The following is a 56,546-nucleotide window of genomic DNA, read 5'->3' on the forward strand; positions in this document are numbered from 1 at the left end:
TTCATCGTCGGCGGACACGTCACTCTACAATCAAAGCGACAAACAAAAAGAATAAAAATATTTTGATTTGATTGAATGTTACGTAAGTCCAATAGAGCCGACAATATTGGAGTAGGTACCTAACTGTCAAAGTGCAAAGTAAACAGTTGCGTTATCACCGCCAGCGATAAAAACGCCAGTTAATTAAAGCAGAAGTGTGTATTTATAGTCGGCTGATGTTGATTTTAGTTTAGTTCACTTTTTGGCAGGTATTTGCGTTTGTGATCTTTAATACTTATATATTTTTCAAATATATCAACATGTCGATCGTCGCTGGTAAATACGAATTCACCAAACAAGAAAACGGCAAGGATTTCTATGCCGGTGTTGGAGGTAAATATACAAGTAATAATTATATTCATTCAGATTAAATTTAATTTTGGTGGTTTTGGTGTAGTTTCGGCTGAATTTGCTGAGAAATCAGAGACCACCCCATGCACTCTTGAGGTGATTGTTGCGGGTTCTAAGGTTACCTTGAACACCCACTACACCGGTAAGGTGAACACTGTTGAATGCCAGATGGGACAAGAGTTCAAGGACAAAATGCCAAATGGCTTGGAACTTGACGTGAGTTATTCAAAATATAAATTTCGAGTACCTATTGAATGCTGAAATAATTGGTGTTTTCAGAGCACTCCTTCAATTGATGGTAATAAACTTATTATCAAGTCCAACAAGGATGGTAACTACATCGGTGAACGCGTTTATGAATTCACCGGTAGCGAAGTTATTGTTGTATGTATAATTAATTTATGTTTATTCCATAGTTTACTCATTAATATTTATATATTTCAGAGTATTTCCTCCGTAATGACTCCTGCTGTATGCAAACGTTTTTACAAGAAGTGAAAAAAACACTAGACCATCCAGTGTTTAATTTTTTTTATATCACTGGCATAAAATGATTTTAAGTAAATAAATAATAAGTAAAGTTTACATTTGACTTGTGATTATATAGTCGTTGTGTGCATTAAATAATAATATAAAAAATGTGTAAACCTAAATTACAAGATTTAAGTATAATAGGTATGTACTTAAACATACCACAAATCTGGAAGTGATAGCAAACACTTACTGAAGTTTCCTGAATCTTCTAAACTTTCTTCTGTTGTTATGCGTTTTTGGAGCTTCTGACAGCTTATAGTTTACTTAAAACTTTGTATCCACAACGCATACAAAACTTTAAGTATAAAATTGATTAATTAAATAAATATTACTTGTTTGCCTTAGGAGGTACTACTCGTACACTCAGAACGTATTTGTATATAGCCAAATCCAGAAATATTTTTATATTACTCATTTAGTGAGTAAAATTTTTATCAATTTTCTAAATCTTTGAATATAATTGCATATCACGGTCACCTTAAAACTTAACAAGGTTACCTTCATCATAAAATAATTCATGTCATGTGACTCAATAAAAATACAGATGAAATTTTAAGTACGTGTTATGTAATATCAATGCCCTGCAATTTAGACGGGTACAGTTTGAGTAAATATACTAATATCTTCAATTTAGTCAGTTTATTTATATGTTTTTTTGTATTTATTTATTATCTAATATAAGTCTACTAAATTCATCACTTATCTGGTATTAACATTGCTATATAGTTGCATTAATTACAATTAAACATAAACATATTAACATATAAGTTGATTAGCAGATATTTGATATTAAATCAAACGTTTATAATAACGAACTGCTTTGAGCGGTGTAAAATGAGGAACCAGAATTGTCTACAATAAATAATATTTAAAAGTTATTCATTATAATCAATTATTTTTTAAATATACTTACAACTGTCAAACCCTCTTTACTAAACTCCAAATCACGTCCACCATAATCTTCTCCATTGAATGTAGATTTAATTCTCAAAATATTCCCATCCAAAGTTGCTACACTCTACAAAAACAAAAAACTCACAATAAATAATTATAAAAAACACGTAATAACATAATAATTATAGACCTAGTATTCCCAATAGATTTCTAAATTCCTTTAGGGAATTATCTTGATGGAAAATTTTACTTATATAGTAGCGCGAAAACTTTGCAACCTAACAAATTTAACAAACTTTGCACGAACTTCTAAATCTATTATTAATATCATTTCTCTATGGATATGCTCATAACCATATAGCAGAATATAGAAAATACGTATTTAAAGCAATTACCTGAAAAACATTGCCCGTAGGTACTTCATCCAAGAATGGTACACCTAACTTGAAAACAGTTTGAATCGTTTTATTGGGCAAAGTGTGAGTCAGTTCGTAAACCCCGGACTTTCCATGTTGAACTATATCAATTTGAGCTTGTAGATTAGCTATTGATTTAGCTTCTGGGACTAAATAAACATAACCAAATAAATAACTAAATAAAGAAATATATAAATAATAAAATATTGAGTGTAAATAACGTACCAGTTGTTTTAAAAAACGCGTCACAATTTTCACTCTTGTAATATTCATATCGACCAGCAATGTCAAACATTTTATTTAAAACAAAACAAAATGGAAGTAAAAATTACTGCAATTTTATTAAGTGGTTGCAGGTTGGCATAATAAAATTTAAAAAATACATGTATTTATATACAGTCACAATGATTATACATTTGTTATCAGCACAAATCAAGTGTGCAGACGGGCGACGTGCAAGTACAAAAATAAATCCGTTGTTACCTCACCTGTTATCACTGATAACGCTACTTACCTACAATAAAAATATTCGTAAAAAGTGATGCACTTTGTTTAATAAATAAAAATTTAAAATTTGTGGCTACAATTTACAAAAGTTTAAAAAACGTTGTTTTGTATTTCACAAACTATAACCCGGAAAATGTCATCAGTAAGCTGAAAACTGTTGCCGTGCATATAATTGCACTGTTGCGTTGCATGGTAGCAAAGTGAAAAAGAACAATTGAGATAGGGATGCAATGATAACCCCGGCGACTAGGTCCTAAATCATGCAATAATGATGCGTACACGGTTTTGCTTTCAGTTGGGGCGAACTGGCCGTTCGTAGACCGAGAGAGTCAAGTTTTGACAACGCAAAAAGACCAACTCATACAGTACATGACCATAATAGCCACAATAAACTATAAATATGCTCATAATCATTCATCAATTCTAATTTTATGATATAAATATTGATATGTAATTTGGTTTGAACAATGACCAGAATACTTAGTTGTTTCGGATATATATAGCATGCGATTTGTTCTGGCAATGTTGGTAAATTGTTGAGTAATGACCGGCAATTAACAGCATACAACATGTGCCACGAATCGTCTGAGTCTTCAACATTTCTTGCTCCTTCTCGGACTGTTTTCTTTTCTCCGTAGCACAAATGTAATTATTTCACTGAATTCTTGCTTTTGCAGGGTTGGATTCAAAAAATACAATTTTTTATACCCAATTCAAGTTTGCTTCGGTATACTGCAATGGAGTTTAAATGGATTACCCATTTGAATTTGACTACTCTCGAATTGCTTATAAAAGAGGTAATTCACATCCTCCGGTTAGAGTTGCCTCTGCGCCGAAAGGAGCGGTCCGGCGAAGCGAAGCGTGATGCAGAGTCCTTCGTCCTTCGCCGGCCGCACGCGATGCTCCCGCTTGGCTGCCGCCGTCTGTTCGATTAGAAGCCGGCCGTGCCTGCGCCCATCATCATCATGGTTCACCGGTGCGGCGCGCGAGCGAAAAGGAGATACACAGCTCACTTGTCAAAGCCCACCCCCATCGACCGCCTCGCAACCATCCTGCGCACCAGAGTAGTACTTCTCGCTCGTGTCGACGATGTGGCCAAACATGCGGAAAACGCGTCGCCCAGCATTAAAACCCACATTTTATCATCACTAACCTGATATAACCGCATCAGTGAAATTTTTGAGTTTTACCTTTTTCCTACTAGTTTACAAAATCAATTTCGTAAATAATTTATCGCTTTAAATTTCTTAGCATCGATTCTTGGTGGTTCTTCGCAATCGTGAGACACATAATGGCGTATAATGGCATTGTTTTACTTGGAACGTTCGTGTGCAAGCGAGCTCTTTTGTTTGAAACTTGTGGGGCGTCTTGAGGGAGGCAAGAGACGTCTTCTGCGTCGTCCTTTGAGACGTGAGCATGTTCGTGCGTTCGCTAACAACTTTGCAAAGTTGTGCGCGCACGCGACCTCCACACTAGTGTTATTAAGTATATTAAGTTCTCCCGAATTTGTTCCTTAATATAATTTGGATTTATGGTGGAAACTCGTTAGCGTGAGTGGACATTCCTCGTGTTTTTGTTTTTCTAATTATTGATCTATCGAGTTTCTCCGCAGAGATAAAAAAAATTTAATCCAAAAAGGTTAAAATGAAATTATGTTATCGACGATTTGTATATTTTGTTTTATATGAAACATATGCAAACGGGTTAAAATGCTTAGTTGGGTTTTAAGGGGTGAGTTTTGCAAGAGATTAGCAAGGCGTAAGCGATCGGCGTCCGCTCGAACAATCAAAGTTCCAGCACTCGTTCGAGGTTATTCGGTTATAATTATCGAGCCGGATCAGTGAACAATAAAGATTCACCCCTACGAGCAACACCCTCGACAATCCCCGACGATGTCGTTTGCATAACAGTCACTTTCACAGTTTACACTGTCGTTCCCCATCATGAGCATCAAACAAACTAGAGTTATTTATAGTTTCGGTTATGGATTTTAGATTCTATTAATAATTTACAGAAAAATTATAAATTTGCTTAAGTATATCTACTATTTGAATATGGATATTGTTGGATTTAGTTATTATTTAAAAATTGGAGTATTAGTGCAAATTTTATGAGATTGTATTTTGCGGAAACTATAATATTGTTACAACTAATAACCAATGCGGCCTGCCAGGCGACTGCTGATAATTGAATAACAATAATGTTTGCGTTTGTATTAGTTGAAACAACAACCGAGTAATTGAAGCGACGCCGGTGCATTGCAAATTATGTTTTGGTTTGCGTTTATCAATTAAAAATGGAAAACTTATGTTTTATTAAACATTAATTTTAGTTATAAAATTAAAAACTAATTATTAATGATTCAAATCATTAAAAAAAAGTTTTTTCTGAACTATAAAAACACCGCTGGTTAAAATTGTATACGACAGGCATTGGAGGAAGGTAGGACATACAGGGTGTTTGTCATAGGAAGCTTTGCCAATTGTAGAAAATGTCGTCATGTAGAAAATGATGTCGTTACGGATCTTTTTAAATCCAATACAATAATAATTATTTCCAAATCTCTCATTTTGTTCGAAAGATACAGAGTGTTTTCTGCCACAAATTTTACAGATTTGTTACTTTTCAAATCTTCTCTTTGCAATTGCTTGTTCCGGAGTAAAACCCCAAGGTGTGAAACCCGCATTTATGGATTTATATACAAATTGTAAACATCACTTTAGTAGATGTTTGCTACCGGATGACGAACTTTGGTAACACATGCTGTAGTGAATGTATTGCATTTGGTTGCATACTGTAGTACCTTGCTCGGTGCACACAAATAAATGTTTGCCTTCTAACTCCCAAATTCACTACCGTGGAAATAGTAATGTTGCAACATGATTTCTATACGTGCATTATATAGTACACACAATAGCGGCATATTATTGATAATTATACAAGCAGTTTGCGTGTTCTCCATGTCGCAATTTTGGTCGGCTCCATAATTAATTAACAAATTTATTTTTTGTTGTGTTTTTTGAAGCAAAAAATATAGAAAATATAGAAAAATATAAAATGTTTAATACATTTTTTGATTTTTTTTATTAGACTTGTTTTAAAGAAAACATATTTTTAATATACTAAGTTATTATATAACATTTTCTATTTTATTATTAAGGTTTTATTATATAGTTCATGGTAGTTATAAAATAGAAGTGAATATGTTTCCTTTAGAGGTTTTTTTGATGTACCTTGATGTTCTACTTGTTTTTGCATCCCCCCACCGACACATATTGCGTGAGTGTATGCACGCGTTATGAAAATAGCGAGCGAGCGTGCGCGCAGCATCCGAGCGGCGGCGTGGCGGTTGGCGGCGTCGCGACGCCGCGTCAGTCCACACTGGGCATAGCGTTCAAACGGTTCGTCGTCCGGCACCGCGCGCACGCTCGCACACACACACCTTTTAATATTCTCACCCATCCTCACTTAATTGCCCAGTCTTGTCTCTGTATAACAAACAACCAAACAAAAATTATACCAGATAAATATTCCAACTGTAAACACTCACCGCAGTACATCAACAACAACAAACCGCGCACGCTGCGAAAGTTTGTCAAACTTTCAACTTTAGCTCAACTTTAACCAGTTATCACTTATTTATTCAATTACAACAAATTAAACCCAATTAAAACATCACGTGTGCTTGAATCTGATTCGCGTTCGATTTGGGAAGTGATTTAAAGTGAAATAAAAAAGTACCCGAGTGATTCGGACTTTATTCCACGAGAAAGTCAGCATATCTAAATCGTCGTCAAGCGCAGACTTCAGCGAGACGAAAAACCCGGCGGTCCTCTGATTGCATGGTAAGTGCAAGCATAAATTCGCGCTTATTAAAAATACCGTCATATCACTGTCTGACAAAGAACATAGGGGTAAAAACACGACCTGGCGCCGCGTAGAAAGTGAAATATGGAGACAAAACGCCGGGAAGCGAGTGAAAATAGAGCGCAATAATGAGGCACACATTCAACGCGAGCAGCGGGCCGCACACATTCGCAATCGTGCATTCAAGACAAACCTGCGAATCTTTTCTGCTATCGCGCTGCTGGCGTGTTTGCCACATGGAGTTCTCGCGGATATTTTCCGCGTGCGCCACTCGCGACGCGCACAAAGGCAAGAGGACTTTTTGCGTCGTTTTTCCCTCGTTTCCCGGCTGCCGTCGCGTCTATTATGCCTGCGAGCACTGGAGTTTTTCTCGCGGCGCGTTACGGGTAAAAAAGGCCGCCGTCGGTAAAGCTGGAGTTTGAATCATAGCTGGAGTTGAATTCAAAGTTGCTTTGGAAACTCACAGAGTGTGAGTTTATTAGGATAAGTATGAATAGGGGTAGAAATTTTCTACGGGAAATATTTTTCAATATATTTTGTCAATTATTTTCGAAAAAAAGTAATTTGAGCAAAAAATGCAATGTCTATTAACAATGTGAAAAACTAGTTTGATTATTTATTGTTTTACGCTTCGGCGAATCGCACAGCGTCCCACGCAAATGAAAGTCATTAGTTATAACAAGCTAGTTACAGGTTTTTCACCGAATATTCCCTTCTATTTTGTATAGCGAGAATTTTGGGTTCTCTTTTATTTTTATTTTTGATGAGTTTGAATCTAAAATTTGAAAACTAAAAATGCAATGCGTTTTAATTTAAAATTTTCCATATAAATTCTTATTATTATATCATTTTATCAAGAAAGTAAGAAAGAAAAAGATAAAATCTTTGTGGAAACGAAAACGGCGTTTTGGAGTAAACAAATGAATATTGGCGAAATGATTTGTTTGCCAACATAGTAAACAAACAATTTATTTTCATTTGTTTGGAATGCGGAGATGTGTGTACAAATTGCGAAGACAATGAATGCACCGCATTCACCGCCCCGTTTTCGTTTGCTTTCCATATATCTCCGCACATGTTTTATATCTGTGCACACAGCCGACGCTTTTCCGCAATCGGTGGAGGTCGAATGGCAATTGTTCGGATTTAATTAAATCCGAGTGATTCTGGTTCGATTGCACTGCGAGTTTTGATTTAAAATGGTGTTCGCATTTGATCAAAAATCAACTTTTCACCCAGCGCAACGCACAAAGGAAATGCTTTGTGTAAGTTTTCAACAACAAAAAATTGGTTGCGTGGTTGCGATGAAAAAGCAAGTTGTGATTAAATTTCACCAATGTATTTTTTTGCTTCTAAATTTTCTTCATCACATTTTAATGCAAAATGAAAACGCTCGTCATTTATCAACGCTTTTTGTGACGTTCTTTCATTTTCCATTTTCCGCTTTGCGTTTATAAATTTAAATAAAATCCAGTACGCTACGTGTTTGCTTATTGCATCATATTTAATAACATTAGATTACATAGAGAAAAAAGGAACACACCGGGTGTATTTATTTTATTTCGTTTTCTATGATTGTGTTTACTGCTTGTCGCTTCTTTAATTTCCTGCGAAAAATTGACTCAATGTAAATGTGAGTTGGGTGTGCGCAAGCTTTTTTCGGTTCCTGTTTTTTATGTGGTGACGTTGCTTCGTAAAGGTACCCCTTAAATGTACAAGCTTTTGGGTGGATTTCTTCCGTTCGGCGGCGGCAGAGGCGGCGTGAAAGTCGTTTTTTATGAGTACAGGTGCCACCAACAGATTTGCGGTCGACGTGTCGAAATAGGAAAAATAAGAGGAAAAGCACAAAACGTAGCGCGGCAAAAAGAACGAAATTAAATTTTTAGGATTTGCAAAAAATACATGCACGTGGCAGGAGGCGCCAAACGGTAAACAAAGCGTTAAAGCAAAAAAAGCCTGCCAGTAACAAATATTTGACATTTTTTTGATGAAACTAACGTGGGCGGAAAACAATTCGAAGCAAATAAATATTGGATTGTATTTTTAAATGAATTAGCATACATTTGTTGCGGGGAGGTTTTTTAGAGATACAAAGTTCACACATACCCACGCTCACGTATACCAAACGCACGCAGCCATAATCAATTTGTTGTTGAATGCTGTGCCGAATTAGTGCGGTTTGCGTCCATTTGCGATAATTGAATTCAGCCGCCGCCGAACGCAGGATTCTTTCGCCCTTGCAAGCCAAAGCGCTTAAAAGGAAACTTTTCATACATAACGCGCAGTAACGACCAGGCGGCGCACTTTGAGAAGGGTATAAATTTTGGAGCCAAACATCAAAACAAACCAAATAAATAAAACCTGTTTCAATAAAATTAAAGCAAAATATAGTATATTCCACATTTCTAAACACAATTTTTAAATCTCCAATTAAAAGAAAAATTATTTTCATTTTTATAAAAATAATCGATAAAATAACCGAAAATAACCAAGAAGTCGTGAATCTCAATGCGGTGCTCTCGAATGTCAGCACCGGTGGAAAGTTAATAGGATCGACCTTGTTAACTACCCTAGTAATGCAAATGCGACGGTGATACTCCCTTCGTTATCTTTTGAATTTTCAGCGCGCGGCGTCTTTTCCGACGGCGCGTGGCAAAGCAGCGGAAAATTGTGGCACTCATACCAAAATTAGAAACTTAAGAAAACTTTGCGTATTCGTTGCTTGGACCCAGCTTTAGAACATAAGTTTTCTGCTAAAGATGAAGGAGTGTGCATGGAGGACCAGTTTCCACGAAAATCTTGTTTCGTTGAGGGTTGATTTTAAGTAGTTGTTGGAAGAGCTTCGTTAAAATACATTATTCTACAAAACGATAATTGATTGGTTACGAAATTTAAAATCCAGTGAATATTTCCATTTTTTGGCATTATTAAAATAATATACCTACATAATGTATATTAAATTAGGTATCAACTATTTCGTTGTTAAGAAAACTCAATTTATAAAGTTCATTTTTTAGTTTGTTTTAAAAATGTTGTTTAATTCAAACTGTAAATTGTGTTGTAAGCAAATACAAACAAAAACAAATAAAACTGTCACAGTTTGTTGTTTTATTATATTGTCCTTTCATCGAGATTAAGCTTTGGTCTTTATTGTGTCGAATATTGTAGGCAAAGCTCTCGATCGACTACTTATTAGCCGACTTGTAAGTGGCATCCACTTCATTTTACGATTTCGTTCGCTTTCTTTATTTCTATTTTATTGAATTGCTTCGAAGTACCTAGTAAGAAAAACGCGGCGCGCGATGCAGGAAAGCGGCGTTTAAATCGATTCAAATAAGTCCAAATAAAACCCGTAGGCGGAAATAAAACAGTGGAAGGATTACGGCATAAAAAACGTAGAAAACCAGCGCGGGAAGACGGTAATAATAGGCGTAAACGGGGCGAACGGGCATCAGCGTCAACGTTGAGGGGAAAATAAGCAGGGATTTAATGTTTTTCGCAGCATTGAATTTTTGACTTTTGGGACGTAAAAGAAAAGGAAAAACGCATAAACGCACAATAGAAATAAAAAAAATAAACAGGGAAAAAACATAAACATAAACATAGAACGTAAAAAATTCCCTATGAACAAAGGAATCCGATGGAAAACTGAAAATAGGAGGGTATCAAGGGAACATAAATCAGATTTCTACCAATGTTTTAAAATCATATCATAGTGCCCGTCATAATGAATAAAAATCCAGTAAATAAAAAACGACTATAACTCAGTATTTTATTATTATATTCCACAAGAAAAAAATCAGCATTATAAAATTTTGTTTCAAACCTTTTTCACTATTATCCTAATGTATCAACTTGTCTTCTCCTGCGAGATGTAACATCTGCTAGTCGTTTCCTTTCGATCGAACGCATTTTTCAATCTTGCGTCTGTCTGCTCACAAGAACAAGCCCCCCACGTCTCTCGTCTCGCTAACGCCTCAGGAAAACAACCACAATAAACCTGTGCGTTCGAACCGAGAGTTGAAACCACCGCCGCCGACTTCCTCGCTCGATGAAGCATGAAAATAATATTCAACTCTTCCTTCCTGCCTTTTACCACCACCATCACCGCATCCACCCGCTGCTCGACTCGCTACAAGTGTTACGCTTTTATTGAATCGCAAACATGTGGAAACATGCGCGTGCATTTCCCAAACACGACCGAATACGGCGCGCAAACATCAACCGAAATTACCGTAATCACCAGACCAGCCAATGTGTAATCGACAGTCAGTGATTTTAATAATTACATGTTCACTCGGCCAGTAATTGCCTCTTTATGTATCTAATTAATTAGTGCCGGCCAGATACTGTCAGATGAATCAGTGCGGTGTGCAAATTAGTGTAGGATGTTGAAAATGTTGCGATTTATTTCTCGAAAGCACATTGCGCGACATCTCGACTTCCCCGAATGTGGAAATGTCGATTTCGGGTAATTACCAGTCGGGAAGGCAACCGTCGGAATTAAATTTATGCAAAGGATGCAGAATTTACTTAATAGTTAGTGTTTTGGGACGATACGTTGTTCGGTTGACCATAATCCAGGAGCAAAACTGGTCAAACAGTCGTTATCCTTAAATAGAATCATGTCAGAGATGGGTTATTGATTTGAGCTCAAGTTGCTTTAAACTTAATTAACTAGTTTGGGATCTACAAGTTCAATTTAATTCCCAGTATCGGATGTGCTCATGAAACATTAAAAGATTATTTTATTTCGTTATAAGTTGAACTTAATTTGTGGCTAATTAGAGCGCGATACTTGTTTGTTTTCTTTCTTTAATAATTTAGCAATTTCTGTTTAATTTACTGCCAGAAAAAAGAAAAAAAGCCAATTAACATTTCGGGTATTTTTTATTTTAAGTCTAAGAAGAAGATATTGCAATGAAAAAAAGATTTGCCTGCGTTAAGGACGAATAAAAGAATAGCATAATTGCCACAAGTATTGTATTTTTCACCAGAAACTCTCAGTGCAATTAGGGTCAGAATGGAATAAAAAAAGAAATTGTACGCAGATGTAAAGTAAGCTTATGGAGTTGCATGAATAACAACTGTATTATAAGGGAATAAAAAGCTTAACGAGAATAAAAACAGGGTGAATTGTAGAGAACCCAAATAGATTACAATTAAGTACATACAAAACGTTTCACGTGATTGTAATCTAAAAAAATCAATATTTAACTACATTAGTTTTATGTCAGGCATTTATTTAGTTGACTTACTTACCACTCTAGTGCTTTAACTCAAGTTGTGTCAACACAAAGAGACTCATAATAACTCGTGTGGCAGTCCCATGACGTTAGATATTATATCCCTACTCAAATGTCAACCACCAGATGTCCCTGTGCAAACATAGAAAGCTATTCCAGAAAAAACGAAGAATTAACCATCACTGTTTCCAACAATCGCTTGTGCAGTAATGGAAAGTACAGCAAAGTGCACTACGCGTTAATGTGTCTCAGTGACTATTATTAAATTACTATAATTAGGTCCACTCGTGACTCGCAAAACTTCCAAGCGGTTCCAAACGTTGAGATAGTGGATGGATTTCTAATTAATCCATTGGCACTCTCACAGACAAAAAACACCATAAATCTAATTACACCAAGGCGTGTTTGTTACAGAATTAAATTGTGTTATTTGAGTCATCTTAGCAATTTGTATTTGAGGTATTTTCAATTAGGTTTTTTTTTCGAGGGGTATTACATTGAGTGTAGCGTGTTGAGAATGCAGTTTATGGCGTGAAATCGTCCACCGTATTGGATCGTCGCGAACAATTCTATTTTCGTTCGGTGAAACTGGCATATCTCGCATGCATATTTGCATATTTGCATCCGGCGCAGCATCCCACTCGAGCTATGTCTATTTAAAGGACGTAATCGCGTCTTCGCAAGAAAGAACTCGCGGTATGTCGCTCCGGCGACGTACATAATCATTTAATCTCCATGCTGACAAAGCAAGTCGACTGTTTTTATTGTTTAATTGTTCTACATTTCACTGGTAATTATCCGTGAAATGTCGATTTATGCTTTGAAACTTTTGATGTAATTTTAAATGTTTTTTTTTTAGTTTTATGTTTTGTAACATCCATTGTGATATAATTTTATTATGATTGAATAGCATTACAAAAAGTTTAGCCGCCACTAGTAAATGTATGAATAAAAGCGATAAAAAAAGTATTAAAAATGAATTTCACATAAAAATATAAAAATAAAACGTTAATGTGAGTAATAAAAATTATGGACCACACCTGATTCTTTATACTTTCAGTTTTTTTTTCTTCATTTGTCTCAGTTTGTGAGTTTGATCGTAAAATAAATGCCAATTCGACACTAATTCTATGATTTGATTTTTATATTCATTTTTGATTTTCTGAATAAAATTCAAATATTATTATCATAATTTTATTTTATTTTATTTTTAAATATATATTCCGATTTATTTAATAATTTAAAAGCTTTACAATATATTTCTTTGTTCGAATTTAATTTGACTTAGTAAGCGAAGGTTAATACGTTTATATTTTTGGTTGGCAAATTTTCAGATTTTGTTCTGTGAGTACGCGCTGCTTAGGCAAATACGAACCCACAAAGCGGTTTTCTCATATTTTACGAATTGATAAAAGCATGAAAAAGTCTTTGTTTTGGACAAATGAATGCGAATTCGAAAGCAGTGCAGGTACTTTCATTCAGTACGATGTAAAAATTAAATAAAAAGCGAGCAGAGTAATCTGAATGAACAGAAATAAAATGCGTACCAAATAAATATATTTTGCATTTTTATTTTTAAAATTCTTATAAATATTTATACACAAAAATCACATTTTTACAAAATTTTATTTCGTAATCTTTACATTGTTTAGTTTGAAATATTCTTGCATCGGTTTCATTTTTGCTGATATTTTATTGGTTCACATTTTTTATTTTTATCGACTTTTTCACTTTTTGTTCACTTGCTCGTAGTTTATAGTTTTCACACTGAAAGTGTGCGAACCGCCTGAGGGATAACCAGAAAATAAAAATAAAATAAACAAGCCAGAAACAAAGAACAAGAAAAGGCAAACCATTAAAACTTTTTAAAGGTTTATTAAACTTATAAATACTATGCTCACATTATACTAGACTAGGAAATATTTTAGCTATTAGCAAAAATTAAAATTAAAGACTCTGAAGTATTTAAAACTTAGTTAATTTAATTTGTACCTTCAGTGATTTAGGAATGTGTGTATCCTGCAGCTGTTGCAGCATCTCACGCCGGTGTAATGCATCGGAAAATTCGAATTCGCATACATCATCCAGACGCTTTGGTCTCCCCGAATCGTGTCATAGATTTACTTTTGGCATCGTTTGTGACACTACAAAGTCGACAAACATCGAGATAAGCTACAAATAATAGTTTCTTCGTCATTTATTTGGCCGAGATTCAATTTGTATAGATTTTTATGTCTGGAACTTGCTAGTAATATATAAACATATTAAATTAATGCAAATACGAGATTTCCATTCAATTTTTGTAATAATATTAATGGATTTCTCGAGCATAAATAATGTAATGGCTTCATCAATAGATTAATGTGTTTTCACACAATTTCCTCGCAACAATCCATCTAATTCTTTCTTTGTTGGCATTTTGTGTGTGTTTATTGTTTTACTCGCGCTTCATGTTTGCTCCCTTTTGGTTTTATTTAGTCTTTTGTGCTCCGTTTTGTGTTCCTTCACAACATGAGTTCTTCATGCAATCACATATATTATTCCAGCTTCGCGTTAAGAAATTGTTTCCTTACTGCTTTCTCACCGCGCTGCGCTGTTTTGTTCAGTATTCTGAGCGGATTCTCATGTTCGCGCATTGTGGTTTTCCACGTCTTCCCTTCCGCACAAGCTCTAAACATTGTGTTTTTGTGTGACGTAGTTTTTACCTCTGTAAGTCCTTCCCGGAAGAGAAGGTTGTCGAGGGCAGGATATATTACTATCTGCTTGCGCCGAAGAGAACAACATCAATTCGACGTTTTCGATTTCCAGCAAGGCGAAGAGATCACTTTTCTTTTGCCTTTTGCAGAACGTAAAAACGTTTTGCAGTTGTAAGTTGTACTACGTTTATTTGAAGGAGTACACTATTTATTTCACTTAATTCTTGCATGGGAGCAATATTTAATTGCTTATAAATTATTATATAAAATATTGAAACAATTGAATCTTAACATAAGTTGAGTGGGAAACATTTTTGATTTTTTAATTTAATATTTTCAATTTTGATATATTGTTATATAGTTAATATGAGAAATACCTAAAGAACAATATAAATAAATCACATATTATCAGTTAATCTGCTTTGAGCATTCCAAAGATACTCACATGATACATTTAAACTATTTCGATAATTTAAAGCCACAAATATTCCAGTAACTCAAGTATATTATTGAATTCCAAACAAAACTTTCTCATAAAATTCAAAACACATAACAATTATTTCTAATAGCCAACCATTTTATAGGAATAAAAATAAAATGTGTTTTTTACAACCTAATAAACCCAATTTTACTTTTCCATTCTAAATATTCATTGAGTAACTATATAAATTTAATACTTTAAGACTTTTTGCTTAATTTTCTTAAAAAAAATAATCTTTGGTAAATTGCATCCAGGCGTGGCAAGCACGTGGTGGCTCGGTTTCGCCGGATATCTGAATTGAGGCGTACGTTTCACGTAAAACCCTAATTGTTATTCTGGCGGCGGCGGCGACGGCGGGAACGGAGACGGCGTTGGCGCTTGGGAATCGCATCGATTCCAGCATGCCTCTCGACGTGATGCACAAACCAACAAACCAGACATTAACTGACTCTAAACATACAGTAGCCACATTCCTGAAAACACAAATAAAAATATAAGGGTTGTAAAGTTATGTGGGGTAGAATAAGTATGTTTTATATGGCAATATAAAAATTTTAAGTTTTCCGCGTTATTTAACTCTGGAAAAACACGATATTAATTTTTTGTTACAATAATATAACAACAGTGCACTCAAAAAGTCAAAAAAATATGTAATTTGTTTATTTGTATCAATTAGAAACCTAAATATAATTTATGTATCGTGAAAATTGTAATTTGCTATTTTCTTATTCACCTCATGACTACTTGACTACTTGTGCCCAAGGTTACACACATATAACACGCGCGACATTATCGAGTGACATCACCATCGTCGACGCCATTATTTTCCACGGCGACAGACTCAACGTTCTAATAGTTTTTTTCTTCCCTGGCGGTTTCTAGCTTCCTGCTGTTCTGTCATCCGGTGTGTTTACTTCCGACGGTTGGCGTCACCAAGCCGAGATTTATTGCCACCCATTCTTGAAAATTATAGAAAAATTAATAAAACATTAAAAATACCGCAAAATGAAACGCATCACGAGCGAAAGAAACCAGTTTTAATTTGAATTGTTTGGTTTGTTTCTGAACTTGCAAAGGACTAGCTCCTTCTGAGGCGCGTCGCTAGAGATTTGCGACAAACATGCAAACTTAACCGAACGCGCAAACAAAAGATGAAATCTCGCTCGTTTTGAAATTGAAACTGAAATGAGAAATTGAAACTCGCAATCTATTCAACGCGCCTGCAGACGCAATCTCCTCTGTCGACTGGAGACGGCAGAAGCCGGGAGGAGATGTCAGTAGAAGGGGGCGGCAAAGTTGTTAGTGCATGCGGCTGCAGTTACGATCAGCATAACATTTCAAAAACACAAATAAGAAAATTTAATATTTGCTTTTATGAGATTTTATTAAACATTCAAACAATCGAACTGTTTATAGACGCGCCTGTAATTTTAAAGGACCCACAGCTAGGATCTAAACTTCTGGATGTCATTTTAAATTGCGCAAGACGTTCACTCCTTTTGTTTCTAACACCGAGTTTCCCTCTAGCACCCTAGAGTTGCACCATTGTTGCCGCCTTGCGCCGCCTGTCGCCCTGAAGTGTAAACTGTCTGCATCCTCTTTTCGAGGATAATTGTAACTGTCATAATATTAATAACGCAAGTTTGCGAGGTCTGCGACGGGTTTTGGTCGTTCTTGTTAAAACCAGGAACGAGGACGTTGTTTTATCGCACGCTGGCAATCCAGCTCGTTATCCTCACAGAAGTCCTCGAGGAGAAAACAATAGTAGCTTTAATGACAACACTGAATACATCAGGATAAACACAGCTACGAGGTTATGCGCGAAAACTTGCAGCTGAAGCTCGTTCATCAAAGAGTAGTTTAATTAACATTAAAATTACAGTTGAAAAGGATTCGAGCAACTCAAAATTTACAGACTTAAGAATATTTGTGCAGTTATGAAAGCAATGTTATTTGGTACGTACGGCGAAAATTAGATTGAAACTTTTGATGCATTTTGGTTTAACTAAAAAGAATAAACAAGCGTAATTTAATAACGTCGCACCTTAATGGAAACTTCCTTAAAATTATGCAAGCTTGAGTGACGTTCACATTTTTTATACTTCGCTTTTGTTTATTCTTATTTCCGGCTTTTTCTTTATAGAGTATTCAGTTCCTGTTTGGTGCTTATAAAATCTTCGAAGAGACTTAGTTGAAAGTAATTAGTTCAAACTTGAAACTTTCGCAAAGAAAAACAAAACTTTTCGTAATTAAAAAATCACAACAGGGCATTCTCAACAAAGCATGAAGAAAAGAAAAACAAAAAACGCACGACAGACGTCGGTTACGGGAACAAACAGGAGTAACAAAGTTTGATGAATAATGACAACTTTTGCACCCTGGAGGCGCATAAAAATATTAATTAACTCAACGACATTCTAATCTTGATGACAATAAACGGCGTTTCAAGAAAAGAATATGACCTATACAAAGAAAACAAAGACTTATAGCTTTAGTAAAATAACAAAAGAACAAAGCAGAATTGAATTACACGGACCGCAATATAATAAATTAGAATTATAATTTTTATTCTTTTTAATGCAAAGGTTTTTAACACGGTATATATATATATATATATATATATATATATATATATATATATATATATATATATAATTCATTTTGTGAAGTTAAATAAAGTTAAATGACATTTTGATTTTAAAAGTAAGCGCCACACTTTCAAAAGTTTGTCATTTGCGACTGGAAGTCGTAGATTGGCTGCTGGATAAAGTTACGGAAAGTTTAATAACTTCATTAAGAAGAAAAACATTGGATGTTATTATGCAATAGCAAGTATCACCGGTCTTCACGAGATAATTAATTAAAACCACCATAAAAAATTTAATCGGTGTGAAATTAAAAAGAAGTTCACTGTTTAATTATTATTATTTTTTATTGTAGTAATTATTATATCTGTTGTAAACAAAAAATAAAAAATAATTTTATAGCACCATCGATAAAAATATTGCCCGTGGGTATTGCTTTTCGCCTATTTTTGCTGAAGTTTCAGAGGCCCAAACGAAATTTGGCACATCCTCACTTGTTCACGAGCGGATATTACAATCTGATAAATATCTCGAGGGCGTGCGTGCGTACATTTCGCTGCTTTCATCAACGAACAACAGACGAAAACAACATTTCCACGAGAAATATAATTTTCCGCAATTTACTTGATTTTTATTCGATTCGTTGATGTTTAAATTTACAGTTCAATTGTATTTTTAATTGATTGCATAATTTCCCACATTTTATGCAATACAAAACACAAAAATGCTTTTAAAAATGTAAATATATTTTTTTATTATTTTTATAATGAAAGAAACAAATTTAATATCAAATATTTGTGTTGAATTTAATTTGAAATAAAAAGTTAGTTGTGTTGTGAAGTTTATTATGCATGTAAATATCCATTTATGACATTTCACGTCGCAAAAAACTCAATTCCGCGCGGTCGAAATTGAAATCGCAATAAAATCAAATGTCACTGCGTTTCATTGCGATTCATTTTCACCCCGATGTCGGCAAGAAATCAATAGCAGGGGCAGTTTGTTACACGCACACCGTGCAAACTTTGATAGACAGTTAAATATGAAAATTGCATTCAGCGCCCGGGGAGTACAATACGCCGCTCTCCCTAGCCTGTCAATAGTTGCGATACATCCGACAGTGACCATGTCCCAACAATGATCCTGCGTGCGGAACAACTCAATCGTCGTGGTATCATGCTCGCCAACTGATGTGTGCTTGAAGCTGTACCCACATTACGGTATTTGATGCGAAGTTGGATATCATGTACACGGTATAAATGGCCTCAAAATGTCTGTCGAAAGGTATTTACTTCAAAATGCCATTCGACATGAATATTTTTTTGCTAGACTTTTAGGAAAATAATTTGAATCGGTTTTCGAAAATACTTAAAACGTCGATCTTAAACTTCAGAAAGTAATATTAAGTTATTGATCATAAAACTTTAAATCCATGATTCCTGCCTTTGGATTATTACGCGAATATCCATATTCTTCAGATTTGTATCCAGCATATTCTCTATGACCCAATCCATCATTTTCTTCCTCGAAACCCTCTTCAAAAACATCAGTAATTCCAATTCTACAGAGAGGTCATATTCATCTTAGTCTTCTTCGCTGCTTGCATCTTTTGCTTTGCAAACAATTTTTTCCATACTTTGGCAACTTTGTCAGTGTCTAAATTTCGTATCTGTTTCCGATATGATTTCCTCATCGCTTTCCTTCCGGCCGCCTAACTCGCTTTATTTCGACATTACGCAGTTAGGAACGTCGAGATTCGCCTCTAACCAAGTTAAATTGAATTTAAAACTTTCCCATTCATTCATCCGCACAGCGAACCATCTATCTAAATATTCATTGCGCTGGCGTGCATGGAAAGTAAGAAAAATCGCACGAATCGAAGCTTTGGGAAACACCGCTTTCAGGATGTGCGTTCATACATCATCGGCTAAGCCTGCTTGATGCCTGAGTCTATAAGCGAGAAAATATGACAAGCCCAAAACGGATAAACAAGTTTTTTTATAAATTCACTGAAAATTTATCTAAAAATATTCGTGTTTCTGAAATTGATACAGCCACAAATACAAGAAAATTCAATTTCATTTCATTTTTGCTTTTCATGTTGCACATTGCACGTATTTTTTGTTTCGGCATCTGTCTTCCCAAAGTCCTTGGAGTTTTCTGCGTTTTTTGAATCCTTCAAGCCTCCTGAGTTCTGTACAAAACCCTACATACAATTGTACTCCCACACCCAAGTGAAAAACCACCCAAAAATAAAGTCCTAAAAAACAACAACAACAAAGAAATCAACTAAGGAACTAAGAAAGACAGACCCTAACAGAGAACCGAAAAGGAGTTTTTCATGTCACAGTGTGATTATAACTGACGTCCCAAGACACGTTCTGGAAGAGAGAATGGAAAACACGAAAATGTTGATTGATGAAGGCGAGGTTTACATTTTATGTTGTGCAAAAATTGTGTGTATTCATTTTTGTTTAAGTTATGTCCAAAAATAAACTTAATAGGTTGTTGAATACATGGGGCAAAGTTTACAAGAAGACTTGCCAGTTGTATAGTCGTGCTTCTGCGAAACTGTCAACAAAAAAGACGATTTGGAGTGGTACTAATGTCCGGACTCCGAACTCTCGAGTGGGGATTGAACGTTAATGCGCACAAAAACGAACACAAGTTGCTAAAAACTTGAAATGCAATTTAAGCACTACAAATGAAAAAATTACATTTATTTACTGTTACATTTGAAACAAAACAATATTATTTGATTTAAATTTAAAGTATGCAGTGATTTTATTGCAAAACAATCAAATAAAAATTTTAAAAATCTCTAATTATTTTATATTTGTGTTTCAGGTGAGTGTCCACTTAAATTCAAGTTTACCATCGGATTTACCTATCCAAAACAGGTAATTTGCTAGTTATAGTTGCTCACTTCTATTCGCTGCCAACTTTGGTGTGCGAGCTTTCACGAATATTGCGATTATGTGGAATCGAAGCAAACGATGGGAACGCTGCAGCAATGGTACCTAAGCGTGCAACGTAAAACTTATTTCTAAAAGAGCTAAGTTTGAACAACTCGGAGCGAAATCGGAGTGCCGCGCTTCGACTTTTGTGTACTTGCCTATTGTGCGCGCGAACCAACCATTTACTAATACATTTCAAGAGAGTGGAAAATACCTTACATGCACCAACTTTCCCAATCGAAATGTAGCAAGTACTAAAAATATTGATTCAACTTAGTAATAATTTCTTTAAAATCATTCAATGAATTGGAAAATCTGTAAACAAATTATTCAATACAAAAAAAATTAAAAATTTATTTATGATAAAAGTCTACCCAAGTATTCCACGTAATGTAGACTTGGCTTTTCATAATTTTCTGTGTTTTCAATGCTCTCAGCGCTTTCACCATACTTTCCAAACTCAGCTAAATGGAAAGCCAGTCCTTTGAAAAGCTTACATTACATTTGATTTTATAATGCTAGGTAGAAAATCTGCACGTACGTCAGTGCACATTAAAAATCCACGGATAAATTTTCCACATTCGTTTGATAACCAACATTAAACCCACATAGAAACACGTATTCTATGAGTCAGAAATAAACAATACTCGCCCATGTTTCATATTTGCTTTGATATTTGTTATCACAATGTTATAGTGGATAATCCCACTTTAACGCGACATGACATTTTCGGCTTCACAATATATATCATGCGTCGTTACGAAGGTGTAATCCAATGATGGTTTCGATTGACTGGCCTACGTCCACGCACGTTGTCAAGCGCATTTATTTTCATCCTGAATGCGCGTGTCGTCGAATTGAATCAATTAGCAGACACCAACGCACCAGCGCAACCTGCAACTAGATATCATGTAATTTTTAAGCTCAACTAATTAGGTTTTCAATGTCCGCAATGAAACTTAATTTAATTTTTATGTCCGCCGCACGATTAATTGAACGTGTTTACCACGTGCCACTTTAGACAGTCGCTGGAGAATGAGCTGATTGGAATGGTAGTTTCTGCCTAATCGAATCTAAGCACGCGCTCACAGTTTGCATGCACATATCGTGCGACACATTCTCCACCATCGAGGTTTCGCATTTCACGTTCGATTTGCCAGCGCGTGCAAGCCTTCAGCTGAATGGATTCCTGATTTTGACAATGATTTGATTAACCACTCTCAGATTTGCAGATCCTTCAGTTTTCACTGAAATCACAGCTGCAATTTTAGAACTTTGGAGAGTATCAGTGCAATTTGATTAGATCTATTTATTGGAAGATGTCATTAGTAATCAATGGATTACTTCCTCGTCAATTGCTATCTATTACTATGTTTTAATAGGAAATGAAGACAATGTTTCAAATTAGGAAAATATTACCTTAAAATAAGCTGCAATCAGACTTTAATGATTATTTTATTGTAAACTTAAGAAAATGGTTCTCTCTACGTCTAATTAGCTACTTATAGTAGTAGATATAAGTACTACTACTACTTCCCCTTCCCCTTCAAATTTAATAATTTGAATAGGTTACATTATAATTCTCCTCCTTTCACGAATACCTAAGATGCTTTCCATTTAATTGTATTGCTTCGTCAATTAGACACAGTTAAATTCATGCAATTAAATTGCTTATTCTTCAAATAATATTAGCCATCAATAATGATCAAAATACAATAATTATAAACATATCATTGAGCCTTCAATATATTAATTTAGAGTTAATCTCGAAAATTCAATTCAAGATTGATTTTGACAAAGCTAAATTGCTAAGCGAAACCCATCAACTTCTAACCAAGGCATGGTTTATGTAAGGTTTCTAAAGATTATATGCGTTGTATGCGTTCCAAAGACATTCAAGTGTTCTTGATTCACAGATCCGCTTCTATTCGCAGTGCAATGTGAGGTTAGATTTTACCGCTTCCCTCTTTCGGTCGGTGTGTGCTGTGTGGAGAGCGACGGAAGGATACTGTTTGTTTGGGATCGTTGGTCCTTTCCCCTTCGGTGTTATTAACACATGTAGGACTTGCATCATGCTTAGCAAAGGCATTAGTACCTATTAGTAGAATTATCAGATCGTGAAATAATATTTCTAAAATGCATACTTTCTGAATATAGATTATACTGTAACATAAATGTTGTATTGCGTATTATTTTCTTCAAAACTAAAATTTCTTCATGTTCTTTGTAAAACCTTTGTTTAGAAAATAAATGTTGTTTTACAGTCTTTGAGAAGCTGTAAAAATAAGCTCTTCTCTTGGTTCTAATACAGTTTATTATTCATACTTTGTGGGTTCTACGAGTATAAAAATATGCAACCATTTGTATTTGTTGTATGTTTGGTTAAATTATAAATTCCAAGCAAATATATTACATAAGGTCAATATTGAGCGCTGAATTAGTTCGCCCATGGCTGAAACTTGACCAAACTTTGAGGCAAAAGTGGGAAACCAGGCGGCCTGAGCGTGATGAAGAGTGCGGGGGCAAACAATCAGCGGCAGAATTTGTTTGAGTTTGTCTTGGAACGGTGGGCAACTTTTGTATAATTAATGCGAATTAAAGCGAATTAAAGCAAATTAATGCAAAGTTCCAGCACATATCTACGGCGCGGCGACGTAAAGTCCTGAAGTGTGATCCTGAACATGAGATCGGATATAAATTACAGATTTTGCATCTACCTATAGCAATAATGTTTAAATTAGAGACATAAAATATAAATTACTGTGTTACTATCTTTATATCTCTATATAAAACAAAGTCGTGTTAATTACAGCATTTATAACTCTTAAACGACTGAACAAATTTTGATGATTTATGATTTGTTGGATTTGTCTTTGCCCAAAATAACAGTATAATTATTAAAATATAAAAATTTATGATTAAAAGAGTGTTAAATAAAATATGATGATAAAATAAGAATGAAAATTGAGTCCCAATCATAATTATAGATAAATAATTGAATCCGAGATGGCGCTAGGGTGCATTAATAGCATTTCTCATTTCTTTAAAATAAAATTACGGATCATATTGATGGTATCGACACATACTAAGTCTTAATTAAAAAAGTTATAAATAATTAATTACATTTTATACTAAAAACGATTGGATTGGAATTAAGGTGGATATTTAAAGTATTTCAAAAAATAATTTTTTTATTTCATTTTTAAAAATGTTTTAAAATTACCTGGCAAGTAAGTACTTAAACTAAGTTGACGTTTATCCCACACACAACATAAACCTACGCCTCAGCAGATCTATAAGAAGGTGAAAGTTTGCAATTTTCAGTCGTCTTCTCAGCGTTTCGCTTGTCTTAATACCGCCTTCAACGTCTAGAAAGCCGCTTAGCAAACTCCACTGGCAGTCGTGGTGGCATAGCGCCTTGGCGCCATTCGGCGGTTACTTTCAAACATCAGTTCACTTATATACAAACTTTTAAACAAATCCGGCGCGCTACCTGCCTTGCCCCGCGAGCGAGCGTAAACAGCAAGGAGAACAATGCCATCAGAACATATTGCTTTGCCGCCTCCGGTCTTTCGGTTTTGCTGGAATCCGAGATCACGTCGGGCGTGTTGCGGATGCGTAGACTGGAAGGCAAAAGGTGGGAAAACGTCAAACTTTGCGTTATTGATGTGGGGCAGATGTATTGCCACTTTGCAGAACCGCTCGCAGGTATACCCGCGGCCTTCCAGAAGTAACGTTCTTTCAAGATTTCAGTACTCAAGAACCTCAAACTTAATCGTTACACCTGCCAGTTGCAAGAACCAGATCAAACAAATTCACGCAGTTTTAACACCCGAACGAAATAAAGCTTTAAAATAACTGTAATCAAAATACTTAAATTGAGTCGAACACAAATATTTATTACTTTCGGTGTTACATTATAAAATGCAAGAGATAGAGATTTATTTGCTTGACTTTTGAGTTGGTACAGATTTGAAAGTTTCTAAGAACATGTGGAATCTTGTGTATGCGTCCCCCTAACATGTGGCAGCATTCAACTTCCCGGCGTCTCGCTTCCCCGCCCCACGGCTGCCTCTCGCCGCCGCCCAGCGCGTTGTTGTGCACGACGCGAGCGCGGGGTGCATTCATGCGGAAGTCGCTCGCAGTCGAGAGTATCATCGGACTCGCATAAATCAATAATCTGCCGACTGGCGGCTGGCTGCTGGCGGTTGACGTGTGTTGCACCCTCACTTCAAAAGCGCAAGCGAGACAGCATACATATTTCATCGTAATCACGAGGGTGGTTACTAAACGCACTCTGCTAAAATTGCTTAAATGTTATAGTTTTGAAAAAAAAAGGCTTCCATACAAGAATTTCATAATAATTGAATTTTATTTTTACCGTTGTTTTCTTCGTAATCCTCGAGTTTAATTTGAAATAATCCGAAATGAAATTAACGAAATGCGTTGCCGGGATTTTCTCACTCTATTAAATGCTTAATCAACAGAATCACAAAGTTAAATTGATTTTAATTAGATCTACGAGGCGCGGACCGAGCGGGACAACGCTGCTGCCGCCACCCTAACTCACTTTTCCATTTCCACGCGCTTTTCGCCCACACCCATTCTGATTCGGATTCAAAAACTGATTTGTTGTGAAAGACTCGTACCGCAAATCATTGCTCATATTGATATTTTGACAGTTTGCTTATTTTATTTTTCTGCCAAGGGCAAACAAACTTTAATTGGAAAATATCACAACGTTGCATTCATTATAATATAATATAATATAACATAATATTATATTATTAATACTAGAATATAATATTATTATTTATTATTGTAAATTTTGTTTTTTGGCAATATTTGCCATACAAATTACAATAAATGGCAGAAAAATATTTGTACCGTCGATTTGATGAAAATTATTGAGTGCAAACGAGTGAAAAACAAAGTCTGTGATGGTTGAGCACAGAGGTCGCGTCCTGAATAAATATCATGCAAATATAATGCGTCCCGGCACGGCGGTCCTTAGTCGTGCCGACTCTTGACAAACCAGGAAATGTGCGACCGATGAAGCACACGCTAAGGACGAGGAACAGAAAAAAGAAAAAAACACACGCCCGCCGCCGCCGAAAAGAGGAAAATTGCAAAGGAATTTTAATGAAGGCACTTTTAACGTTTTTCTTTTGATTTTCCGCTCGCCGCGAGCAACGCGCAAATAATTTACCTGCGCTCGACGGACCCACGGAATTCCGAACTATTTGCCAGTCGGTTGAAGAAATGCGAGCAGGAAATTGGCAGACGGGACAAATATGCTAGAAAACTTCTCGAAAAAAAAACACGTCGCTGGAAAATTGGATATGTGTATAAAGAGCTCTCTATGGTTTCATAAAATGAAAAATTCCACAAATGTGAATGAAAGGTATTCATAATACATTTATAGCACTACCTGTAACAGATACCTAAGAATTTTAAAACATAAATTGGTTGAATTCTAGGAAGATCATTACAATTTCTTTCTAAAGTGTAATTTTGTCTCCACGGGTTGAAATTCCACTCGCTCTTCTCGTCTACTCTCCACATTTTCCACTTTCAGTCGCAGAGCGACTGAGGGGCGGCGAACATGGGGTGTTGCTATGACGCGCTATGCCAAAGGGCGACTTTCGCCCGTTCACAATAAAACTCGATGGTAACTCGTCCTCTCAACCCCGCGCGTCGGTAAAACCGATCGTAAAATATTTACGAACATTTTTGTCATTTGGGCCAATGAGAGATTGGATCCTTTATTATTATATAAAACCACGGCGTATGTTATTAATTATTCGAACCTGCGGTTTTGAATCCCGAATCAGTGTTGATCCGGGGTTATTTTAATTATTTAAAATATTTTGAATCAGGAATAACCTCAGTTATTTTGAGAATATTCAATTAAAATCTCTGATTGCAAAGAAATCTAATTTAATTCAAAAACTAAATAATCATTGTTTCCTTTTTAAGCAAATTTTTGTTTCTCTCGCTTTTCAATTACGTAAATGCTTTCACAGCCCTCAGGTGCATTAAATAATAAAGACGTAATAAATAATTGATAACAAGTGAATACATAATGCAAGAGCAGGGGCGGGTCAAAGTTTCATTTCGGAAGGAAAACACCGAGCTTGGTAATGTATCCGCAAAGTCATCCCGGACGGGGTGACAACCGACATCAACATGGCTACGTGTCGACTCGGGCGTGAAGACCTGCATTAACCATTGAGTCAAACCCTAGTCAATTCCAGCTGCAAGGAAAAGATCTTAAATTATTAACAAGCATCAAAAATATCCAAAAATAGTTCATTTGCAAAATCTAAAAATACCACTTGTAAAAACTTTTGTTTTATTTTATTAACAAGATACCAAAAGAGCAGCACTAAAAAAAATGTTTAGAAAAAACATAACCTATATTGAAGGAAAAATAAATCCTTCGAATGTAAATTTATGATTCATTAATTTTAGATCACTCGCTGATTACTCACACGTATTTCACGGATATTACTGATGCTTGGCGATGTTCATCACTGGCTGGGCGCAGTAAAAAGCAAATTTATTTTTAAGTGACGCGATTTACGATTGCCACGATCCACGATTGGAAACGCTCCTTGGCGTGCGCGTACGCACATTGAGTTTTCTTTTAATTATCTCGACGCTCCATCGCACGGGCGCGTCGCAAAATGCTTTTAGTTTTAAAAGCACATCATAAATTAGTTTACGACGACTGCGTCGCGACGCGCTATCGACATCAGCCGCATCGCCCTTGGCGTGTCGAAACTGAAGCAAAAGTCACTCTGACGGTCTGAAGCCACTGAAGTGTCAGTGATGGCACATTAATTATTCGTTAATTAATTTTGTCCCTGCTACCTTTACACTGAAATAATAATAATAGTATTAAAAATAACGTTTTAAAATGTTAACATAATAATGATGGTAATTTTGTTGAATTTCCGCCGGTGTTCTGTTTCGACGGATGTTTAAAGGTAGTTTGTGGCTTAGCATCGCGCCCAGGGCGAGGAATTAACAGGGCTTGACCCTTGTCGTCCTGTTATCCAAGTTGTCATTGTCGTCCGCGTCATCCCGCAACGAGGTGGATCAAAACATTACAATGTATATTTATCTACATGTCAAATGAATAATTTAATTTTAATAGAAACATCATTTGTTATATTTTTTGATTACGTAAAGTTTACGCTATTTATTTATATGTTACATAAGATTCACAATACATTGCGTTTGATAGGTAGATAACTATATTCTCTCCCTGTTTATGACAACCCATTTCTGTTAGTGTATCGAATGCTGCGCTTTCTGGATTCATTGTTGTGTTGGCGTTTCGTGCTTTCAATTCGCGATTGTACTTCGAATTCAGTTATTACACGACTGCATTCTATTGAAATGTTGGCATACAAATAAACAACATATTAAGTAAAAAATAATATTATATATAGAATACTGAAAATTTTATTAAACATGTATTATCGGGTTGATATCGGAATAATATTTTAATACGTTTTTCGTTAATTATTTGTTTGTGCATGAAAAACTATTTATTTTAAATGCTGCGCTGACAGCTTTGAATAATCACTCATCGTTTACTCTTTGCCGCACAGGTGAACAGTGAGCTGTTTCGTTTCCATCGGCAAATAAACAAATTACCCGCATGATAAATGGCCAAACATCAGCATCGCCGCATGACAAACACTACGCGCACTCTTTTGTTACGTCATTCTTGTATAATTAATCGCAGTTTAATCCCAACTACATGCCTTAATTTTTCATAAAATTATTTCATGGCACAAAACACGTAAGTGCAGTTTGATAAATTCGTGCAGTTTTATATTTTTCATGATTAAAACTTTAAAAATTTATAAATGTTTTCTCCATCAGCAAAACGTGCTGATGACAATGCATTCAACTAGCACAAAACGCTCATTATCGTCTTTTATTCGTGGTGTAATGCTGGTGATTTTATAATTTTAAATTTTGCCTATCGTAATAATTCTGTGGTTAATTCCTAGAGGACCAAACGAAACAAGATCATAAACATGCTTGTTGCTCCAATGCATTATTTAGGATCCAATAAAACCGAAATAAATCGAGCTGGCACTCAGGTACGTGCCCACATTACGGTGTGCTCCCTTTCCTTGACTTCCTTGGCTGGGAATACTGGTCCTGTCGCCTTGGTGCCTTATGACGCCGTAAATATGGCATTTAATTTAAGCGGGCGCACCGTTAACAACCGCCATGAATATTTCACACCGTCTTATTCTGCACGACCGCGCACGCACGCCGGAGAGATCCTTGCGGTCCCCAGCCGCATAGTGCCACCTCTGGAGGTGCAAACAGGACGGGGACGAGGACGGGATGAGGGATGAATGAAGGGTTTGCGTTCAGAACTTGTAACACTATTATGTTTGAGCTTGGGGCGTTAAGCGTCGGATGTTATCCGAGGTGCGTGCATGCGTGAGGCCTGAAAACGTGATAAGGATAATGCGATATGAGGTGATATAATATTATATAATGAGGTGTTTCATTATGATACCGCACTAAATTTATTTCATTAAAATTATTTGTGCATGTTTCCTTAATTTCTCATCAAAATTCAAGAATAACAGAATTACATTATGCAAATGTACACGAGTAAATTAAATTTAATATAAAAGATTTAATTTAATGTATAACAATATTGTTTACGACAATATTAAGCTTATATTAAACTGAAACAACGAAATTATAGTTGTATCTCTTTGTTGACAAAATATAAAACGGTTTTTACTTAATTATAATGATTTACAATTCGAAAACATTAAAAAACATTCAATTAAAACACCGTAATTATTTTTCATTATGCATTATCATCATAAATCCATTTTATCTTCATTTTGCTCCCCTGTTTTTTCGTTGTTCATTTTGTAAGCCAAGAAGGAAACAGGATATCTTCGAGATTGGCGTAGTATTTTTCGGCCATGTTCGATTGCACGTGGCCCTCCTGCGCCACCAACGCTTCCCAAGTAATTTATGTTCAAGGTGAATTTATAATGATCCTTTCTTATGATGAGTGGGGTGGGCGCACACGGAAGGAGGAGGCTCGGAAAATTGGAAAGCCTGCGCTGCTACTAAAAGGTACATGGCATTATTATTAGTAATATATCATTTCGGATAATGGCACGGAAGCAGGAAAAGATACGAGCGTGCGCCGCGTGCCTCCAAGTTGCATCCTGCTTAGAAGGAAGGAAAGTAGCGCGGAGGCGGCGTGGGAAGGTGCGCGCCTAGCGGCGGCACAATTAGTACGGAGGCACATGAGTAGGAATACAATTTCAGCATTTGTGATGAATGGCTGACGATAATTAACCGCGGTACAGAGACAATGACTAAAGCAGAATGCTAGTTTATGCGCGAAATATAAAATTTTCATAGAAAATCTTGAGTAATTTATATTCTACGAAACAAAGGTGAAGTTTATTAATGAGCTTATAATTTAATTAATATGCGGTAATACTGAGTATTCTAGATAACAAAGAAAAAATTCAAATATTTAACTTTTTTATATTTGATTTTATACTTCTGAGTTCATAGGCTAAATCTAAGGGTAAAATTTAACAATAAACAGAAGTTTAAATTTTTTTTTACTTTCTTATCTCCCCCAATTTCGTTTCAAAAACGATTTGGCTGTAAGCATGAAGCGTCTGGATAGAGAAATTAGATTAAGTCCGAAATTGACTTCAAATAGCCCTGAATTAGCATAAAATCGTTTAAAAACGGATTATGACTCTTTAATACAACCCACCTTTCCTTTAACAAACTTTTTTATTCACCCCCAAGTTTTAAAACACTAAAATGTTTGATTTTCAAAATTATCCAGAAACGAAGAATTAAACTAAACCAGTTTTGTATATATTTTCCAAGAAATTTTTACGGTTATTATGCCTTTTTGTATATCAAGTTCCTTCTCTGAAGTAAGAAATGAATAACCAGAGGTAATCGAGCATTAAAGTGTCAACGCGATACCGCCGCGTTTTGAAAAGTGGCCAAAGTTTAAAAAAGATGCAAATTGAAACGCCGAAAGCGAGTTAAGGAAATCGACTTCGAAAAAAGTCGAATACGTCGACAAGCACGCGTTTTTCGCTGGTGGAAAAGTTACAGTTTCGTAAACGAGTTTGTGGAAACTTCCCGGTGGTTTTTAAAACCATCCGCAAACCGCTGAAGACGTGACAACATAAAATATTTAAACACACATCACGTTAAATTTATGAAAGGTCAACAAATAATTCAAAATTTTAAATATTTAAATCTAGTTACAGAGAATTTTCTTCAGTTCACATTATTTAAAATATCAACAACAATTTTTATTAAATTTAATTAATAAATGATAAATATAGGTACAAAGAATAATTATAAATAAAATTATAATTTTATTGCGGTTTCACAAGGTCCTGACGCACCTATTGTTGCACATCGTATAAATATTCCATTAACACATATTAACAACAAATACTTTGATTCGCGATAACAAAACACATATTATAATGTTTATTAAAACTTTATAGCGTATAGTAATCGGTAATGAACTTTATTTATATTTATTTACTCGCCTAGGAATAATAGAAAGGATTAACGCATTAAAACGCATGTATTGTTGCTAATGTTAATGTAAATTTTTTTTAAACCTCTAATACCTATTCAAGCTATTAATTTTATTCTATCTTTAGAATTGCGATTGTCCATTGATTTAACACTATGATAAGATAATTCATTACATAAATTACTGCAATAAAAAAGAATATCTCCTACCGTCAAATCAATTTAATTAATTTTTATTGTCTGCTATTGAAGCTGAGATGAGATTGATTGTCGTGAAGTAAAAATTCTCATAAATGAAAAAATCGAAAGGTGAAACGTCGTGTCACGACATATACATAAAGACGACGTGTTTATTCATTCGTAATTAACTTATTCCATGTTCTTCATCACGATTATCAGATAGCGAGATTGTTGCGTAACAATGAAAATATCAAAGGAAATTATTATGCAAAGGCAAATTCGTTGGAATAAGTTTTGAACGATTCTGTTGTGAATTTACTTAACGTTACTTATTAAGTTCAAGGTTATTTACTTTTAACTTATAACAAGTTTGTGATAGTTTAAGAAGTTAAAATTAGCATAAATGCTCAAATTACATTTAACATCAACACTTGTCAATGCAGACTTGAATAAATTAAATAGTTTCAATACCTTCCTTAAAAAGACACAAAAAACTTGAAGTTTCAAATGCAACTTGTTACTTTTTACAAGTTATTTTAATAAATTATGCTTTTAAATACTTGGTGAATTGTCTGCGAGTAGGTAAGTAAAAAAGAAGTTGTTTAAATGTTAATAATACTAATTATAAAGGCACGCCGAAGACGTGCGCACGTAAGAAACCTACTGACATTTTACTTTCTCGTCGTCGCATCGCAAGACGATAAAATTTTATTTTTTATTTTCATATTTACTTGCATCTCGGCGATGCTGGCAGCAATTTACATCACAAACAGTACTTAGACGATTGGAACTGAGAGCGCATAATGTGTTCAAACGTATAACGGGATGCTGCGCGTGTGTTGGAATAACATACGTTCTTAATCGATGCTTCAACGGTCTTCTGAGAACCTTTGATGTGACGAATTGAGAGAAATGCATGTCCTGGAGAAATTATATTACATCACACAATAATACAATTATTTTGAGAAGTAAATAAAGTGTTTAGCACAATTTTCATCCAAATATTTACTTTCAGAAAAACATCCAATTCAACCGTATTAATGTTTTTCGAGCTGATAAAATCGATGAATTCAGTTTTCGCAGCCATTCATGTGCTGAACTACTTGTAAACCCACATCGTAGGTGAAGACCGTAAAGTGTCATCCCATCCAATCCATTCGGACGGACATGAGGAGGACACGCGGACGCGACAGCACAATGCTTCTCAATCGCTTCAAACATTTATAGTCCGTCGCGGTTCGCCCAGCGCGAAGCATTAAAGTGTGCGCCTGAGTGCGGCCCAACACGCGCGCGTTTCACGAATCTAATATCGGAATAAAACTAGTCGAGTATAAAAGAATCCATACAATTCATCGGAATACACGCAGGTTTCAACAAGCACGCATTGATATTGCTAATCTCTATCGATTTAGGTACGTAATATCCAAAAACGCGAACGCAAGTGAAACGAAATATCATCGGGTCATCGCAAGTCAGGCGAAAATTTAGCCGAGCGCGATAATTGAGAGAGAAATTTCTGCAAACACTTGTGCGAACTTTAAATAATTGAATATTTCCATCCGGGCAAATGAAAGAAAAATATTTTTGAAATTATTGTGTAATCATTAGAAAAAATTGAATAATTTACGGAAAATTTTAATTTCATTCCTTACAAAACAGGTAAATATTAATTCCATTAAATATTTTAACTTTAAAGGCAATTATTTGCAAAATACAAGTGTGAAAGAATATGTTTTATATTATTCCGAATAGTTACATTAACATAACCTAAACAAAACAAATAAAATTCAACGAAATTTTTCTTTAAAACAGTAAAATAATACGTTTTATGCAAATAAATAAATTATTCTTGGAAATAAAATTAACCTATTCACACCAAAACTGCGAGAAAAACTTCCACTTTAAAAAATAATAAAACGAAAGAATGTCCAAGCGCCAAGAATTCATTTCCAAAGTGGAAAGTTCAAATTTCCTAGCGTAAGCGATACTCCGGAACGTCTTGGCACGAGCGCGCGACGATAAAATTGATAATAAATTTAAAGATGTAATAATAGTCGGTTAGTAGCCAAACGGCAGGGTTCGCCAAGCGTGCGGCATGCGGTGCGCTATTCCCGGAAGACCGCTTTTCCGCCCTCGCCTCTTTCCGACACTCGTCTTGGGTCGCGTACTTTTTCGTTGCCGAGGGCGAGCGTTGTTCTTTTCGCAGGTCGGTGCGAGCATGACTTAATAATAACCGATGTCTTTATGCGCGCCGCACTCATTTTCACCACACATTTTCAATTTTATCTCTTCTTACATTTAACACGAATGGTTTATGCTGTTGAAATTTTTTCTTCAAATTGCATCCGAAATTAATCATTTTAATATTTTATTTGGCTAATTTTATCCAACTTCAAAGAGTGTCTGCTTTATGAAACATGATCATTGACAAGATACATTTTCATCAACTAGTTGGACTTGTGTTATTAGTTTGTATTAGTTTCCATGATGTTAGCGCGTCGTATGTAAGCCGATCGCATTACCTAATTGGTCCCAGAAACTCCTCTATCTCTCTAAACTGGCCCACATGTAGTGGTGAAAGTCCTGACTGTGTAGTACATTTCAAGGATCAGGCAACTCGCACAAAGCCTAATACCTAACGCAATATAAACCGTAAGTCTCAAGAGGATCAAGTAAGTTCAAACAATCTTTGTTTTATAAGAAAAATGTGAAACTGAATAAAAAGGATAACACTCATAAAATAACCTCCGAGATTTGTTTCATAGTTGAGTGTTTTATGTGCAGTTTAAACGGTTATTTATTTAATTAAAAATTAAATTATAGCTTATCGTTTATTATCCCATTTGAAATAAAAAAAATAACGACTGTTAGCTTGTTTTGAATCGTACTCCTTGTGCAAACAAACCAGTCGTAAAGTTGAATCATAATTAAAATGCAAGAAATTTTCATTAAAAGTGTCACTAAAGCAGTGAATCCACCGGATTGGCGTACGGATGAAATTTCGTCCTGCTGGCGACGTGAGTGCAGCGCATGCTTTTGCGGGGGTGGTAAACACACGAGCGTGTTTTACGACCTGGTGTCGCGAGCGAGCTTGGCGCGCTCTTACAGTGCGATAATAAAAGTGATAAAAGAGAAATAAACGCTGCAACGCGACGGAATTTATTGCAAATTTTCACTCCGCGTTTCTCCAGCGCATCGTTTTTAGCTCCGGCGTGCCAAAAGGCCAACGAATAAGGACGATGCATGAGGATAAAAGTTGAAAGTTGAAAGCTACAAGCTGAATGCTAAGAAGTGGAATGCATAGTCATCTACTTCAATACTAAAAAATAGTAATGCTGTAATTAAAAATGTTAATTACGTGCAAATAATATATGAAATGACACCGTAGCTCGTACTAAAACAGTGAATATAAAACGTCGCACTCACATTCCGCAGTATAATCATATCAAATGGAAAAGATGCTTCTAATTCCCTCTGCTTTTGCTTTACCTAATAATTTTAACTGAGTGCTAGGCTGGTGATAACAGAGGTGATAACAAAGGTAATCTCAACTTCAGCTCAGTGTGCTAGCCAAGTATCCAAACCGACAGTTAGTAATTAGCAATTTCCCTAATTAAACACTTTGCTGTTGTCACACGGCTGCGTTATGGGGTACGTTTACAACATCATGCGTTCTCGTTGACTTAATGCACCAATTAACTATTTACGCGCTCATTAAATCAAATTAAACAGAATATTTGATTGTCCTTAAAAACGTTTTCTATGTTTATTAATAGTATGTTAAGTATCAAGTGATTAAACGAAAGTTTCTTTTACAGAGTTTATTTAATATTTTAACATTTTTAATGTTTTTGTTGAAATTTTATGATTATTTGAAAACAAATTTTTGTTCCATGTCCAAATTATCGTGATGTGTAGGTGCCTTGAGTAAATGTGGAGTGGATCGATGTTAATTACATCAGTGTCAATACATTTGACGGCTCGATGTCCGGAAATTATATTACTCTAGGAGTGTCCTCTCCACTTCCATGCCGGCGTTCACTTTACGCTCGATTTTCCTTCACTTTGCCCGCTTCTTGCTCGGCGCTCTTGGCTGATATCTATTTAGCCAACTTTGTCAACTCAAGAAATTCTTTCACGCAGTTTGCCATTACTTTTTTCTATGCGCAGCATCAAAGACTTTAAGCAAGCAAATAAATTACAAAAAAAGGAAAAGAAAAACGTTTCTAAAAGTATTGACTACTGTTACAATGAAATCTATTATCAAATATAATCATGTTGATTAAATTTCAACAAACTGCGTTTCTCATAAAACTAATCGGTTTTTTCTTTGTTTCAGGTAAGCATTTTGATGATAGCGTGTGATGAAATGAACGGATTCAATGAACCAATGAATTCGAGGGATGAAAACGATGCGCGTCGAGCGCGGAGGAAATTGAAATGTCAGTCAGAGATTAAGTAAGTGTGAGCGAGCGTTTTATGGTGCGTGAAAATTCGAGCCGGCGAACATGATGAACATGATCGCAGAGAGCCGGACCGATAGCGCGCGGGCTGTTCCGAGAACCCATGAAACAGATAATGCAAGTGTCATTCACAAAGTGACCAATGAAAACATGTACGCATGCGGGGCGAACAAAAACGCACAAAAACAATGCGCGGCCAGCCTAAAGAAACAATTGTCCACATTTGCCAAATGGGAACAAAGAAAATAAATGGCTTTGAATGACTTGTGAAAGAGTCTTTGTTTTAAAAGCTAATAAGTTAATTCCGAACATTTAATACTCTATTATATATCCGACTAGCTTTTATCTGCGACTCAGACTTTGTTGTTTTTTGTAAAAATGTAATTAAATTTTACTTTCTTGTTCAAGACTATAGTTTGTATCGATTCCATCAATAACATTCGCAATTTTATTTGAAAGAAATAACAATTGCAAATAATGCCCTTTAACGCCATCTCGTTTTCAAATCGTGAACTATAACAATGCTTGCATTTGTACCTATATCAATTTTCAACTCAAATTTATCGCTCTTTACATTATAATTTTTGATATTTTAATAGTTATTCTGCCATTCGACGTAGAAACAAATCCAACAAATTATAGATGATCAAGCTATGTCCAGCTGTACTTGAGTTTTAAATGCTGTAACTAACGCGACTTTGTTTTATAATATAAACATAAAGACAACAAACAAAATAACAATCCAAAATAAGCATTTATGATTAATTCAAATATTTATTATGTCGTAGATTGTGTTTATTGTGAAAAACTGACAACCATGAGTATTTATATTCATATATTCACGTTTTTTTACATTATGTGAAATTTCGATGTTCCAGCAAAAATATTTATTTTATTTTATTCAAATTTCTAACCCCGCACCCATATAAACATAAAAAATACAATGTAAATGTATAATTTGACAATGATAAAACATACTGTTGTACATTTCGATTATTTTCACATGCAAACTTTGCTCATATCTTCGTATGTAATCGAAAGCGTGTTTTATGTTCGCCGCGGGCCTAATTCAATAATAACCATAGGCAAATAGAAACGAAAGGAAAGAAGAAATCATTGAAACTAGGTAACATGTAACTTATAAGGTTTGAAGTTCACTGAGGTTCGAGCACATTAATACGTTCTTCTTTATTCTTGAGTAATAATAAAATAAAATACACACTGTGACTACAAATTATTGTTTTGTATTTGAAAGTTTCTTTGTTAAGAGTTAAAGTATTAAAAACATATAAAGGAAAATTAATTTAACTTAAATATTAAAAAATATAGGAACTAATAAAAACGATTATATTTTATCTACCGTATAAAGTACTCGTTATGTTATAAAGTTAGATTATTTATGAACCTGTACGCTTCTAAATGAAGAGATTAAATCACTTTAACACATTTATGGTCAGTTATAAAAATATTGGTTAGTCATTCCAATAAATTCTTGCGGGCATCTAGCAAAAAAAACTCCTAGCTGTAAAATTTCTTTTTTTTTGTATCTACAAACACAAATTTTATATTTGTCTGCAAAACAAAAAGCGAACACAATTTTGAGCAAACAAGAAGAACGGCGTAACGATTGTACGCCATTGAAGTAGGTCATTTTCACGATAACAATAACACCTGCTCGCTGCGCAGGCAAATAAATAAACAGTGCGTTTCCAGTGAATTATTGAAAACTCTATTAGGCTTTTGTGCGTTCGCGAAAATTCATTCCGCTCTTGCTTTCGTGGCTCCCGCCGGCGATTATGAATTCTGCGTGTTTCAAATTGAATAGCAAACAAGCAAAAACGGCGCAGGTTCAAAATTTCAATTTTAAACGAAATCCCATTTGAGTATGTGATTTTAGTATTGTTACCAAAACAATTCGTCCGTTTGCAATATTCAAATAGTAAATTTTCGCAAAAAAAACTAATCAATTAGTAAAATTTAGCTCGAAATTTTCGGCAGTAAAAAGTTTGGCTTTGAAAATTGTTTAAATTTCATTTGAAACGTGTCAAAATTAATACACTTTCAAAGTTACCGGCAGCGCATTAAACATTCATCCGACGTGTACTCGTCACGACGCGCCACCCCCGGTTAGGCGTTCTCATTACGAATTATCCTGCGGGCGTTCCGCTCCTGCTTAGTGCCAGTTTTACGTTATAAATAATAAACGCGGAACTCTCCCAAACTTGACAAATGATTGACGCCTCGTTTCTCTTCCTCGACATCCCTCTCTTTGTTTCAACAAGAATCACAATAGAAAAAAACCAGATAGAATTTCAACTCGATATTTATAACGATAGAGTCGTAGTTGGGTTTAGTTTCATGTAGTGTTTCACATCGCTCATAAACTTGTGCGGTAGCACGCGTACGTGAGTCCTGCACATCGCCATTAAATCAGTCTAATGGACGTTAGATTCAATTATAAAATTCAGCGCCAGCTGCTGCCCGAGTCTCCGCCACGCTGCCGACGCCAGCCTCCCTAGTTAATTGCTAATTAACCTCGTAATAGTTTTCGCATTTCGCCGTTTCGGAGATTTCTCCGTCTTGATTATCCTACATGTGCATGTTGTAATGGTCATGCCAACCGAACATTTCCATTCAAACGACTACTGGCATAAAATAATGATGATCGTAATTTACATTGTAATCCTAGTTTTAGAACGAAATATTAATATTACTAAATTTGGTCCGAATGTTTTCAAATAATTCATTTTATATTTTAGAGGTTTTCACATTCTTGCACTTAGTAATTCATTCGGGAGATTATGAATTTTATTCATAGGTAAATCCTCTTTTCCGCGCGCTTTAAAATTCAATTTCGTTCATTTACACGTGGATTTATCGCCTCGCCGCCGGAATATTAAAGCCTTCGTCTCTGCTTTATCCACACTCCTTCTTGATAGATGCACGCGCATGCAATCTCGTTGTTGCACATTGAGACTCGTGCAGGTTCTCCAGAATAAAACGCCACAAATGAAAACCGCCGAAACGTGCAGTTTATTTTTTGTGAATATACTCGTAGTGATGTAATTCGTAGGTGTTGAGCTCAAATCCTTCCGCTTTTAGTCCGCTGCCTGTAACTCTGCAATTTCATAGACATATTAATCATTTCATCTACATATTCCCAACTGCAATAATCCATAGATTAATCACGAATAATCGAATGCAAAGCGCGTTCCGCGCATTTTAATGAATTGTTAATCGTTCATAATGCGCACTGCGTGGGTAATCATCTTTCAATTTGGCTAATCACATAGTCACCTCAAAAAGCTAATCTAAAATGTAACTAAGTTTAATCAAATATATTTATTTATTGACAATTTTGATGATCAGTATCTGCAATACTTGCATGAATTATACATTTCATTTATAAACATCAACTATATCAATACCATTAATATTTTCGCAATTATTTTTATTTGTTTAACCTGATATTGCATTGACAGCAAAAACCATATGCAAATTAACTTTTTTGCTTTAAATTAAAATTAATTTCCATTTGCGCAACTTTTCGGTATTTAGGCTTCGATAGTTTTGCTGTTGGCGGGCGCCCAAACGAATTACATAATTAAAATGTGCTCGTCATTGAATGTATGCTCCAATAATAAATTGATAGTTCCATAAATTTAATTTTTAATATACATTAATATGATGCTTGTTTCGATGATATTTGATCATGTATTGGACAAAACCCATTTAATTTGCCTTTTTCAATTAAGCGCTTTAATAAATTGGTTTAAAATAAATTTGGCGAATAATTTTTGACAATTTTCATAATATTCAAAACATATTAATAATAAATAATCTAATTGTTGGGAAATAAAAATATATGTAATGAGTTAAGACTAAAAAATGTACACAAATGACATTTCTTGAAGAATCTAAAGCAATATTTGATGTGACATGTTATTTTCCATTCACAAAGTATGAAAAAAGTGTTTTGGTGGCAGAAATAAACAGTTTGTGATGTATCTAATTTAGAAACACACAAAATGTTTACATCACAATAATAAGTAATTTTGTATGTGTGAGTGTATATAAAATTTCAATAACAAAGTAGAAAACAACAAAATTCTGAAATAAAATTCAAAGTGAATAACCGAAACAAATAAAGACGATAGCAGTATAGCATTGCGCCATATAAACATTTCTCTTTCTCTTTACCTGTGCCCGCATTTATATACTGAAAATACAAAGTGCAGCTGAAATACAAGAATATTTCTCATGCTCTCGTTGCCGTGCTGCGTTACATTACGTATGAATATTTTATTACAATCGATGCCGCCCGCCTCTCTGCCATTTTCCAGTCGGGCGCCGAAAAAGCGTTCCGGAACAACACAACCAAACAGTTTGCTCGACAAACAACAATATTTCTTCATACATGCCTGATATCCTTATTTGCGTCGCGCAGGGCGCTATGTCAGAACGAATCAAAATAAACATTTCCAAATGTCGCTATGCCCTATAACACAGTAACGAACATTTTGATATGTGCGCACATTTCGAGGTGACGCCGTCATCCATCTTGAAATGTCCTTTTCGCAGGGAAATTGCGTGGAAAGTTGAAATAGCACAAAGTTTACTATGTAAATTGTCTTGGAACGGCGTCAAAAAAAAGTTTCGCAAATAATTTAAATTTAAAAGGATCTTTTAGCGAGGAATGTGAAGATTTAACAGATAAAGTGATGCTGTGTAGGTAACTCATGTGAAAGTCATGAATTAACGCGAGTTACGCATGCGAACGTCGCGTAATTTCCACCTGAATGCTTCAGACGTTGAGATTGGTAGTCAATCTTCCCTTTTCGCGTGGAACGAACAGGGACAATTGGGGAAAGTGAAACCTGGGCGAGGACCCAGAAAGTTATCTAATATGCAGATTGCGTCAACAGTCAACAATGCCGAAGATCAGGCGGATGCGAGACCTTCAAGGTTGTTTAAGGAAGGTGTCTCAGGAAGCAATTGGGATGGAGATTTAGCGTTAAATTGTTAAGTTACTCCTTTTACCAAAGCAAAAAATAGAAGATTTATTTGAAATTATATGAATACGTGTAGGTGGCATTTATATAACTTTAACTAAAAATACATAATCCGTCTTTAGTAGTCATACCAGGAAAATAGAATTTTCTTAAGAAAATTGTAAGTTTAACAACGTTGTGGCGTTCTCATAAAGCCAAACGGCACCCCACTAAATTCCGCGCCTCGTAAATTAAAAAATTCCCTTCCGTTTGCACGGCGTTTCACATTTTTTCCTCGTTATTCTTCCTTATTGCGTCGGTTGCGGGCTTGAAAAATGAAAATCTTAAACGGTTCGGAGGCCGCGTCCACCCAGCTTCTTGGAGCAATTATGCCCTAAACGGTTTACTTAAACCTCGCTAAATACGAAAAGCACAACGTTGGAAAAAATACGAAATCTTCTCCGAAATAAGAAAGCAACGCACGCCGAAAAAATCCGCAAGGTGTGGTATCAAGCGCGGAAACAAACGAAGATTAAATTAGCACCTGGCCTTAGTGCTAATGTCCTTCGCTTTCGTTCCAACTTGCAACGTGAACAATTTTTATAAATTCTTACAAAAAGCACGTAAAAATATAAAATAAAAATAAAATTGCATTGATTTTCTTATTGCCGTAATCAAGATAATTACGAATTAACTTTTAATTAATCAAATTTGTAAAAGAAATCAAAAATTAATTCTGCTACACTTTTCTTTCAAAGGCTACTGAATAAAACAGACGAGAGAAAGCAGAAACTCATTTTTTTAATTAATTAATTTTTAATCATCTGCCTCTAAAGCAGGGCGATAAACGAAAAACAGCGTTGCTCTGCTTCGGGGATGTTCCATTGCGAGCAGACTGAACAAAAGGGAGGAATCCTTGCGCATCGCACGCGATGCTTTTGCTCGAATATCAAGTATAAAATATGAATTACTTGATGCCGCTTCGAGTTTCGTGTTTCGTGTATCACGTTTGCTGTTTTCGCATTTTGTGATAATGTTACTCCGCTTTTGCTTGCCTCGTACGTTCCGCAATTTAATTAAATTAAATTACCGTAACGAGTAACGATTTTATTAGATTCTTCTTTACTCTTTGTATTTAAGATCAATTAAATAAATTGTGTATATAGAAGGTATCTTGTTGCTTTTTTGGTATACTTTTGGCATTGGTGTAATCGTTGTGAAGTTCGCAATCTCTGCGCCTCTTCCCTGTCCGTTTGACTTGTCCTTTCGATCTGAGCAAGATATTCTTCCTCTTTCGGCTATGTTTGTATAGGACGGGAGGCATTGAGCCGGCTTTCAAAGAGAAGATCGCCATCGCGCCGTCGAAAATTGAATCCAAATAACAATTTTTGGCATCCGCGTGCGCGTGGCGGAACGACAAAAGACTGAATCTGTCGTTCGGGCTCTCTTCGCGAGGCTTACCGTTTACGTTGTCCGATTTGCTGTCGCATTAGAGGCTAAAAACATCTCTAGCAAAACCAGGAAAAATCGAACGAAAAGAAAATGTATTGACATGGTTCTTAAACGTACAGAATGTCAAAAAATACTTTTTTATACAAAAAAAGAAACAATATTAAACAAATAAGAGGAATATCTTTACAAAATTTAGAATTTTTTTGTAATTATAACTTAAAGTGTAAATATTTAATTAAAAAATTATTTAAACTTGTAACAATGAAAACTTTTAATTGTGAACACATGGTATCGTGTTTAGTTACACGGCAGATGATTTCGCAATCGACAGTAGAAACGTAGAATTCACTAGAGATGGGTGAACTGGTGAAATGGCTGAAATGGAAGCGTTTATATCAGGATTGTAGGCTTTTCCCCAGTGGGGTGCAAGATCGCCGAGAGATTGAGACGAATACTCGAGCGCTCAAATAAGAATGAAAATGCGAACAAGGGAATAACAGATCTTCGAGAAGCTTCTCGAGTCGCACCAAGAGAGTAGATGAAAAAAACGTCTTGCTAGTCGAATAATGTTGTTCGAAGTCCTACGCCACTTTGATTCCTATTTTCTTATTCCCATTGAGGCGTCGCAAAATGAATACGAAGTAATTGAAACGAGAGTATAGGGAAGATGTCAATGAAAATAATGTTGATAGTGTCACACAATTTCAAAGCATTATTTCTCATTAATTGTTAAATCTCGCACAGATTAAAACAGTGCTTTTGGTTACTAAATGGTAAATAAATGTCGTTATCCACTGCTTTATTTTCAATTTTCGTACAGCGCGTGTGTAGGCACTGCCTGTGTTCATTTTTTTGACCCCGCAGGAGTAGAAAAAGAAGGAAATCACGTTACGTGCATGTGCGCCGCATTGAAAAACGATCAGCACGCGCGGTTTTTTCAGCATTTTTGCGTTTTTCAGCGAGCGAAGTGGTTCCAGTTGGTCGCCGCGGTGAAAAATGTGAAGCACTTATGTCCCGCCTGCAAACGCGGCCGCAGGACATTCTGGACCAGCAGGAGGTACACGCCTGTGTCAGCAGACACAGCATAAACGATAAAACAACCACAAAGAAAAAAAATTAATATAAATGGACTTTGGCTATCTTAAATTGAAACGTTTCACTCAAAATCTAAATCAAACATTGCTTGAATTATATTGAATGATATTTAGCAAATATATTGCATTATTGTGCGTAGATTAAACTACGGTAACATATAGTAGATGCAAAACCGAGTAATGGACGAGCGAGCAGCGCCCCCGATTTAATTTTCAATTTAATTGCATAACGCCCCCGCTCGACAACGGGCTGGCTGGCATACGCTTCCAATGCTTCGGTCGCGCATAGGTAGCATCGCCTAACAACCACTCATCGTTGATATCGATATTTCAATAGGTGTAGTTTCTATTAAATACTATATTTATCCGAGGGGTGCTCGTGCGAAGCGGTCCGTGCGCTGCACAGAGTGACAATGAAGCATTGTGGGACGGGGACAAGGGACGCGTTTTCAATCAATTCCATCGTCGGCACGATTTACATCCATCGTAAATGTCCTTTCAAAAATTAAATTGAATCCTCTCTGGTTGCTGCTGTCCAGTGAGAGGTTATGGCAGCGTATGTCTCCTGCTACTCACCAGAGAGTATTTGAGGTTTACAAGTTATTTTGGCTATATATAAACCATGTTGGATTAGTTACAGCACTTATAACTCAAGAACAACATGACAAATTTTCATGATCTATTATTATTTGTTGGATATGACACAGCCTTGAATAGCAGAATAATAATTGAAATATTGAAAGTTGTTGTTTAAAGGGTGTTAAATAAAGAATGCAAGATATTCAATCATAGTTGTAGTTACATCATTGATTCCGAGATGGCGCCAAATGGCATTATTAACATTTCTTATTTCTTTTAAACAAAATAGTGAATCATATTCATAAAATCGACACATTCTAGATTGGAAAATTATTCCTCGAAATTGTTTTATAATGGTATTACAACAGTAACCACCAACTTTCTTTACATGTTTCTGAATATACATTTAATATTTGCTTTCAATTTGACATGAATAATATTTAATTGCCATTGTTAGCCACACAGTTATAAACAAATTAGTGTGTTGTTGATTTTCCAAAGCACCAGTTGTAGCTGATGTTGTTAGACTCATGTAATGTAATGACTTTGTAAACATTTCACATGCGCACGAATGCTCTTTCTGCAACGTAGTGTTCGTAAACCGGACGCAATTCGATTTCCGACGCTTTTCCGGCTTTTCGCACGAGCTCTTACATCCGATAGCACATCATTAAACGCATTCGCGAACAAGATAAACAATGTTTGCGCACGGTCAAATCCGAAATGTTTAACACGGCGCTCAGCAGTTTGATGCGCGGTACGGGTGAACGGGTGGCTAATCGGATTCTTGAAATTGAAGTCAAATTGTCACCCAATCGATGAGTTTTCGCCCGCTTTTTGTTTGGTATTTGTTTGCTTGTTTAACGTTCGGTGCTCACTCCAGTGGCACGCGACACTTCGCCGTGCAGCCAAGTGAGTATAATTAGATTTACCAATTATCCTCGCGCCCGGCGTGCTCCAAGCGCACGTTGAGTCCTGGAAAATGTGCTGGAAACTTGTGAACGTATGCGGGGATAAATGCTATCGACGGTTCACACCAACGGGATTATAATATAATGCACCTATTGTTTTTCATTCATATAAACTTAAATACTACTCATAAACAAACAATTGCTGGTTTATTTAAATAGCTTTATTGTGGGGTGAAATAATTGCGCATTGGTGTTTTTAAGGTGACCTTAAAACAATAGGTATTCAGTTTAAAAAAATAACATTGTAAATAAGTAAAACTGTTTTGGATTAACTAGTATTTTATGATAAACTATTATTTAATTGATAACAAGATATCATGTTTGCGGTGTGTTTGATATTAGATTATTAAATAACAAATAAAATTTGAATACGTTGATAAAAGTTGTGCGGGCAGGTGTATGTTGGGTTGCCTCCGCAATGGGGCAAAAATAGTGCGCCTCGCGCAACTCGCGCGCACGTAATGGCCGCCGGTGAAGCGCGCGACGCTTGGTCGATGCTCTGAGAACGCGAGCAGGCCACGGCATTGTCAAATGCGGCAAGCACGTGCACACATTCGGCATTGCTAAGGTAGCGTCCGTTTGCTATTTTGTTTTATTTTTACACCTGGACCACCCCCCCACGTAAGTAAAGCGTGCATCGCTATTTATTAACGTCTGAAATGTGTGAAAAGCGGTTGCAATCGTTACAGTCGCGGTTGGCGGTGAGGGCGATAGTACAACGCTTTGTTGAAAATGTGCAAAGCAGCAATCACAATCACGTCGCTGCGCTCCAAGCACGTTGACCTATGAATTAAGTACTATGCACGCTCGCAAACTGTTTCTATAGAGTTTGTTGCTATTGCAAGCTTCACATGTTTTGCTAACATTTACTGAATCATAGTGATTCATTTGTTTTGTTGCATGAGATTGCTTTTTAGAGCATTCATTCATTCCCTTGTCTTGTGTGTTGCAGATCTGAACCCAACTGCTTCAAATCCACAGTAACCAAAATACAACCAGACCACTTCATCTCTTTCATCAGTTCAACTAATCAGTAAACATGGATATGGAAAGCAAGATGAGCGATGATCCTAATGTCACACTCACAATCCGGCTTATTATGCAGGGAAAGGTGAGTCTTACTTGCTATGCTGCAGGTCAGAATGTAACTGATAGTTATATATATATCCCATGAGGAGCTACACCTATTTATGCTCACTAGATTTTATTTGGGAATTGAAATTGTCACAGTAGGAACTAATTAGTCAACACTTTTCCTGTGTGTTTTCCTGTGAATCTAAAATCTACATGAAATATTTTTAGACATTTAATATGCTCAACATTCAATAGTGATTATTGTGATTTCATTTGAATGGATTAGTTGTCAGGTTCCCTTATATTCATTTTGTCTGACTGCTAGATAAAAAGAAATATGCATATTGATTTTTTTACTTTCTTATGCTGGCAAGAAGACTTAGATTGCAGTTGTATGCACTGAATCCTTAGCAATGTTCAGTGGTATTACATGCCAACAGTTATAATTAGTCTTAGTTTCTCTATCTCCTTTTCTTCCGTGAGTTGTTTGAGCAAAGGATGCAGCAGGTCAGGTCAATCATCTATTTATATCAATTAATCAAGGCTTTGAGACACAAAGCTAATTACATTTTATTGAGTTTGTTAATTTTGAAATGGTAATTTTCCTTTTCATTCTGCATATGATTGCTTCACTGATAAGAGTGTGTTGACTTACGGTATTTTTTAAATTTCAGGAAGTGGGAAGTATTATTGGTAAAAAAGGTGAAATTGTCAAACGATTCCGAGAAGAAGTAAGTTTCATTGATTTTCATAAATTGCAATATCTCGTTACTAATAAAACGTTTTAGTCTGGAGCGAAAATCAACATATCTGATGGTTCATGTCCTGAGCGCATTGTCACAGTCACCGGCTCCACAAATGCAATTTTCAAAGCATTCACACTCATCTGCAAAAAGTTTGAAGAGGTAAGTCGAGTTTTAAATTATTAAATTATCTTATGTACTAATATTTGTTTGTTATGGAACAGTGGTGCTCCCAATTTCAAGACCTGAATTCCGGCACTGGGAGCGTTAGCAGCGGCGGTGGTGTACCGCGACCACCAATCACCCTGCGTCTAATTGTCCCCGCAAGTCAGTGTGGTTCGTTAATCGGCAAGGGCGGCTCCAAGATTAAGGAGATCCGTGAGGTCACTGGTGTCTCTATTCAGGTAGCGTCCGATATGCTGCCCAACTCTACCGAGCGCGCTGTCACCATTTCCGGCACCGGTGAGGCTATCACTCAGTGCATCTATCACATTTGCAACGTGATGCTTGAGGTAAGTGTTTATTGTTGTACATGTATAGATTATAAATATTGATGATATGCTCTTTGTAGTCGCCACCAAAAGGTGCCACGATCCCCTATCGCCCGAAGCCGCAAGTCGGTGGGCCAGTGATCCTTGCCGGCGGTCAGGCGTACACCATCCAGGGCAACTACGCCGTGCCGGCGCACACAGACGTAAGTAGCGCGTTTCCGCCCTTGCCCCTCGGCCATCCGCTCGCCGGCGCCGTAGCGCCATTGATGCCGCTCGAGCCGCTCAAGAACGGACACTTGCAGGCCGCCCTAGGGCCCGCGCATCTTATGCCAGATGTAAGTTGATCGTATTGGTGACCCCTCTCGCCCTCTCTTATTCTCAATCTCTCATCTCAAAACCATTCTCAACCACCCCCCATAAACAAAAACGCAGCTCAACCAAGACCCAGGTTCTACCAATCAAACCAAGCTCTAGTCGAGGGTAGTTGTCATGTAACAAATAGCGCACCAACTTCCAACAAACCAAAGCTGAATTAAATCGTATTGTTTAGAAATTAAACGATTCCAACATTGTGATTACCCCTAAGTAAACAGTTTGTAGTACGTCATGTGCATGTGACCCTTTTGGTTTTTTTATCTTTTTAGATTATTGGCAAATTGGCAAGCCTAAAATGAACACTGTAAATTTTAATTGAAACTAACTCTCTTCACTGCTAGAATACAATGTTAATTTTCATTTGCTTGTACTTTGACATTGACTCAAACAAGGTGCATGATTCTTTAAAGCCAGACTTTGAACAACCATCTTGATACAACTTGTTTAACTTAAGCTGCATTTTAATTCGAGGGCACCAATTACGACAACCGCTGATAAGCCGAGGGGTTAAAGGAATATTTATATTTACATACATATTCAAGTTTTTATTTTTGATTATTTTAAAGTGGATGAATGTTCTATTATTATTGTTGCGATTTGATATCAATCAAGATTCAAATCAGACTTTTGCGAATTTGTTTCAAACTTTATTTGAATGTGTTCCACTATGTGTGTTGTGATCTCAATGTTTAACGTTTAGTTATGCTCTAGTTTGGACAACATCACAAGGATGTGTCTGTATAATTTGCTAATTTGTTGCAGATGAGTGGTATTGGTAAAAATCCACTCGCAGGTTTGGCCGCTTTGGGCCTAGGTGGTCTGGCACCCACAAACACCGGAGGTTTGAACCCAGCCGGTAATAAAATCTCCGCTTAGGCATACCAGGATTCTCGCTAAACTTGTAATTTATTGGTTTTAGCATTGGCAGCGCTTGCAGGATCACAGTTACGGACATCAAACTCACGCAATCAACAGAACTCCAACCAGCAGACACACGAGATGACCGTTCCTAACGAATTGATCGGTTGTGTCATCGGCAAGGGTGGTACTAAGATCGCTGAAATACGACAAATTTCCGGCGCGATGATTCGCATCTCAAACTGCGATGACCGGGAGAGTGGTGTAACCGAACGCACGATTACCATTTCTGGAAATCCTGACAGTGTGGCACTGGCACAGTACTTGATCAACATGAGGTAAGTGAGATATAGAAACCTAGATAATCGTACGAAATCCTAAAAAGCCGGCATCAAACCAATCGCGGTCGAAATGGAAGTGTTTCTGTGGCCGCTTCGTGATAAATACTGTGATATTAATTATAACTGTTTCGTTTAGTTTTGAACGAATTTAAGTTTTAAGTCACGCGTCTATTTGCTTTAATCTTTTCGTTAAGTTTTAATATTTTTGATGATGAATCACGACGATGGGTGTAGATATATTTTGTAGGGGATACTGGTGAGGGTGTGAATATAAATATGACATGAACAGTGCAAATATAGAAAGTGACATCATTTGATGTGTTCTTGACATAATTTTGTGTCCCATCCGAAACTGGATGCTTGTTCAAACACCTTCTCGCATCATCGGCTTCCTAATTTTGCTCAACATCAAACAAATCAATAACACATCATTTGTGCCCTCAAAATCAAATCACGATCCAATTAATACTAAATTTCATTCAATCCAAGTTTGTTTGTATTAATTTTGACTTCCTCTACTGCACCGACCGATTTTTTTCGCTTTATTTTAACCGAGCGAGAGGAGAGAGAAAAAAGACAATCAACGATTGCGTATATTACATTTGTTCCTTTTATGTGTTGTTCCTTCCTCCACAGTGTTGAGCTGCAGAAAGCTAACCTTGAGGCCCAAAACTCCCCGAATACTGGCGCATCCAGCCAAGCATCCGCCTCCCCCCTGGCCAGTGCAATTCCTCTCGCCCAGCTGCTGGCGAAGCCGGGCGCCCTCAACGCGCTGACCAGCCTGAGCGCGCTCGGCGGACTCACCGAGCTGCTCGGCGCGCAGACTGGTGGCTCGCCGCCAGTGCAAACCACCGGAGTGCATCGCAGCCACAAGAGCGGCTACGCGCCGCGGCTGAGCTCGTCAGGGGGAGCCTCGGAGAATTCCAAATTGAAGAGCGAGCGCAATAAGTTCAGTCCGTATTAGTAGCGAGAGTAACGAGGATTTGCTCCGGACGACGCTAAATGCCCGACGACAGCAAAGCCGCCGCCGCCGAAAACCAAAAAAATACGCTAGCGGAGCGCGCGCTTAGAATTTACGTTTTATTTTTACAGTTTTCACTTACATTATACACCTGGACACAAGCACGACAACATATTGTCAGAACAATTTAGGTACATAACGAGCATTATTCGGAGACAAAACGGAAGGTTTAAGTTGTCTTAGAAAGCTGAGAATGATTACAGTGGAGGGGGCGAGTGGATCATTGATAAGCGTCGTCGCCCAATTTAGAGATATTTTTATATAATTTTTGCTTTTTTCTATGAAAAATTACCAAAAATACGAGGAGACAAACAACCAAATTTACAAACCGTGGGACGAATAAGTAGACTGTAAGTGGCAGGGAGAGAATCGTTTAAAACAGGAGTAGCTCTTCACAAGCGAAATTTATTACAATAAGTACGATAAATATATTCTATAGACATTTGTTTAGTACCAAAAAGTTATGATATGCTGTGTAATATGGTAAACGTTAAGGTAAAGCTTTTGCTAAGTGATTGACAAGACACGGCTTAACGAAGACGTGAATATAAACAACAGATACGATTGGAATATGCGCTGCAGGGTAGTTTATTTTTTGATTACGTGTAACTGTTAGAGAAGATAAACATGATAAAAAGTAAATATGTTAAGTTATAACGTTAAACATTAGGTACGACAGTAATGCGCAAGATTTTGCCATAATATTTTATAATATTTGTAATTTCACTGCACTTAGTCGAGTTTGTTCAATCAATTTTGTAGTCTCAGCATCCTAGCACTAGTTTTCGACTTTTAACATATCAATAACACTCTTGAACGATTCGTTCATGACAAAAGATTTGATAACGTTTTCATTAGTTTCTTAAGCGAGTGCTTATTTAGCTTTCCTTCGTTTTAATTGTAAAATCAGTCGCTGGTGATGATGAGTAGTGTCGTTTACAACGAACACTCAATCACCGATATGCCTTTTTTGTTTGAAATATTTAATTACAAAAAACCTGTTTTAGTTTGTGCTCAATTTTTTATTATTTTATCTTTGGATTATTAATATTTGTCAATGTATAATGAATATAAATATTAATGAAATTTATGAAATACATTACAATAATCTGTGTAAAGGCACTTTGTTTTTCTGTACGTTCACACACAACACTACACACAGTATTTGGTTTAATTTAGGTGGCATAGTAAAGCGGGCTTCCGTGCGTACGTTCCATGTGATTTTTCCCAAATCTGACGCTTTTACTCTTAAGCCTTCGACCAAATTACAAAACACTGTCCAAAATTATCAACCAAGACCAACATCACCATCACATCAACCAAATCAAAAATATATTTAAACCATCAACGGAAACGCAAATTCCCGGTAAGACAAAACCAATTCCATAATAATCCCCCCAAAAATGAAAATTTTAAGCTCTGGATCAACCATGAAAAACACAATGTTTTTGGTGGTTTTCAGAAGTTACCTATTTTGCAGTCTCTATCCCGTTCAAGATTGAAGTTTGGAAGCAGAACATACAATGCATGCTTTTGTTTATTGGTCAACTTGTCTCGATGCTAATTTTGAATGTCTGCTTTAGGATATCGATGGAGACGGCCGGTCTGCCCATGCCTGGTTACCACTACATCGCGCCGAATCATATCGTGAAGGCGCCGATACATTAACTGATGTGTCAACGGGATGTTGCCGTCGGGGAGCCGCGCGTGTTCCTGCCGCCGATGTCGCCGCCGCCACCGCCGCCCCAGTACTATCTGCAACCACATCCGATACATCCGCACGCGCCGCACCACAACGAGCCTCCAGAGCTCGTCTGGTACCGTCATCCCCACATCTACTAATCATCACCACCGCTAAATACCCTCTGGATATCTATTACGCTGGACGAAAGTTCACGCAATCATTTTCTTTTGAGACGATTGCCGAATCTTAGCAATGCCGAATTTTGAAAGAAACGCAAGTCTAGTCAATCTAAAATTATTGACAATATTTGTTGAAGCGAGCTCAATAGCTCGAAACGAAGCAAACAAGCGCTGAAACATACAAAATAAATACGCAAAATGGGAACAAGCCAAAGATATTTGTTAAGTATCTTTATTATTCATTAATTTACTGAGATGATTCTCGAAACGTGCAAGCATTGAAACAAAGTTTCATACTGCGAAAATGAAAACGATCATAATCGGCATCATGAAATGTTGCCCAGTGTGCGAATACCGGCTCACTGCAAGTACATTTTAAAATAAAACGTGTGTGATTACATTAGTACTTAATAAGAATTATTTATTTGTAAGTATTGTTAGGCTACGATTATAATATGAACTGTGCATCTGGCTGAAAGAGGCTGCAAGGAGGTTTTGAACAGAGGGAGCCGAATTTGATCGATTCTAGTCAACGTTAGGGCTTAGCCCGTCACTGAAAATTACAAATTAAAGCTGTTTAAGCAGCGGAGAGGAGAGAAATTTAAGAATTATGAATACATGTCACGTTTGACGAAGATTAAATGTTGTTAATGGATATTATTTACTACACTATGAAAAATGGACCAAAATTACTAACAATTAACAAAATGGCACAACGCTGGCTTTGCGTTGTTTGGCGACAAGACGATTGAAATCTTTAGGAATTTATCATTGTTTTAATCATGACATTGATGAAAGTGGAAGTGGGAATGAATTATTTGTTGTTTCAAGTTTGATTTGCCATCCGCGTAAGCGACAGTTGGCATTTTTTGTGCAATTTTAGGCTGTGCATAATGTATATACATAAATATTTGATTTTTTTTAATCGAGCAAACAAAGCAAGAAAAGTTGCCAAAGTAACATTGAAATAAGTAATTTTTGATGAATTTACGAAGTTTAATTTAGTGATTAGTTGTATTCCAGCAAGAAATTTCTTCCAAAAATCAAGTAACTTTTGTGCCAAACTTTTCATTCTTCCTGCGTTTCGCATTTTCGCCCATTCTTCCACTCCACGAGTGCAAAACACATTTCAATTCTTAGCCAGTTTGCAATGTATGAATAAATATGAAACGTGTGGGCATTTCGTGCTTTCCTTGCCGTCTGCAGGGCGAGCGTGTTAACAATAAAAAAGACATTAATTTGTAATCAAAGTACAAACTATGACGACGTTAGCGTTAATTTTATGTATCGATGTAATACTTATTCTACGTGTAGACGTTATCGTTCTTAGGCAATAATAATGCACTTTCTGCACTGGTATTACTATGTATGGAAGTGTTTGGTCATTCTCAAAGACAATTAATTGAAGGCAATAACTACAGTTGCAAGAGATGTCTGATAATCGTGAATGTTGCGAGTTAGGATAGCACGAAATCGCCACCTGATAGCTCAACTTGGTTCGTACCAAAAAGGGCAATATTTTGATATTCAGACAATTAGCGGAACGATGTTAATTAGCGACAGCATGGCTAAATAAGCACGTACAGGTAGTTCCTGCTTAGTGGTCGTTAAACGGGAACGGACCTTGTACTCACTTTAACCGTAGACGTCGTATTCGATTGTACTATAATTATAATAATAGTTAGTTATCTTGTTATCATATCATAGCGGGGCGAATAAGGGACAGACGGATGAATTCAGATTTTGCAACCCGAATCTTCAACATTTGACTATAAATGGGGACAATCTATTGTTATCCCTTTGTGTTATAAATATCATTAATTACTTAAAAATCGGAAATAATCGTCAGTGTTTTAATCATTATCACAATTGTATAGACACTAGGATGTCACGCTTAGTGATACAAATTTGATGATTACTAAACAAAGAAGAAAAAAACGCTGAAAATTACAAAAAATGATGATTTTGTGCCAAAGTTGATAATTTTTAACGTTAACGTTCAAACTGGTAAGCAGCGCGAATAGGAAGCATTTGCTTTTATGTGTAGTTTTCGCCACAATGGAGAGAAGTAAAATTAAATGTTGCGTACTTTTAAGCAAGAGCGAAAATCAGCAATCAATCGGACGAACTTGAGCAATGAACACTGTTCTCGAATGCAACGTTTTCTGGAGGCGAAGATTGTAATGTAAGCGATAATGTATTTGATAATTCAATACTACATATGAATATGAATAATAATTAGAGATACGTTTGTTGTAATAAAACAAAACAAAAGAGAAACAAAAAAAATATAAGAAACAAATACGATATTATATATAAAAATGAAAATATATTTTCAATTTTTGTATTAAATTTCGTCGTCGAATGAAAGGCGATTAATAACAAAACATAAGATATCTATGAAACAAACGTCTAAGAGATGCTGTGACTGAATTACCAATTCAACCACTCACCAACCACCACATTTAATAACCGCATATTCAAATACTTCTGAAAGTTACACCTTTACAAAGTATTATTCTATCGAAGCAAACAAAGAGTATCAATATATTGATATATCAAGTCTTTATATATCTTATATGTAAATGTTGAAGAGAAAACTGATGCAATGCAAAGATAACAAAGCGGATGCGAGAGAACAAATTATATACAAATTCCACATGATAAAACCCTGATCAACCAGAAAACTATTAATGTTAATGTATTTTTTTCGTGTCGAAGATGAACGACGCGACAGAGCAGATTCTATTCAATCACAATCACTGAGAACAAGCTGCAGGAAGCAGAACAAGTTGTGGTATGAGAAATGTATCAATTCATAGCCTTTATCTAAACAGGGTCTTATTATTATAAGTGAAACAAAAGTAACAAACTGATAACGAAACCGAGTAAGAAATGTTTAAAATGGCAAAGAATAACTTGAAATGCAATGTGAAACAAACACAGTGAGTAAATTCTAACGTTTTTAGCATTATTAGCTTTAAATTTGTATTAAACATTTGTTGTTCATGACTTTATTGAGGAATTAGCTTATATTGTAAAAGTTCAGGGTATTTTTTCACTTGATTACAATTCTTAAATTAATGATTGTGAAACTTTTTAAGTACGTACATACATACATACATACATATATAGGTAGCTCCAGTTTTACCTGAATTTTTTCATTCGTTTTAATGAAGTAAAGTGATCGCAAAAATATTGTAACAATAACGTTTATTAATTAATGTTCACGCAAATATTACAAATTATGCAAGTTAGCTGCTTTTATGCTTGGAATTAACGCTACGACTCTCTTCGATGCGAATTATTTAGCAGTAGATCAAACGAGAGAGGAAAAGCTTTAACTTTGAACCGGACCATTGTCTGTGTCTGGTATTCGTGCGAACATTTAAGCGATTTATGCCAAGCGCTTTGTCTAGGCGATTCGCTTAGCGGATTCGCACGCTGTAGCGCCAAAAGTAAAGACTTGCAAAACGGTCATATCGTGTTACATATCGATGGAGTCGTACAACCAAAAATCAATTCCAGCAGGCACCTTTTCTGTAGTCGACCACGTCGAACACACGTTTTCGAATTAAACTGTTACACACCGTACGCCACACTCACGTTAGGACTATTTTCGATTCGATGTCAATGGAAATTGTTAACGCGTAAGTTTATCCAATTGGTTTGTCGATTGAGATCTTCGAGGACTTCGTTGATGTTCAACTGATTATTGCTCAAAAATATCCGACGATTTCAAACAAATTTGGGCGTTGAATCTAAATGTCCACATATCTGGTGTCACCTTTTGTCGACCCACAATCACCTGTTGATTTAGTTGGTCTTTCTAGATGCTAAAGAAGGAGAACTCAAGCATAATGAGGCAATAAGATAACTTATTCAAGAGTAGTTCGCGAAAGTCATCTTTGAAGCGCAGTTTTCCATTGCACTCGTGTCTAATATCTAAAATAACTCACACATCTTTCTTGATAACACGTTTTAATCAGAATCTCATTCAAAATGCAGTTATAATTGATGCTGTAATAAACATTTAAATACATATTGACAAAAATGAAACAAACGCAAATCGATATGATGTTTAGTAAATTATACATAATATAAAATATATGATATACATATTTAGATACATAAGATGTTTTGTTTGTTCTTTTGGTTATAAATAAATAAAGTGTGAATATTAATCGGTGACTTTTGCTTAATGTATATAAATCTTCTATCTCTTGTCGCACAGAAGAAATGTGGCTTTTCCTTAATGGCAATTGGAACCAATTTAAAGTTTGTATTTATTATCACCGATATTTCATAATAAATCGCTCGTAAAGTGGCTGCTTTGACAACTTTTGTCCCTTTTCGCAGTAGCAGTCATCTTTTCATCTTGAGTTTGCCACATTCCTGCACTTTTGCTTGCACTTTCTTGAAATTCTTCCCACATTTTTCCATAAAAATAATCACACCGTGATGCATATTATTGCAAAACTTCGTACCGCGTAACAAATCAAAGTTTTATTAGTTTATTCGGCATTCAACTGCATCGCAAAGAAAAATGTTCCAACTTCAAGATGAGCAGTCGGTGCGAAGAAGACAAATTACGGCTATTAAAAATCGCCCAACTTTTCAATTAGGCCATTAATTACGGCGAGTTTTACTCGGAGTAACCGTTCGTTAATCCACGCCTTTGAAAACCACTCGCGAGTATCAAACCGTAATTTTTTTGGTGGTTGAAATTTTGAAGAAAAGCGCGTTTAAGAAGTTGGAAAAGTGCACCCCCAGAGCGCGGGATCACGAAGGCGACAAAAGGCGCATTGTTGTGGGCGGAAAAGGCATGCTGACGGTGACTGATGATGGCGGCGAGCGGCGGCAACTTGTTCTTCAATGGAATTA

General features: G+C 36.0%; 3 protein-coding genes across 9 annotated transcripts; 2 read left to right on the forward strand and 1 right to left on the reverse strand.

The window, feature by feature from the left end:
* Positions 1-212: 212 nt before the first annotated feature.
* LOC135790339 (sodium/calcium exchanger regulatory protein 1-like) lies at positions 213-975 on the forward strand. The gene is made up of 4 exons (XM_065300534.1): positions 213-372; positions 437-606; positions 670-774; positions 835-975. Exons 1-4 carry the CDS (start codon positions 300-302, stop codon positions 886-888), a joined length of 402 nt encoding a protein of 133 aa, XP_065156606.1. The 5' UTR covers positions 213-299; the 3' UTR covers positions 889-975.
* Positions 976-1,548: 573 nt separating this feature from the next.
* LOC135790338 (uncharacterized) lies at positions 1,549-2,610 on the reverse strand. The gene is made up of 4 exons (XM_065300533.1): positions 2,460-2,610; positions 2,214-2,383; positions 1,838-1,942; positions 1,549-1,776 (listed from the first exon to the last, which is right to left on the reverse strand). Exons 1-4 carry the CDS (start codon positions 2,527-2,529, stop codon positions 1,714-1,716), a joined length of 408 nt encoding a protein of 135 aa, XP_065156605.1. The 5' UTR covers positions 2,530-2,610; the 3' UTR covers positions 1,549-1,713.
* Positions 2,611-6,169: 3,559 nt separating this feature from the next.
* LOC135790230 (poly(rC)-binding protein 3-like) lies at positions 6,170-55,846 on the forward strand. 7 transcript variants are annotated; one of them, XM_065300323.1, is made up of 9 exons: positions 6,170-6,586; positions 45,849-46,007; positions 46,645-46,701; positions 46,759-46,875; positions 46,938-47,225; positions 47,285-47,539; positions 48,342-48,435; positions 48,499-48,775; positions 49,415-50,917. In XM_065300323.1, exons 2-9 carry the CDS (start codon positions 45,936-45,938, stop codon positions 49,740-49,742), a joined length of 1,488 nt encoding a protein of 495 aa, XP_065156395.1. In that variant the 5' UTR covers positions 6,170-6,586; positions 45,849-45,935; the 3' UTR covers positions 49,743-50,917. The 7 variants fall into 7 exon arrangements, with proteins under 7 accessions (XP_065156395.1, XP_065156399.1, XP_065156401.1 ...); XM_065300327.1 differs by lacking the exon at positions 6,170-6,586 and adding an exon at positions 32,772-33,005; XM_065300329.1 differs by lacking the exons at positions 6,170-6,586; positions 49,415-50,917 and adding exons at positions 45,359-45,517; positions 51,383-55,846.
* Positions 55,847-56,546: the final 700 nt, after the last annotated feature.

The sequence above is a fragment of the Atheta coriaria genome, unplaced genomic scaffold, assembly GCF_025399875.1.
Source record: "Atheta coriaria isolate IRGN ID8LTWV9N9 unplaced genomic scaffold, Caltech_Dcor_3.1 hic_scaffold_4_pilon, whole genome shotgun sequence".
NCBI classification, from domain to species: Eukaryota; Metazoa; Arthropoda; class Insecta; order Coleoptera; family Staphylinidae; genus Dalotia; species Dalotia coriaria.

Excerpts from the sequence above, each read along its gene's own strand:
- LOC135790339 (XM_065300534.1), top strand. The coding sequence starts at position 300 with ATGTCGATCGTCGCTGGTAAATACGAATTCACCAAACAAGAAAACGGC. Across the intron at positions 373-436 it reads TTTCTATGCCGGTGTTGGAG|TTTCGGCTGAATTTGCTGAG; the intron begins GTAAATATACAA and ends GTTTTGGTGTAG. Across the intron at positions 775-834 it reads CCGGTAGCGAAGTTATTGTT|AGTATTTCCTCCGTAATGAC; the intron begins GTATGTATAATT and ends TATATATTTCAG.
- LOC135790338 (XM_065300533.1), bottom strand. The coding sequence starts at position 2,529 with ATGTTTGACATTGCTGGTCGATATGAATATTACAAGAGTGAAAATTGT. Across the intron at positions 2,384-2,459 it reads CGCGTTTTTTAAAACAACTG|TCCCAGAAGCTAAATCAATA; the intron begins GTACGTTATTTA and ends ATGTTTATTTAG. Across the intron at positions 1,777-1,837 it reads GTAAAGAGGGTTTGACAGTT|ACAATTCTGGTTCCTCATTT; the intron begins GTAAGTATATTT and ends TATTTATTGTAG.
- LOC135790230 (XM_065300323.1), top strand. The coding sequence starts at position 45,936 with ATGGATATGGAAAGCAAGATGAGCGATGATCCTAATGTCACACTCACA. Across the intron at positions 46,008-46,644 it reads GGCTTATTATGCAGGGAAAG|GAAGTGGGAAGTATTATTGG; the intron begins GTGAGTCTTACT and ends TTTAAATTTCAG. Across the intron at positions 47,540-48,341 it reads CCGCGCATCTTATGCCAGAT|ATGAGTGGTATTGGTAAAAA; the intron begins GTAAGTTGATCG and ends AATTTGTTGCAG.